General features: G+C 46.9%; 9 protein-coding genes across 12 annotated transcripts; 5 read left to right on the top strand and 4 right to left on the bottom strand.

The window, feature by feature from the left end:
* Positions 1-6,232: 6,232 nt before the first annotated feature.
* Positions 6,233-12,361, top strand: LOC125541246 (putative phospholipid-transporting ATPase 9). Its single transcript, XM_048704707.2, has 11 exons — positions 6,233-7,224; positions 7,677-9,025; positions 9,123-9,233; positions 9,325-9,601; positions 9,682-9,770; positions 9,866-9,974; positions 10,176-10,379; positions 10,476-10,700; positions 10,821-11,012; positions 11,114-11,400; positions 11,509-12,361. Exons 1-11 carry the CDS (start codon positions 6,766-6,768, stop codon positions 11,894-11,896), a joined length of 3,690 nt encoding a protein of 1,229 aa, XP_048560664.2. The 5' UTR covers positions 6,233-6,765; the 3' UTR covers positions 11,897-12,361.
* Positions 12,362-15,822: 3,461 nt separating this feature from the next.
* On the top strand, positions 15,823-19,217 carry LOC125541236 (cytochrome P450 CYP72A616). The gene is made up of 3 exons (XM_048704698.2): positions 15,823-16,179; positions 17,675-17,895; positions 17,999-19,217. Exons 1-3 carry the CDS (start codon positions 15,882-15,884, stop codon positions 19,070-19,072), a joined length of 1,593 nt encoding a protein of 530 aa, XP_048560655.2. The 5' UTR covers positions 15,823-15,881; the 3' UTR covers positions 19,073-19,217.
* Positions 19,218-22,460: 3,243 nt separating this feature from the next.
* LOC125541205 (uncharacterized protein At4g37920) lies at positions 22,461-25,409 on the top strand. The gene is made up of 6 exons (XM_048704672.2): positions 22,461-22,699; positions 23,269-23,702; positions 23,852-24,023; positions 24,246-24,490; positions 24,588-24,775; positions 24,856-25,409. The coding sequence occupies exons 1-6, from the start codon at positions 22,498-22,500 to the stop codon at positions 25,013-25,015; spliced, it is 1,401 nt and encodes a 466-aa protein (XP_048560629.1). The 5' UTR covers positions 22,461-22,497; the 3' UTR covers positions 25,016-25,409.
* A 657-nt stretch (positions 25,410-26,066) lies between these two features.
* Positions 26,067-29,996, bottom strand: LOC125541188 (proline-rich receptor-like protein kinase PERK8). Its single transcript, XM_048704656.2, has 8 exons — positions 28,902-29,996; positions 28,364-28,795; positions 28,173-28,259; positions 28,016-28,086; positions 27,858-27,934; positions 27,628-27,775; positions 26,863-27,024; positions 26,067-26,487 (listed from the first exon to the last, which is right to left on the bottom strand). The coding sequence occupies exons 1-8, from the start codon at positions 29,662-29,664 to the stop codon at positions 26,266-26,268; spliced, it is 1,962 nt and encodes a 653-aa protein (XP_048560613.2). The 5' UTR covers positions 29,665-29,996; the 3' UTR covers positions 26,067-26,265.
* Positions 29,997-37,170: 7,174 nt separating this feature from the next.
* LOC125541178 (uncharacterized protein At4g28440) lies at positions 37,171-39,212 on the bottom strand. The gene is made up of 3 exons (XM_048704647.2): positions 39,026-39,212; positions 38,636-38,841; positions 37,171-37,710 (listed from the first exon to the last, which is right to left on the bottom strand). Exons 2-3 carry the CDS (start codon positions 38,826-38,828, stop codon positions 37,520-37,522), a joined length of 384 nt encoding a protein of 127 aa, XP_048560604.1. The 5' UTR covers positions 38,829-38,841; positions 39,026-39,212; the 3' UTR covers positions 37,171-37,519.
* Positions 39,213-40,913: 1,701 nt separating this feature from the next.
* On the bottom strand, positions 40,914-47,911 carry LOC125541160 (uncharacterized). Its single transcript, XM_048704629.2, has 21 exons — positions 47,575-47,911; positions 47,402-47,464; positions 46,369-46,703; positions 46,171-46,255; positions 46,016-46,093; positions 45,818-45,877; positions 45,636-45,740; positions 45,037-45,147; positions 44,264-44,305; positions 43,986-44,096; positions 43,725-43,912; positions 43,226-43,509; positions 43,020-43,141; positions 42,860-42,902; positions 42,671-42,762; positions 42,358-42,406; positions 42,081-42,151; positions 41,878-41,997; positions 41,482-41,570; positions 41,345-41,390; positions 40,914-41,190 (listed from the first exon to the last, which is right to left on the bottom strand). The coding sequence occupies exons 1-21, from the start codon at positions 47,695-47,697 to the stop codon at positions 41,143-41,145; spliced, it is 2,265 nt and encodes a 754-aa protein (XP_048560586.2). The 5' UTR covers positions 47,698-47,911; the 3' UTR covers positions 40,914-41,142.
* A 1,803-nt stretch (positions 47,912-49,714) lies between these two features.
* Positions 49,715-53,991, top strand: SIS3 (SUGAR-INSENSITIVE 3). The gene is made up of 8 exons (XM_048704622.2): positions 49,715-49,954; positions 50,098-50,136; positions 50,256-50,396; positions 51,878-52,016; positions 52,102-52,194; positions 52,671-52,736; positions 53,008-53,124; positions 53,223-53,991. The coding sequence occupies exons 1-8, from the start codon at positions 49,926-49,928 to the stop codon at positions 53,733-53,735; spliced, it is 1,137 nt and encodes a 378-aa protein (XP_048560579.1). The 5' UTR covers positions 49,715-49,925; the 3' UTR covers positions 53,736-53,991.
* Positions 53,992-54,889: 898 nt separating this feature from the next.
* LOC125541123 (peroxisomal membrane protein PEX14) lies at positions 54,890-58,480 on the top strand. Of its 4 annotated transcripts, none has more exons than XM_048704609.2 (10): positions 54,890-55,174; positions 55,268-55,470; positions 55,559-55,756; positions 55,850-56,027; positions 56,162-56,332; positions 56,999-57,030; positions 57,132-57,174; positions 57,250-57,317; positions 57,585-57,623; positions 57,736-58,480. In XM_048704609.2, exons 1-10 carry the CDS (start codon positions 55,129-55,131, stop codon positions 58,186-58,188), a joined length of 1,431 nt encoding a protein of 476 aa, XP_048560566.2. In that variant the 5' UTR covers positions 54,890-55,128; the 3' UTR covers positions 58,189-58,480. The 4 variants fall into 4 exon arrangements, with proteins under 4 accessions (XP_048560566.2, XP_048560559.2, XP_048560571.2 ...); XM_048704602.2 differs by having other exon boundaries at positions 57,582-57,623; XM_048704614.2 differs by having other exon boundaries at positions 54,891-55,174; positions 55,271-55,470; positions 57,582-57,623.
* A 483-nt stretch (positions 58,481-58,963) lies between these two features.
* LOC125541112 (uncharacterized) lies at positions 58,964-61,176 on the bottom strand. Its single transcript, XM_048704593.2, has one exon. It carries the CDS (start codon positions 60,902-60,904, stop codon positions 59,417-59,419), a length of 1,488 nt encoding a protein of 495 aa, XP_048560550.2. The 5' UTR covers positions 60,905-61,176; the 3' UTR covers positions 58,964-59,416.
* Positions 61,177-67,977: the final 6,801 nt, after the last annotated feature.

Here is a 67,977-nt window from a genome sequence, read left to right as displayed (position 1 = left end):
TTATCTACGACAAGTCGTATGCGTCATCGTCGTCGTCGTCTTGATCAATCCTACACTAATAACCTGACAACTTAGCTACAATCATCCACTCTATCGCATGCACGAGCAAAAAATACATAAGGATGCAGTTAACCTGTTTCATGATAAAAAAAGAGTTGGGACAGCTGCTCCTAAATTAACTGTTGTTTCTCCAATCTCTTATAATAAATAAATAAATAAGTTTTGTGACCCCTTTAATTGTAAAATTACCGGCTTCGGTCTTCGGTAGGTGTCCTCTGAGTACTTGTACGCGTCAGCCCTAAACTTGATGACATTTGAAAGAAAATGAAAATCTAAGCTTCTCACTTATGATTTCCGGTTTTCTCTAAAATTTACGCGTGCTCTCTATGTACTAATTATTTAGTCAGGGTTCCGTGCGATGCAAGATTGGAAGCAGCTGACCCCTCTTCATTCCATGTTGAGTTGACTTGGACTGTTGATAATTACTCAAACAGGGCTTTCTCCCCACTTTATATAATAAAACAACCATCACGTCCATACAAGAAACTTAAGTACAGAAAAAGAAAACATAAGTCTGCTGAGGCAACAACACAAACATGCCTTACTAAAAGAAAGTCCAATAAGTGCCCAACAGATCAGTGGCTAGGTGGCGGAGCAAGGCGACGTCCAACCGCAGCCAGCATGTTCGTCATGCCGTATAACCGATCTCGGTCCCGCTATCTAGAGAGCAAGTGCCAGTACCACACGAAGATCTTAATCTTCAAAGGGAGGGGCACTTTCCACAAAGGTGCGGTCAATGCAATAGCCGACGCACGACATAGAGCGCGGTATGCCGAGCCGACAGAGAAGAGCCCCGACAGGGCCAAGCGCCATGTTATGACATCCGGATAGCCCGGGAGAATCGGTGGGAGAGCCACCAGAAGGTCGGCCCAAGCTATGATTTTCTCAGGCCCAAATGATTGCCGGGAGAAGACATTTCAATTCTTACTCAAATCACTAGCAAAGCCTATTATTGCTTCCCTCCTTCCTTTTTCTCCCGAAAGTCTTACCTACCAGCTTCAAGTCTTAAGGTATCGTCACACCAATCATGTACATGCTAAATCTAATATGAAACTATTCAACCGATAGCTATACTTATTCGCGTTTGTAGAAAGAACATATATAAAGAACTTCAACTATGGTTCTATAATTTTAAAAGTGGAAAAGAGTACAAATTTGGCTCCTACGCTACTTTAAAAACCTAAGTTTGGTGCTTCAAACCCAATACAGGAAATTCTTGGTCTTTTCAGTGTCAAATACATCTAGGTTGAGGCTCCATTCAATGCGGGTTCGATGTTAGTGTGGCGGTAGCTTCACACATGTGAGAACCCAATTACCCGGTTAATACAAAAAAGGAAAAGAGAAACATCACAAACTTAGCACCGAGCATAAATATTTCAATAAAGTTATTTAATATATATGTTGTTTGGAATCTTGAAATACATAGCAGTAAAAGTATTATGGTAACAATAGGTTTGATGAAACTTTGGAAAATCATAAAATTCAGGAAAGGTTTTACCTTAATTTATTCCCTGTTTCTGAATTTTGCACATTTTAATAATATTTTTGCAATACCATTAAATCTTCTTGATTCACATTACTCTACAAATAGTAATCATCCGTATCGGTAGATTCCTAGTTGTTATTATTCTGGACATTCTTCTCGATTAATGAAAACGTCAAATCTTTTGTCTTGTTTTATTACTTAAGATATGAGCATAATTCATAGTAGCTTGTATAATTAAAATTTTCTGATTTCTTGGAAGTTTTTTTCCTTTGAGAAAAAAAGAAAGCGTGTGCTCAGGAGCTCTCTTTGCCTTTACAACCAAAACGTGGAGAGAGCAACTTCTAAAAAACAACGTGTAGAGAGAATCAGGTCGTCTCCCTCCATTCCAGCTGACTAGGTCTGTTCAGAACGAAAAGTTTCACAGTATATTAATCCTGAAGTACTACTATTATTTAACAGCTACTGCAAATTACGTACTACCACATAGCTTCAAAGCTAATCTAGGGTATCTTGATTCAAACAAGAGTATCGCCCATTTCCGTGCAAATCTTGACATGGAACCGTTCAATTGAAATTATTGTTTTCCCCGTGTTGGTAGATAGAACACATAACATATATAACGAGCGTCAGCGATGATCCCACATTGTTTAAATATACTCCTGCTCTGATTGCTTAATTCGAAAGTTAAAGCTCCAACTATATAGATTGGTGCTTCAACCATATAGATTGAATGGTTCCTAAACTATTCTAAAAGCCTAAGTTTGGTGCTTCAACCCTAATTCTAAAAAAAATCTGGTCTTCTTAGTGCCAAAACCATATGGATTGACACTCGTTAAAAGCGACTTCAATGATGATGTGGCGCTAGTTTCGCACCTGTGTCGATCCCATTACCCAAAATAATTAAAAAAAGAAAACCAAAAAATCACAAACTAAACAGGAAACATAAGTATTTCAATAAAATCTATTAAATATTATAGGAAACTATAAATACATAAAAATACCAGTTTTATGGTAACAATGGATTTGATGAAAAATTGGAAAATACATAAGTCCAGGAAAGTTCCAAACTTTTTATTCTATATTTCTAAATTTACATATTTGATAATATTTATTGTAATATTATATACTTTTCTTACATTTTCTTTTGAAAATGCCCCGAAGAGATACATTATGTAGCTTGCTGTAGTAGTTTGCACGGAAAAGAAAACCAAAAACTGACCATACGAGAAAACCAGTAATCGCCCGTATCGGCACATTCCTTGTTGTTTTTGTTCCAAAAAATCATCTTAATTAATAAAAATGTCCAAGTCTTTGTTCTTGTTTTAAAACTTGTAAAGGTAAATTTCTTAGTCTGATTTTTCACATGGTGTACGTGTTATGGACGCAGATCTTTTGTATCTCAATATTTTCTAAGATTAAATATCCAAAGAACGACTTTACAAAATTCAAAATTTTAATGATGATAATAATAACCCAAAACTGAACTCGTGGAAAAGTGATTTTTTTACTGGTTTGCATGATAAAAAATAATTACTGAGGAGCGGAAACTTTGGATGGAACTTAAGATCTGCTCGTAAATACCCAGTCGCTTGTATGACTAAATTATTTTGGAAAATATTTATTTTTTCTCTTTTAGAAAAGAAAGCGTGTGACCCCAAGCTCTCTTTGCCCTCACAGCCAATCAATTACCTTGTTTGGCTAGTTTGGAGCGATGCAAGATGGGAAGTAATTGACCTGGCCGGGTCATCTTCCTTCATTCCAGCTGACTATGATTACGACTATTCAAAACTTCACACTGTAATCCCAAAATACAGCTACTATTCAACAGCTACGGCCTAATCCATTGCTTCTGTCCCTCAAACTACGCATATCTTCAAAATACTCCCTCTGTCTCATAACTTAAGAACATTGTTCAAACTATGTTAGCTTGAAAAATGCTTTTATATTATGGGACGGCAAGAGTATCATTTTAACCCGAACAAAAGCTTCACACCATTCTAGGGCCATGTGGAGCGTTTCCCTCCTCATCTATGCGGAATACGTAGTCTCCTATGAAATATACAGTTCCACATTTAAAACATCTGTATAATGAGTGCCAACAATGATTCCACATTTCTAAAATAATACTCATACCGCGATTACTTAACGCGAAAACCTACAACGACGTCTCTCTCCGCTGTATATGGAGGGAAATAAAATTGCACAAAAGGTATGCCTTAATTAGGAAGTAAATGGAAAGCAAGCACTCATCAGCCCAAAATGGTGATATGTCAATCAATCAATGGATCTACCCGGTGGTGTGTGTGCAACAGTTTAAAGTGTAAAAAGGCAGTGAGATCTTTTGCAAAAAGGAAAAAAAAAGAAAGTGATGAGACGGGGGCTAAGGAAAAGGGAGGAAAGTTCCAACAAGGCCATGTGAAGGCCGGCAGCTCCAATTCTTCTGAGGCGGTGAGAGAAGCAACCTCTTTCTTGTTTCCTGCCACCAATCACGTGACTCCGTATGTCAACGTCGACCCCTCCCTCCCCTCTCCTCCGGATGATTTGATTTGTTTGTCATTAGTAGTATTAAACAAATTATTTATCAATAAACAATTGATGATCCAAGTGTCCCAGTTGATGAATTAGTTAATTCGGTTAGGCCAGGCTAACCCAGAGATTCTTGTACATGCATGTTAACCGCAAATCAAGCAGCTAATTGACCAGACTGCTAATCCAGCAGCCAAGACAAGAAGAAGATTAGGTGGTAATGAATCCAGGGAAGAGGCCTTCTAGAAGAAACATAGTAGCTGGCCACGTCGCCCCTCCATTTGGAATTTCAAAGTGGAGACCTCGCAGTGGGAGGAAAAATTCAGCCCCCATACGAAAAAGTCTCGCCTGGCCTCGCCGCTGTCGAACCGCGTCTTTCTGCTGTCCGATTTAGAGTTTCAAGCGGAGAGGGGGAGTGAAAACTCGCCATATGTGACGTTTTTCATCTTCGTCGCGGTCAAAACCGCATTCCGTCGCCCGATCTTTGGGAACGCTGTTTGGAATTAAATTAAATTAAACAGTCATTCCTCCTTCTCCTCCTCTACATCAGCAGTGATGTAGATACACGCACACAAAATTTTATATTTTTTGCGAGATATCCACGCACACAATTACGGTTATAGATACACGATTACGAGGCGTTTGAATGTGACTAGAGAGACAAGCCAACAAGGTAGGCAGGAATATAAAAAACCTCGTTTGGCCGTTCGGTTACGGTGCCTGATTTAGAATCTCAAGTCGAGGGAAAGGAAAGGAAAACACACGGTTTCAGAAATGTTTTGTTATAGAAAGTAAGTGTGTGCTCCTCCGCTTCGGCGGTTATCCTGGTGCACACCATTTGTAGATACAAGCACGAAAGGGAAGCCAACAAGGCGGGCACGACGTGCGTTTGATGAACTACAATAGGAGAAGGATTTTTGAAATTCCGTTGAGGGAATTTTAAGTGAAGAGGGGTGAATGCATGAAAACTTTCGCTTTCGGCACAGCTGTGTCCCGTTGCCCGATCCTCGGAGATGCTGAATAAACAAAAAATGCATTTTATTTCTCCTCCACATCAACAATTAATTATTGACGTGCATGCATGAATTCGATTACGAGGTGTTTGAATGTGGGTGGAGAGACAAGTCAACAAGGGTAGGCAGAAATGTATTGTAGTACTACTAGCATGTATGCAGGAATTCCAATAAGAAAAGGAAGCTTGTACTAATTCTCTTTTCCTCACACCCCTAAATTTAGTTCCTCACCATATAATTTCCGTGCAACCCCAGTAGTAGTTTCTAACACATATAATTTTCATGGCATGTTATAAAGATGTTACTCCCTCCGTTCTAAAATATAGTGCGTTCTCGGTTTCCACGCTTCGACTCTGATCACAATTTTATCCAACGAGACCGACTGCGGCGGGAGAAAAAAATATATATAATTGAAAACTTTTTTTGAATACGAATTCTCTGGTATATACTTTTTGCTCCTGCAGCAGTCGGTCTCGTTGGTTAGATTTATGGTCAAAGTTGAACCTCGAAAAACGCGGGCGCGCTATATTTTGAAACGAAGGGAGTATTAGTCAAATGGGAGGTAAAAAAACGTATAAGATTCTTGTTTTTTTACATATCAACCAATAAGAGATGTGTGGCGTGCATGCTTTCAGTGACTTAAGACTTGCATGCAATGCTATTAATTAGCAAATAAATATTAAGTTATCTTGTTTTTCCTTCCTCCTTGGTCACGATGCACAATCTAAAATGACTTGTTCACTAAACGGAGGGAGTAGTATGTATTTCAGAATTCTAGTAAGGAGGAGGAGGAGGAAGCTTCTATTAAATTTCTGTCCTTGACATGGCCAATATAGTTTCTCACAGATTTCCATGCATGCCCAATCAAAGTCAGCGTCACCACCACCACCAGATGAATGGATGGATGAAAAAGTCAACCATGGTGACTGCATGACCAGAGAAGAGAAGAGGAGAGTGGCGTCTCTTTCCTGGCATGTGCCAAATCAGCCCTTGCCCTGACAGGTTAAGATTAAGATTAAGATTAAGATTAAAATTAGCAGGAAGGAAGGAAATTACTGTAGTAGAGAAGAGAATCAAACCAAATCAGCAGCTGCCACCAGCATTTGCATTTGTATCCCACTGTTAGTGACCAAGCCAAAAAGGTAGCCAAAAGCCCACCACCAGCAGCACCAGCAGAGCACTTTCTCCTCTCCTTCTTCTTCCTCCTCCCCTCTCCTCTCCTCTCCTCTCCCCTTCACACACACCAGACAACAACAAGGACCAAGAGGACACGGAGAAGAAGATTAAGTCTCCCCTGCTTGGCCTGCGGAGCCTACAAAGCCCTCGTATTCGTTTCCTTTTTAATTTCATTCCAAGATCAGGTCCTCTTTCTTGGCTCCAAATTAATACCCACATAGCGCTACTGCCATATATACTGCCTGCCACATCTCGCCGGCGATTCCATTGGATCTTCTGCTCGCCATCTGTCCTCCTCCGTCCCCTTGTTCCAATCGCCCGCCATTGCCGCCCTCCCAATCTCCCATCTCCCTTCTTTCCTCCCCTGCAAGTATCCAAATCCAACCACTATAGCTGCAGCAGCCAGCAGCTCTGCTCTTGCAACGCAGCTTTAAGCACCCAGGACACACAAGCCAAGCAAAAATTGCGTCTTTCCTCTCCCCGGCGCGCTCCCCGCAGCCCCTAATGGCCTCCTCCGGGGGCGGCCGCGGCGGCGACACGGACAACGACGGGCGCCGGGGCCGCCGGCGGCGGCGCAAGGTGCTGCTCAGCAAGCTCTACACCTTCGCGGCCTGCGCGCGCCGGCCCAGCGCCGTGGACGACGAGGGGTCCCGGATCGGCGGGCCGGGATTCTCGCGGGTGGTCCACGCCAACGACCCCGCGGCGGCGGCCGACGCGGCCGCCGCCGGCGGGTACCGGTCCAACTACGTCTCCACCACAAAGTACAGCGCGGTGACCTTCATCCCCAAGTCGCTGTTCGAGCAGTTCCGGCGGGTGGCCAACATCTACTTCCTCGTCGTCGCCTGCCTCTCCTACACCCCCATCGCCCCCTTCCGGGGCGCCACCGCCGTCGGGCCGCTCGTCCTCGTCCTCCTCGTCACCATGGTCAAGGAGGCCATCGAGGACTGGCGCCGCAAGCAGCAGGTATTTTCCCCATTCTTCCCCCTTCTTCCTGGATCTGCATCTGCATCTCCATTTTCTTCTTCTTCTGCACTGCAATTTTTTATTCAAGAATTCAATCCAATCCCCATTCATTCAGCAATGACATCATTTCCTTCCACTAGTGTATGGGACCAAATCCATCTGCTACCCATAATTTCAGCAAAATTAACACAAAAAATAGGGAGGCAGGGGAGGCAGGGGTTGGTGGAGCAGTTATAGCCACTCAGTCCTTCATTCTATTTCCTCCAGTACTGGTAGAAGATATTGCTTAGAGGAGATGTGGTCCAATTACAATTAGTCCTTTGCTAAAAACAACAGATTCATAACTATGATTCTTGCTTGCCAGTACTTTCTCCTGCTCTTGTTAGTAGTGCCAATATATTTTTTGCTGAAAAACAGTGGATGAATGTTTGTTTCTTGCTTGGTGCATCCAGGACATTGAGGTGAACAATAGGAAGACAAAGGTGTTCCAGGACGGCGCGTTCCGGCGCACCAAATGGACCAAGCTCCGCGTCGGCGACGTCGTCAAGGTCGAGAAGGACGAGTTCTTCCCCGCCGACCTCGTCCTCCTCTCCTCCAGCTACGACGACGCCATCTGCTACGTCGAGACCATGAACCTCGACGGCGAGACCAACCTCAAGCTCAAGCAGTCCCTCGAGCTCACCTCACATTTGCAGGATGATGCGAGTTTCAGTGGTTTTGGGGCTGTCATAAGGTGTGAAGACCCGAATGCAAACCTGTATTCGTTTGTTGGGAACATAGAGGTGGAAGAGCAGCAGCAGCAGTACCCTCTGTCGCCCCAGCAGCTCCTGCTCAGGGACTCCAAGCTTCGGAACACCGAGTACGTGTACGGCGTGGTGGTTTTCACTGGCCACGACACAAAGGTGATGCAGAATGCCACCAGCGCCCCCTCCAAGAGGAGCAAGATTGAGAAGAAGATGGATGGGGCCATTTACGTCCTCATGTCCATCCTCGTCCTCATTTCGGTCATCGGCTCGGTCGTCTTCGGCCTTGCGACCAAGCATGATCTGGTGGATGGCAGGATGAAGAGGTGGTACCTCAGGCCGGATAACCCCGACAACATCTACGATCCCAACAACCCGGCCGTGTCGGCGGCGCTGCATTTCTTCACGGCCATGATCCTTTACGGCTACTTCATCCCCATCTCCCTCTACGTCTCCATCGAGCTCGTCAAGCTGCTGCAGGCTCTCTTCATCAACAGTGACATCCATATGTATCATGAGGAGAGCGACACGCCGGCTCATGCCAGGACCTCCAACTTGAACGAGGAGCTGGGCCAGGTCTACACCATTCTCACCGATAAGACCGGGACTCTGACTTGCAACTCCATGGAGTTCATCAAATGTTCCATCGCGGGCACGGCGTATGGACGTGGAATCACCGAGGTCGAGAGAGCTATGGCAAAGAGAAACGGTTCCCCTGTGATCTCTGATTTTGAGATTGGCGTCGAAGACTTCCACTCTGAGGGCAGATCTGCGATCAAAGGATTTAACTTCAGAGATGAGCGTGTCATGGATGGTAACTGGGTTCACCAAGCCCACTCCGGTGTGATCGAGATGTTCTTCCGGTTGCTGGCCATCTGCCACACATGCATACCGGAGGTCGACGAAGTAACAGGGAAGATTTCGTACGAAGCAGAGTCTCCCGATGAGGCGGCCTTTGTTGTCGCGGCACATGAACTTGGTTTCACTTTCTACCAAAGGACGCAGGCAGGTGTTTATCTGCATGAGTTGGATCCCTTGTCTGGAGAGCAAGTTGACAGGTATGTGGGTTTGAACTTGCATCAGATTTTCACGTGAAAATTCAGGAATGATCTAGCTGTAACACTAACATCAACCTTTTTTTTCCTTTTCTGGCAGATTTTATAAGGTCTTGCATGTCCTTGAGTTCAGCAGTGCTCGGAGGCGGATGTCGGTGATAGTCAAGGACGAGGAGGGGAAAACATTTATCTTCAGTAAAGGTGCCGACAGGTTAGTACTATCTTCAGTAATCTGATGCATCTACTCTTGCTCTCTGTATTTGTACGATGGATGTATCTTGACTTGTTCTCAACATGCGCAGCATAATGTACGAGAGGCTATCAACCTCTGAGAGTACGTATGCTGAAGCGACGCAGAAGCACATAAATGATTACGCGGATGCTGGCCTCAGAACACTAGTTCTTGCATACCGTCAGCTCGAGGAGATCGAGTACGCAAAATTCGAAAGGAAGTTCACTGCAGCTAAGAATTCTGTCAGCGCTGATCGGGATGAGCTGATTGACGAGGCTGCAGATTTGATAGAGAGGGATTTGATTCTTCTTGGTGCTACCGCCGTTGAGGACAAGCTACAAAAGGGGGTGAGTCATTTGCTGCCGTAAAATGGAACATTGTAATAGTACTTATCTTTGGTTTGTGTGTGCTAATTTCCATTTTCTAGGTACCTGACTGCATCGACAAACTTGCTAAGGCTGGCATCAAGATATGGGTGCTGACGGGCGACAAGATGGAGACCGCCATCAACATCGGGTATAGCATCTGTCCTGGATGTTTCGATGCTTATAGTGATATTTGGCCAATTTTATGAACTTACTAAAATCCGATGATGCTCGTTTTCTTCACAGATATGCGTGCAGTCTACTCAGACAAGGGATGAAACAAATAACCATCACACTGGATACACCAGATATCATTGCCTTGGAGAAAGGTGGTGACAAAGGAGCCATTAATAAGGTAGATAAAGTATTGCTGATTATAGTTACCGAGTCCTTTATATAGTACACGGACCAATTCTTTTGCAGTTTGTACTATCTATCGGTTCTATAGTGCATTACGTTTGGCGACAAATTAACTACATAACTGCCTGCATATTGATCAAACACCTGGTCTGTTTTACGATAATACTAACACCAATTTTTTTCTGATATATGGCAGGCATCGAAGGTTAGTGTGGTGCAGCAAATCAGTGAAGGAAAGAAACTCATAAATGCATCTGGCAATGAATCTTTTGCTTTGATCATTGATGGGAAGTCACTTACATATGCGCTCAAAGACGATGCCAAGGCCGCGTTCCTTGATCTCGCAATTGCCTGTGGGTCAGTCATTTGCTGCCGTTCTTCCCCAAAGCAGAAGGCTCTTGTAAGCTCAAATTTCACCTCAGAAATTGTTGTGTTCTTCCATCTTCCCAGGAAATGAGAGTGGATTCTTAACTGTCTATCTTCATCTGTGATTCAGGTCACGAGGCTGGTCAAAACCGGCACCGGTAAAGTTACGTTGGCAATTGGCGATGGTGCGAACGATGTAGGCATGATTCAGGAGGCGGATATCGGGGTAGGGATCAGCGGTGCCGAAGGGATGCAGGCTGTCATGGCGAGCGATGTTTCCATTGCGCAGTTCCGCTTCCTTGAGCGCCTGCTGCTTGTCCATGGGCATTGGTGTTATAGCAGGATCTCATCAATGGTAAGCAATGCAAAATCATTGGCACGTGTGAATTACTACTCTTCTGCTTACTATGATTTATGAAGAGAGCATGTGGCGGTTTTGCTGAGCGTCTCCCTTGTTTTTGTATTGGATCAACAGGTATGCTACTTCTTGTATAAGAACATCACATTCGGTGTGACCCTGTTCCTGTACGAGTCCTTTTCGACATTCTCCGGCCAGACTTTGTACAACGACTGGTCCATGTCTCTCTACAATGTCCTTTTCACGTCACTGCCTGTGATCGCCATGGGCGTGTTCGACCAAGATGTTTCCGCCCGGTTCTGTCTCAAGGTACGCTCGCGCTCACATCGGTTTCTGAAAATTAATCAATGCTGGATCATCAAAAAGAAAAAGGAATTGCTCACTGTTTCTGGAAATGCAATGCAATGCAGTACCCGATGCTCTACCAGGAGGGCCCTCAGAACCTGCTCTTCCGGTGGTCAAGGCTCCTAGGCTGGATGCTGCACGGTGTCGGCAGCGCCGTGATCATCTTCTTCCTCACCATCGCGTCGCTCAAGCATCAAGCGTTCCGCAAAGACGGCGAGGTCATAGACCTCTCAATCCTCGGCGCGACCGCCTACACGTGCGTTGTCTGGGCTGTCAACATGCAGATGGCGATCACGGTGAACTACTTCACCCTCATCCAGCACATCTGCATCTGGAGCGGCATCTTCCTATGGTACGTACCATCTAGCGACGACAACTAAATTAACCAGAGCAACTCACTCACCCACTCACTATTTTTCTGGACCAAACTGACACAACCACTCTTTGTGCTGCCTTGCAGGTACCTGTTCCTCATAATCTACGGCGCCATCACGCCGTCCTTCTCGACCACATTCTTCATGGTGTTCTCGGAGGCGCTGGGGGGCGCGCCGGCCTACTGGGTGGTGACCCTGCTGGTGGCCGTGGCGGCACTCATCCCCTACTTCACCCTCGCTGTGGTCAAGACGTGGTTCTTCCCGGACTACCACAACAAGATCCAGTGGCTGCAGCACACGGCCAAGCACGAGGACCCCGAGGAGGAGCTGGGCGTCGTCCTGCGCCAGTTCTCGGTGAGGTCCACCGGGGTGGGCGTGTCGGCGCGCCGCGACGCCAAGCTCGTCCGCACCAACAGCAAGGCCTTCCACTTGGACTCATCATCACAATCGCAAGCCACCGTTGAGCTGACTTAGCGCGCGCACACACACACAAACACACTAGATATCAGCAGCATGCAGCTCCCCTGTAAATATGATGATGAGCAGCAGCTTAAGCTTGGCAGAAACTAAGCTTCTGCCTTTTGTTTGCCTGCTGCTTCTCAGAGTGTTGCTAACCTGGTCAGGTGTTTAGAGATGAGCGGGTTTCGCCGGTCGAATTAGGGTTTAACTGTACATGATGAGGATTATTGATTTTGTTTGTAGACAGTAGCTACAAAAGGGAGGAAGGAATGGACTGATGAGGACAGTGGATGTACATTGGAGTGGAGTGGAGGGATGTAAGTGTAGGAGATGGATGGATACTTAGCTTGTTCCCCTCATTATTATTTGGGGATAATTTTTCCCTTGTTTCTTTTGTTCCTTTGTTCCTAAGTTAAGAATATATATATCCTTCTGCGGAATAATAATATGAATAAAGCCTGTATTCTAGTTTTGCTGTCATTGAAAGAAAGAATGGATGCCCTCTTTGGTGCTGATATCGCCGTATGTTTCCACCTTCTTTCGTATCGACATTACTTTTTTTTTCGTTTCGACATTACTTAGCAAGTGGGGAAAGAATGATGGTGTTCAAAGGGGCCCTGATTTCAACCGAACTATGAAAGAAGAGCAGGGAAATCATGGTTAATTAATAGTCATACACTCTTTGAAAAAATCATTGTTTTTTACATGTTTTTATCATAACATATCAATAAACCTAATAAAATTGTAATATTGCGAAGATCCGGGATAAAATCTGTAAACACATATGAATTTCAATTATGAATCACATGTCTAACACAAGATCTTATCTACATAATAATGATGACTAGTAGAAGAGAATCTCATGAATCATGTGTGATGGAGATGACTGGTCGACTGTACAGTACATAGATGGCCTAACATTGACAGCAAGTCCTTGAGAAGAAACAGTCAAATTATTAGGCTGATGACTGACCTGAAACCTGAAAGCAACCGGGCAGGGATATAAACAAGATCTCTTCCCCTTTCTGCACGGCTCTCATGCACTACACACACATGAGGTGAGGTCATGGTCTCTCTTCTCCTTTCAATGGTCTATGCTTCTAGAAGAAGCCATGCGTGCCATTCGCCAAAAAATAAAAGTCATCCATGAAGAATTTTGGTACTTGGCAGTTAGGATGTCATCAGCGGCTAACACCGTACACGTGGCGTGGCGAAATCCGGTGATGTTAGGCACTGGTGTAGGTGTCAAATATTTATTTCTTTGTTGCAACCTTGACCGTCCACTGAGAATGAGTTGCCATTATAACCAACAGCAATAATGCATTCCACAGGAATGAGTGAGTTCTAAAAAAATTCTATGAGTCAAAGAACACTCATAAAAAAACAATCTAGAGGATAAAAAAATAATCCAAAACCTATGAATCATACAGCAAATATTTCTTGAAGTTCGGCAATCTTTTTTCTTTCTTTCACGGTGGCTGGAATCCTCCGAAATTCACTCTTATAATATCTCACAACCCAAAAAATGTCATACGAGTTCAAAGCTCATCAGAGAGCATTAATTCTTTTTTCCCTAGGAAGAGAGAATTTGGGAGTTTTCTTTTTTTTTTAGATTAGAGAATTTAGGATTGGAGTGTGTGCATACCTACACTGGATAGAAGCAGAGCTGGCCAAACAGGCCAGCCCGGCACGGCACGACCCAGCCCATCGTAATCGTGCCTAGCTCGGCCCGGCCTGTTGTGGCACGATTATTAGCCGGTTCCATGCCGTGTCGGCCCACGTGCTGCCCCCTCCAGCCCAGGCACGACCCAGAAGCTATGCAGGCCGGGCCGGCGGCATGCCAGGCTTGTTTGACTGCCGACCCGCTAGGTTGTTTTTGGGCCAAATTTGGCCTATTGGGCTGTTTCTTCAGCTATATATATATATATATATATATTAAAAAAAGTCCTAAATAAGAAATAAAATAAATAAACGGGCCGTGTCGTACCGGCCCACGTGCTCAGCCTTCAGGCCCAGACACGGCCCATGGCGTGCCGCGTGCCGGGCCTGGGCCGTGCCGTGCAGGCGTGCTACTGGACCGGCCCAACTACCCCGGACACCGTTCGGCCTGCTCTGGATAGACACACAAGAGGCATTAAGGAGAATTTTGTAGCATTAGATTTTTCTCCCGTGACTTGAGCTTTTAATTGAAGTCAATGGTACATGCTCTTACTCCTAGATGATGCAAATCTATACCTACCTACTTATAAAAGGAGAACCGCTTCTTACTGCCATAATTTTGTCCCTTTTTTGACCGTCCACCTCGCTCTCATAATTTTGATCCGGTCCGGTTTATAAGCTTCACAAGTCAATGGGCCAGAATTTTTGTTATCGGCTGATAAAAAATGTCCGACCTCACGAGCTGCCCTCCCTTTCCTTATGAGGGCAGCAAACAACTGCAGCAAAGGGGAAAAAATTCCTTATGCATGTATTACAATTTCATATTCTAACAAATAGTCCCACACTGCTCCTTCACATCAAATCCTAGCAACTTATATACATATGGAGTTGCCATAATCAACAAGCCAACAAAAAGAGGGGTGGGATATGAGATTATGGCCGCCCGGCAACGCGCAGATGTGTAGGAGCCCGCATGGCCGCTGTCGGTGCTGGGGGATCCCAGCGGGAGGAACCATTGCCGGCGGCGGAGGAGGAGAGCGGGGATCCCGGAGATGATACGGTGCAGGGAAGTATAGTGAGAGCAACCACCAGCGGCGACGCATTCCGAGGGGAGGAAGGTCGTGGAAATCTGGGTGGGTGGAGGTTAACATGTTCTCCGAACTATGCATATGTTATCGGATTTGATGCTACATCTTTTTATTTTATGGTTGAATTTAAATTACATTTTGTCCCTCACGAACTCATGCTGGCTACGAGGACGCGAAAACTGAAAGGTAAACAGACATCATACATACATGAATAAGGATTAGTCAATGTTGGACTAACATATATACACTAGTTAAGGCACACGCGACAAAAACATATATGCACGTCCAATAAAGCTAGAATAGAGGAAATTGCATCTAGCCGTGAACTGGCTCAACAGACTAAGCAAAACAAAAAGTTAGAATATCTATATGTCAAGGACTTCCAATTAGCACACACATGTTTGAATGTCGGACAAGATATATCATATTTTTAGTTTTTGGTGTCGGTAACACAAAATAAGCATTGTGTACGATATTTTTTATTATCAATATGTTGATCTAAAGATCAGGTTGTTCATCTCATTAGTTGACTAGGATATCCCAAGTTTCAAACTAGCATCCCAACGAATCCTATTGTTAATTGATCATTATTTTTGGTATCATCAAACTTATCCTCTACTTATCCACCCTTATTAATGATAATTGGTGTTTTCATTGCAATGAAGTTGTAACTCTTTTTTTCTTCTTCCGTTACAACACACGGACGTGTGTGCTAGTTATAACTAAAGTGTATGCTGAAATATGCTGATGCTCCGTTAAGTATGCAAGCATGACATTAATTAGTGATGCTTACGTACAAATAAGTGCTTGTTCGCAGCAACAAAAGAAAACACCGTATCATGAACAGGGTAGACGAGATCAATGGAATTGGTCCTATGGTGCCTTAGCGCGATGACTTTCCGACTGTCTATTACAACAAGTTTTGCCCGGCTCCGGCGAGGGAGAGGCGATGACAGCGGCGCGCCTTTGGCATGCTTCAGTCTTTGTAGACGTCTCTAGGTGGTCTACGGATCTGGATGTAATTTTTATTATTTCTAGTGTTCGTTGTACTACCATGATTGAAGATTAATAGATTAAAATTTTCTCGCAAAACAAAATGAAAGTCCGTGTTATAGGCCCCACAGACCCGATGGAAGTCCCTGTCATGGGCCCCACAAACCCCATGGATAACATGTGTTTTCATGGCTCAGAAAAGGTGACAAGGACTTGAGGAAATCCCATTCCCCTTGGGCTGCAGTCCCTGGTGTTTGAGCATGTCCAGGAGCGTCATGGAATCGTTTCTTCCATGGGAGGTGCTGTGCGCGGTGGTGGCCGCGGCCATGGCGTGGTGCGCCGTGCGGGCGCTGGAGTGGGCGTGGTGGAGGCCCCGGCGGCTGGACCGGGCACTGCGGTCGCAGGGCCTCCGCGGCACGGCGTACCGCCCCGTGGCCGGCGACTCGCCGCTGATGCAGCGGCTGAACAGGGAGGCCAGGTCCCGGGCCATGCCGCTGGGCTGCCACGACGTGGTGCCGCGGGCGATGCCGCTCTTCCACCGGGCCATGCAGGAGCACGGTACGTAGCATAGCCTAGCCTACCTGCTCCATCCACCCTGCTTCCTGCACCGCCGGTTCAGTACTTCTGAAATTTCTCTGGTCCTGCCCTTGTCACACCTTCGTATAAAAACATGTTCTCTTTCTTTGAGGAAGCTATATATATTTTCTCCCATGCTTCTCTTGTAAAGAATGTAATGGAACTACTGATCTAGTGTCATATTTTTTTCTACTGTATGTAGTAGTACAAACTTTTTTTTGGCAAATAGGAGTTTTATTCCATAATGATAGGGTTACAGTCCAGTGGCAGTAGTGCCTCAGTACACGGAAGACCACGGTGTAGTAGTACAAACTTGATCAAAAGTAGTTTCAGTTATGACGAACCTAGAACTAAAATTAATTTAGAATGGCAGATGGAGCATCAGATTGAAACAAATGAGAGACCCAAGAAGGCATCCAATCCAAGTATATAAATATTTCTATGAAGAGTATATATTAACGGAAAAAAAAGAGACAAGATAATTCCATGCTGCATGATTGCATTCCAAGGCCTTGTTCCTATTGCCTACTCTACTCAATAGTCAAGGAAAGCTACCCACGTTACACTAATGTGATGATGACACAACTCTAGACTTTAGATCCCACCCTTCTTATTTTAGTGGATGCATATTTAGCATGTGCCACTTCCTACCGGTTCGGACCCGTTCCAATCGAGCATGTCGTCAGGCTTTGGGTAATTATTTCTTTTAAGACTTTTTCTTTGTAATCTAAAAAGGTGATAGAGATACTAAGTCATTGCCCGTGCATATGCCATTGTAATTTGTAAAAGCCATAGATATTATGTCATTGCCCGTGCATATGCCATTGTAATTTGTAAAAGCCATAGATATTATGTCATTGCCCGTGCATATGCCATTGTAATTTGTAAAAGCCATAGATATTATGTCATTGCCCGTGCATATGCCATTGTAATTTGTAAAAGCCATAGATATTATGTCATTGCCCGTGCATATGCCATTGTAATTTGTAAAAGTGATACTTATGCCATAGTGGTTGCGCGGGCTACTCTGCCAATCAATGTTCTAGCAATATTGATCTTAACAAACTAAACAAACGGACTATTTACATATACTCCCTCCGTTTTTATTTAGTTCGCATATTAGCTTTGGTCAAAGTCAAGCTTTACAAACTTTGACCTAGTTTATATATAAAAATATTAAGATATACAATAACAAATCAACAACATTAGATTTATTATTAAATGTACTTTCACATCGTATAGATTTATTATGATAAATGTCTATATTGTTTTCTATAAACTTGGTCAAACTTTACGAAGTTTGACTTCAGTCAACTCTAATATGCAGAGTAAATAAAAACGGAGGGAGTATTTCCAAGCTGATTAGCAAATACTCCACTTAGATAAATAGACTAATTGAAAATGAAAATGTACACACACATAACTAAAAAGAAATACTGCTAATTAAAAAGCTTGCTCATGCTTGATGGTTTGACAGGTAAGATGTCAATCACTTGGTTTGGACCAGTACCTAGAGTGACCATTACCAAGCCTGAACTGGTGCGAGAAGTTTTGTCCAACAAGTTCGGCCACTTTGAGAAGCTCAAGTTTGGCCGGCTCCAGAGGATGTTGCACAACGGCGTGGGTAGCCACGAGGGCGAGAAATGGGCCAGGCACAGGAGGATCATCAACCCTGCCTTCCATCTGGAGAAGCTCAAGGTGATATATACGTACATACTATTTCTGTTGTGTCATTGACATGATTTGATCGGGTCAGCTGGGAGTGACAAAAGAAACTGGCTGCTGTTGGATCAACTTTCAGCGGATGTTGCCGGCCTTCGCAGCATGTTGCACGGAGCTGGTGCAGAGATGGGAGGGTCTAGCCCTAGCCGCGGGCGACGCGCCGTGCGAGGTGGATGTTTGGCCTGATATGCAGAGCCTGACAGGGGATGTCATCTCTCGCGCCGCATTTGGCAGCAGCTACCTGGAGGGCCGGAGGGTCTTCCAGCTTCAGGGGGAGCAGCTTGAGCTCGTCCTGCTCGCCATGAGCAAGATGCACATCCCTGGTTATTTCTTCTTGCCAACAAGAGCCAACCGAAGGATGAAGCAGATCGCCGCCGAGATCGAGAGGGTCCTCAAGGGCATCGTCGCCAAGAGAGAGAACGCCATGAGAGCCGGCGAGGCCACGAGCGACGACCTTCTCGGGCTGCTGCTGGAGTCCAACACGGCGCACTGCAGGGATGATTCGAAGGGCGCCGGCATGGGCATCACGACCGACGACGTGATCGGGGAGTGCAAGCTGTTCTACTTCGCCGGCGCGGAGACCACGTCGGTGCTGCTCACGTGGACGCTGATCCTGCTCTGCATGCACCCGGAGTGGCAGGACCGGGCCAGGGAGGAGGTCCTGCAAGCCTTCGGCGCCGCCGGCACGCCGGATTACGACGGGCTGAGCCGCCTGAGGGTGGCGACCATGGTGCTGCACGAGGTGCTGCGGCTGTACACGCCGGTGACGGCCATCCACCGCGAGACGTACAAGCCCATGGAGCTCGGCGGCGTGAGGTACCCGGCGGGCGTGGTGCTCATGCTGCCGCTGCTCTGCGTTCACCACGACAAGGAGGTGTGGGGCGTCGACGCCGACGAGTTCAGGCCGGAGAGGTTCGCCGAGGGGATCTCCAAGGCGTCCGTCGACGCGCCGGCGTTCTTCCCCTTTGGGTGGGGCCCGCGGGTGTGCATCGGGCAGAACTTCGCGCTGCTCGAGGCCAAGATGGGGCTCGCCGTCATCCTGCGCCGCTTCTCCTTGCAGCTCTCGCCGTCGTACACGCACGCGCCGTTCCCCGCCGGCCTGCTGCAGCCGCAGCACGGCGCGCAACTCAGGCTCAAGACCCTAATTCAGTGAGCCAGCTACATATCACAAGATGGGATCCATGATCCATGTGCATGTACATCACTCAACAAGCAGGAATATATGGTTGTGTATTGAGTATTGACTTCCTATATGCCTTGTATGATTGTATCATATAACAACACAAGTTTCTCTACTAGTGCTTGCTCAAGAAAAGCGTCAGACTCTGAGGTGGTTCTTCTGCAGCTAGTGCCATTTTGCTCACCTTTATCATGGCAATCCAATCTAGCTAGTACTGTTATTGCTCTCACAGTTAGTGTTAGAGATATATATATTTGATCGTTAGAGATCGCACGGGATTAGACAGAAATTGTTTCCATCATAACGACCAAAGTTTCTCTAGTAGTGCTTGCTCAAGAAATGGTCCTTGTGCAGCAAAGGGTGCCATTTTGCTCACCTTGATGGCAGAACAATCTAAGTAATACCGTTATTATTCTATGAGTGTTAGGGATATATATTTGGTTGTTAGACAGTGCACTGGATTAGATATAAATTTTCATTGTATTTCTAGGAGGCTTCTCACCCTCCAAGTTTTGTACCGCTATACACACACCGAAATTGTGGACACGACCGACGACGCCTCCTCTTGCATGGCTGTTGTTCCCTACATATATTTGTAACCCCCCCCCCCCCCCCCCCGGTCACAAATAATTACTATTATTACACTTCCTCTGTTTGAAGTTACTTGAAATTCTACCTTTGTCCTGAGTCAAACTTGTTTAAATTTGAACTAGTTATAGAAAGATATATTAACACCTACAAAAGTTGAAAAGCTGGCATTTTTTACAGCGACGTGGTCTCTGAAACGCAACCTTGCCACTTGTTTCTTTCTTAAGTACTACCTCCGTCCCAAAATTCTTGTCTTACATTTATCTAGATACGGATGTATCTAACACTAAAACATGAATAGATACATATGTATAAATTTAAGACAAGAATTTTGGGACGGAAGGAGTACTAATAAACCTAATAAAAAATTGCAATAGCTACAAGATCCGCGATAAATATACACAATTCATTGCAAGTACAAAATATAAATATCTTTCCCCGCAAGAAAATATATAAATATCTTAAACTAAATGGGGTGACCCATGTGTAATGGAGTATAAGATCTTGTGTATGTCGGCGCCGGCCGGAGACAGCGAACCCTAGCTTTTTGGGAGGGAGTGGCCACATACATATATTCCCACGTGTATGAACAATTTTTAAAATCCAAAAACTTTAAACAAATGAACTTACATGATTATATATTTTGTACTCCCTCCATTTCAAATTACTTTTCCGTACTCCCTACATTTCAGATTACTTGAGGTTTTAGCTTTGTCCTAAGTCAATTTTTTTAATTTGTCCTACTTATAGACAAATATATTAAAAGATTGAAAGTAACACCTACAAAAGTTGAAAGATTTGGCGTTTTTGACAGCGATGTGGCCTCCAAAACGCAACCTTGCCACTTGTTTTTTTAGTAAGTATATATAAACCTAATAAGATTACAACAGCTACAAGATACTCGATAAATCTACACGTTTTACGAGTACAAAATATAAATATCTTAAACTATACGGGTGACCCATGTGTAATGGAGTACAAGATGTTTTCTATGACTAGTAGAAGAGAATCTCATGAAGAATCACGTGTGATGGAGATGGAGATGCATATGTATGAATTGACCAATACTCGCTGACTGGTCGACTATTTTTTTTAGAAAAGAAGAATGACCTCAGCCTCTGCATCTGGAAGATGCATACGGCCACTTTATTAATTATTCTCGAAGACCTTACAAAGTATTACAATAATATACCTAAATCCGCCATCTTGGCAACATATGCCACTACTCCTATCCATATGATGAAGGGGTGCTACCTGGGCCATATACTCGGTCTACTCATCTAAGCCTATCATCAAAAACCAGAAGCCCCAGCCGAGTCACATACCGGGTCTGGGGCATAAACTGGTCTGACGCACTCACATCTGTCGTCGCTGCCATCTTCCACGGGTCCGTCTTCAGAGCAGATATTGAGGCTTCTACCTTGTCAGGCCACTCCGTCATCGACGCCACCTTGACGCCAGACAACTACCTCCACCTGCGCAAGTCCATCACCGCGCATCGGGCGCCGAGTCTCCACTGCACCACGCTGCCGAGATCCGCCGTCATCAATGTGAAGGATGAAGTACCGCTCCACCAAAAAAGGCGCCCGCTGGTCCCTCGATCCCGTGTACGCCTCCAAGAATGACGCCCCCAAGGAGGAAACGACACCAACGCGCCGCCGTCATCCGATCAACTGATCTAGGGTTTCCCCCGGAGGTAGCGGATAGAGGTTTAGAGCTTCTCCACGGCGATGCCTTCAAGAAGGTAATGACACCACAGGGCGCCACCAAACGCCGGTCTTGGCATCAAGCCAAGCACAACGTTTTCACCCGGATCCGCTTGAAGAACCTCCATCACGTATTGTGCACATGGGTCGCCGTCGATCTGAGCCGCCGCACATGGCGCAGGCCGCACCGGCCAGATCAGATCTGTCCGAAGGGCACAACCCGCATGGTGCCGACCCAACCACCAGGCCCTCCATGCCGCCATCGCCGATCCGAGGTCAGATGGTGTGTCGCCGCAGACCCGGCCGCCGCCGCCGAACGCCGCCACGCAGCCCGAGACAGGGCCGGCTGCCGCACCCCACCATCGCCGCCCTTGGCCGAGGCAGCCGCCACGCCGCCGCCGGAAGGCAGGCCCCGCGCCGCCAGGCCAGATCGGCCGTGCCACCCACGCCGCGGGGCTCCGCACCGCCCACACGGCGCAGGCAAGAGGGAAGACCCCCGCCACCGCCATCAGCCCCGGGCTATAGCCGGCGGCGTCCTTCGGCAGCGGCGGAGGGAGGGGAGGACGGATGGGGACCCCCGACGGCTAGGGTTTTAGATCCTGCCTGAGTCGCCCGAGCGGGGGCGACGCGGGCAGAGGCAGGCAACATGTCTCAGGAAAAGGGCATAACAATTGACGGAGGAAGTGGTGGAAGAAAGAAACAGTCAAATTAATTATTAGCCTGATGAATATGACGCGGGCAGAGGTAGGCACACATAGAGTAATTAAAAACATGAATAGAGCAATCAAAAATTGCAAAAGAAAAGTTGTTGATATCGTAATAAGGATTAGGTATCCCTACCCTAAGATTCGTATGTACATCTCACAATCCAAAGAGGCCCTTACAGGGGAGTTCAAAGTTCAGAGAGCATCTAAAAGGGTTTTTTTTTAAGTTGGGTTTTTTTTTCGTTTTGAAGTAGGTAGAATTTAGGAGTGGACAGAAATACAAGAGGCGTTCAGGGGGGGTGCGGCCCATTGGGCTTTGGATGGGTCTGCATGCGGCAGACAAGTGAAGTGGGCTGCGCGGTCTCTTGTCTCACAGACAGACAGACAGACAGAGACCACCATGACTCCCGACCACGCTGCTGCTGCTATCGCCTCCCTACCCTACCTCGCCGCCGCCGCCGCCGGCACCTCCACCTCCACCTCCGGCTCGCTCCGGCGACCCCGCCCCTGCTGCTCCTTCCCTCTCCGCCGCCCTCCGCCCATATACCTCACCTGCGCCGCCTTCCCTTACACCCCTCCTCCCTGCGCCCCCGCCGGCGATGGTACGTTCCTCTGCTCCCTCTTCATGCCTGTCCACCGATACATGGTTGCTTGCTATGCTAACTTCGCAGTGGATTTTACTGCTCTCGTTCTCAATTCAGCTGTGCTAACGGTTATTGTCAAACGATAATGCTTTCTTTAGTTTGATAATCTCCTAAATTAGCTATAGCTGTGTCACTAGTTGTATATGCTATGATTTCCTGCAGCCATTTGCTATAACTGTTTCCTGAAATTCTCATGTCCACTTGTTCAGAATTTACTGGGTTAAGGTGGTTATCTGGTTATGGCACCTGCCCCCCTCTTGTCCCTCTGGAAACAGCAAAAGGCTAAAACTTTGTCTGTTAATTGACCCATCCTGCCTAACCCGTGCACGGAACTTCAGGAGTTCCTGCATATTATCAACTTGTTAGGCGGTTGGCAGTGAATGTAAAACGTAAACCATGGCTTACGTTACGTCTGTCTGGTCATATGTGTGCAGTATACAGTATTTGTGTCCCTCTTGAGCTACTTTTGAAAAATTACAACACCTTTTACAGAACGGTAACATTCCTGCCATTTCTCCTCATCTCAGGACAACACATGTTCCGTGGCCTTCCCCAGCCACGATGCTCCAACGTGGAAGCGGTCGGCGACGTGGCAGCAGCAGCAGTGCCCGACGATTACACAGAGAACACGCCGTCAAGCAGTGGATACGCGAATGGCCATATGGCCACCGCTTCATCGCACCAAGAAGATCATCCTTCTGAAGGAAGCGCGGGCAAGGAGAACCACAAGGCTACTACAGCCAACATCAACCAAAAAATGGTCAAGATATCTGATAAGTTGATTGGCGTCTTCATGGTCGATAAGCCTACACCGACGGATTGGAGGAAATTGCTGGCGTTCAGCAGGGAGTGGGACAACATAAGGCCGCATTTTTTCAAGCGCTGCCAGGAGAGAGCAGATGCGGAAACAAATCCTGAGATGAAGCACGGCCTTCTCAGGCTGGCTAGAAAACTGAAAGAGGTGTTGTTGTCTTTCTTATCTACAGGATACACTTGACGATTCAGTTTTTTATGATTTAACTTGGCACTTGCTAGTGGTGTGTCTTATTTACAGGATACACATTATTTAACTTAGCACTTATTAATGGTACGTCACTCTATGCTTTTCAGGTAGACGAGGACGTACAAAGGCACAATGAACTATTTGAATTAGTGAAATCCACACCATCTGGCAAAATTGGTGATGTTGTTGCTAAGCGCCGTAAAGATTTCACGGTGGAGTTTTTCAACCACCTTTATTATGTCGCAGAGTCGTATAAGGATGAGCCTGCTAAGCAAAAAGGTGAGACACTTGAGAATTTGATTATCATTTTTCTGCAAATTTGACCTCTTTCCTCTTTCATGTCTTGACTGTTGCCTTTGATGGCTTATTCCACTCCTGATGTCATGTAACAGAGAAACACAAAGTGTCGGTTAGGACAGTCGTTTGCTACCTTGCTGAGTCCTTATGACAGACCATTGTTTCCCTGGTTCATCATTTTTCTCTTCATTGGTTTGCTTGCAGAGTTGGCAACACTTGGAAATGATTGTGTGGATGCTCTGCAAGCTCATGATGACATGTCTGGCAGTCTTCAAGCGCTGAATGTTGCGGAACTAAAGCTAAAGGACATACTCAATTCACCTTCAGTGGACGCTGCATGCCGAAAGATCGATGACTTGGCTGAGAAGAAGGAACTAGACTCTGCGTTGGTGTTGATGCTTTCAAAAGCTTGGTCAGCTGCAAAGGGCACCGACATCACAAAATCGGACGTAAGGATCTAGCGCTGCAAATACTTTCATGCTTCTTTCCCATCTTTGTCTCATTTACAGATTCCTAAGTTTAAGGGGATCTACCAAAATTCTGCAGGCAAAAGACATAATGTTCCATCTATACATGACTGCTGTGGCCAATCTCCAGAGGCAAATGCCAAAGGACATCAGAATACTGAAGCATCTTATAATGATTGAGGATCCAGCAGAACGTCTGAGTGCGTTGAATGACGCTTTTACTCCTGGTCCTGAACTTCAAGGCGAGAATGTCGATACCTTATTCACGTAAGTATTGTTAGTATTTCACAAAAAAGATTATTTTGTGTAATCTCGAAACCGATTTGACATAACCTGGTGGATTGCAGGAGTCCTGAGGTGTTGCACACTTGGGCAAGCGCTATAATCGACGCATATTATAGCAGCAGGGAGGGCACTCTCCTTGGGCAGGCAAGGGACTTGATGAACCCTAAAATTATCAAGAGGGTTGAAGAGCTTGTGAAGACGATCAAGGATCAATACCTCTGACTCTGAATGTCGATCATCAGAAAAGATTGTGGTCTCATGCTCCTGGTGATTGCGCTACAAGTATTATCATCTGAACAACATGATGGCCTTGCATGCTCTGCTTGCTGCGCAGCGGTAGCGGTAGCGGAGTTGCAGTCAATGGCTGCTGGGAATGAAGAATGCAATACTTCACACGGATTAAATCCGGACTGTACGGTGCATAAGTGATTGTAGACTGTGATGTATGGATGTAGGTTTCACTTAGATTGTATGTCTTACTCCCTCAACCTCCCCATAGATAATTAGATAGTGTATGCAGATTGCCTCTGCTCAGGCAGAATCTGAAGAGGACACTGAGAGAATAGCACTTTATTGTGATCACGATAGACATAAAAAGATTTAATATTTTTCTTCAGATTTTCTGTGCAAACTTGGGTTGTCACTGGTGAGTGACATAAAAGTGAGCGAATTTGAAGGTAATTTTGTGATTCCTGCTGGTTATCAACAGTGTATCGTTTACATGAAGGTAGAGTTGAAGTTTGGAAATAGTTAAAAGTTTCGAGATTTGCCTGAAGTCTTGACAGTTGAGTGAAAAAACACATCTTAATTATGTACCTTTCGAAAACTTTTTCATTTGTTAGTTATATGTTAGCTGCTGTATCATAGTAGCTGATGTTGATCTGAAATCGCCATCATGAAAGATATTTCAGCTTGAGAGGTCATAAAGAATAATTTCAAGGGTTTCTTGGTCTTAGAATGTAGCCTCTCCCCAGACTTCAATGTATCTAGAAGATGAATGAATCATCATCTTTAGGGTTAGCGAAACATCAACGTCGTCTTGACCATGCAAATCATACAATACATATGCTGGTAATATATTGGAAGAAAGCAAGACTATGTTGTCAGTCAAATAGACTTGAACAAGTCATCATCAGTATCCTCTTTCTTTTCTCCCTTAGATGTGGCCTCAACATCATTGTCAAGCCAACAACACAAAAAGAAAGACTACACAAGTTCAAACATTGTGCTCTTTCAGTTAGGCAACAGCAACAGGAGCAGGCAGCCTAACAAGTTAGTCAACAACCACAACAACAGCTAGCTTAATAATTTGTCAAACAAGAGTACATCTTCCTCGTGTGATCTTCACACGAGCAATCATCGTAACAAGGCAAGAATTACACCAGACTTTTTTCGATGGTCGACACAGCCCGGCCGAATCAGTGGGTCGAGAAGAATGGCTACGTACACGTGGCGCACAGAAACAAAGATGATCACAAGATCCGGGAGTTTGAGGAGGTCGCTTCGGCGTCGGCCCTACTGCGACTGATCCAGCTATATTGGCTGAAGGCGGAACTGTCGTCCTGGTTGCCCTGCACCATCTGCTGGAACATCCTGATATCCGCGGTGTTTGCCACGTTGAAGAGCTCGCTTTGCCCTGGCTGGACACCGTTTGTTAGGTCAATATCCGCTAAGCTATCGAGGACCCGCACCACCTGAAAGGAGTGTGAGATGATTGACAAGTTGTTAATCCTCTGGCCAAATAAAATAAAATAAAATGGTGTAATTTTCCTTCTACATGATTAGGAAGCAAAGTTGGCAAGGCATACAATTTTGTCTGTGTGTGCATTGGATGTGGTGCGAGATTCACCACAAGGCTCAGAAGTTAAGATGTCGATGTTTCGTTAACAAGGACAATTTATTCTTGATGGCAGAAGGATTTGACAAGGACAGGACTACCTAAATCAACCTTGTTTATCAAACAGTGGTTTGTGCCTCCAACCCAAGCATGCATCTCATTTGATTGGCTCTAGGAATGTCCACATGATATAGTAATGTAAGGTGGTCAGATAGACAATGGCCATGCGTACCTGGCTCATTCTGGGTCTCTTTGATGACGAGTGTCGAATGCAGGCTGCTGCAGACTCAATCATACGAAACATTTCGACCTCATTGAAATTCCTCTCAAGCCTGGGGTCGACTAACCCTTCCAGCTTTCCCGTCTCAAGAGCTCGACTAAGCAATGGTCTAGCCTGCAAATAATGTCAGTTTGCATAGTTTTGAAAAAGAAAAAGGAAAGGAACAAACCAACTAAATGAAGGAACATGTGGGAGGAATTACAAGTTCATTTTAATAGAGACCAAATAAGCACCCAAATTAATGTTGTAAGGAAGGAATATCAGGATATTTCTGTACATGATAAATCATCATGCTACAGGAAGCAGGTCTAGGCCTGCAGCAACTATGACATGCCACAGGCTTAGACACCGTAACTTCATATCCGAAGAATGAAGAGTGGTATTTCCAACATATGTACTTCTATGCCTAGTAAGTTATTACTCAAAATACGGGAACCGGGCATTTAAGGTGAAATTTTCAACTTACAACCTCTACAATGACAAATCCATCTGATGAAACAAGTCTGTACTGCATGACTATCCTAGTGAACAAAAGACAAACTACCCATCTGAATTAAATTTACAACTTATAACTTCTACAATGATTATCCTAGTGAACAAATAACAAATAGGAGACCTTCAATATGATACGCACATGCAATCAAGCATCGGCTACATATGCTCGATGATCCCTAAGTGAAAACAAATTTAGGCAATAAGTTGAGTGCTATAACTCACCCACTCAACAAGGCTCTCATCACCCAATGGTCTGGATGAATCAACAGGCTTTCGACCAGTCATAAGCTCTAAAAGTACAACACCAAAAGAGAACACATCAGATTTCTCAGTCAATTTGCCACTCGATGCATACTCTGGAGCCATGTATCTGCAAGAAAAGGAGAACATTTTAGTCATCAACTCTATATGATCACAGTATATGCTTCTGAATTCGGCAGTACTTTGCTCACCCAAATGTCCCCATAACCCGTGTAGTTACATGTGTTACAGCATCCAAAGCCAGTCTTGCAAGACCAAAATCGGCCACCTGGAGTTCACGAATATCATGTAATCAGTAAATGAACTAGATCATGAGATACTCTCAGGCTCGTATAGGGAATGCAATTACCAGTGCGTCAAAGTTATTATCCAACAAAATGTTTGAGGATTTGATGTCTCGGTGGATTATCCTTGGATGGCCTGTGAAAGGGCAAAGAAGGCAGCCGGGTTAACAGAAAGCAGAATGAAAATGGGAAAGATGATGAAAAGGTAAGAAAGAGCATTACAATCTTCATGCAGGTATGCTATTCCACGAGCAGCACCGGCAGCAATTTTAACCCTAGCCGACCACTCTAAAACAGGCCTTCCCTGTCCTGCGAACGCATACAGTTCAGAACAACCTCAGTTTGTTGTACAGCCAGAAGTTACATATGGCAATGGTTTTTGCACAAATATTGCAAAATGTTAACAAGCGTACCGTGGAGATGATAATGCAGGGTGTCATTCGACACGAAATCGTAGACGAGCAGCCTTTGGCTATTGGCAATGCAGTACCCCACGAGAGACACCAAATGCCGGTGATGCACCCGACTGATTATCTCCACCTCGGCTTGGAACTCGCGCTCCCCTTGCCCACTGCCATCCCTCAGCTGCTTGACAGCCACGTCTTTCCCTTCGGGCAGCCGGCCCTTGTACACCGACCCGAACCCTCCTTCGCCGAGCAAATTGCGCGGCGAGAAGCCGTCGGTGATCTGGTACATTTCTTGGTACGTGAAGAAGCGCGAGTTGCCCACGCTCATGTCGGACAGGCACGCTTTCAGTCTCGGGCTCCCGGCGCTGTAGTTGGTGTGGACGGAGGGGTCGGCCGACGACAACATTGCCGCGTTCGCCGAGCCGCCGCCCGAAGGAACTGCGAAAAATGTGGTTAGATATAAGAATGAATGTATGCATGACTGAATTAGTGAGTGTGCACTGAATTCACATTCAGCACATTGAGGTTGAACTTGAAGTATTACCTGAACCTGAGGGTGGTAGCTCTGAAGAAGAGTACGGCGGCGACCTGAACCCGGGGCGGTAGTCGTCCCTCCCCCTCCGGCGCTTCTTGGTGTAGAGAACGGCGGCCGCTATGAGGGTGACCACCAGGAAGGCGAGCACGGCGCCGACGGCGATGACGACGCTGTTGCTGGCCCCCCCGTTGTTGCTCGGCGTGGCGGAGGCCTTGCCCCGCTCCCCGGCGGACTGCGTGGAGGACTTGTTGGGGCTCCTGCCGTGCTGGTTGGCCGGGTCGACGGCCGTGGCCGGCGTCGGCAGCTGCGGGTGGTGGCCGGCCGAGGGAGGGGGCGATGGCTTGGCGTGCGGCGGGGCGTGGGCGGGGGGCGAGGCAGTGGGGGAGGGAGAGGTCGGCTCGGTTCTTGGAGCTGGAGCGGCCGGCGTTGGTCTTGGCGCAGGAGCCGTGGTTGTTGGGGGTGGCGCTGCGGCGGGGGGGCGCTTGGGAGGCGGGGAAGGTGGGCTTGTGGTGGTTGGAGGCGGCGTGGAAGTGGAAGGCGCGGGCTTTGGAGGTGGGAGCGCGGCAGGCGGCGTCGGTGGCGGCGAGGCGGCGAGCTTTGGAGGTGGAGCGGACGGCGGGGAGGAAGGAGGAGGGGATGTCGTGGAGGTGGAGGTGGAGGGCGCGGCGGCGTCTGCTGCGGGAGTGGCATTGGGGCGCCTGGAGGTGGCCGGCGCGGGCGCGGAGGCGAGGGCCCGGGAGCGTGCGGAAGGGGCCGGCGCCGAGGCCGCCATCTGTCTGTCTGTCTGTGTGTGTGTCTATCTATCTAGGTTGGGGGATTTGACACGGAAGGATGGAAGGAAGGTAGGTAGGTTCTCTGAAATCGGAGGTGAGGGAGTGCTGCTGCTCTGAGGTTGGGAAGAAGAAGATGAGGAAGAGGGAAGCGGGGGGATAGATCCGGCGGGCAGCACCCAATCCTTTTCAGTGCGCCATGGAATCAGAGGGAGGAAAGGAAATGGTAGGGATGGAATCACAGAGAGAGAGAGAGGGAGGAAGATGAATCCAATCCCATTCCCTTCTTTTGCCGCCGCTGCTGCTTTATTATTTACAGACACACTCCTCTCTTTCTTTCCCCTGCCTACGCTACGCTAAGCTAAATAGATTTTAGAGTGGACAGTGAGAATGAATAAACTCATCATCACTCCTCAGGCAATCTGGAAACAAAAAGGAAAATAAAGGTGGAATATTTATATGGATGCTCTGTGTGTGTGTGTGTCGGCACAAGAAAGAAACAAGCAAGTGAAAGATGAATTCATACTCCTTTTTCTTTCCTTTTTCTTCTCCTTTTACTACATTTTTATTAACAAACAAACACACACCGGTCAACTGCTCACATTATATCAATCTTATACGTATAATAATCAACACTTTTTCACTCCAAACTAAGTAACACATCTTTTTATTACTCTGCTACTATGCTCAAATGGTACAACTTTATTTACACAACCACAGTAAGGCACGCTTCATACTATGCCCCCATAGAGATCCATGGAAAACCCAAGACGGCACAACATCACAAGAGGCATAGAGGATGTTAAACCCATCACCCACTCCATAACAAACACAACCCAAACTTGACTACCATGACGACCCAAGCACAAGCGTCACGGGGACACTGCAAGAATAAACCGCTTGCTTGCATGAGCGTGTGGAAAAAGGGAACTGCAAGGATAAACCGCTCACTCACTTCCTTCGCTTTCCCCTCTCCCACCTTCCTGCTTTCACACTCATTTCTTCTTCTTTTTTCTTCTTTTCATTAACAAACACCGGTCAATGCTGGGAATTTTTAGAGTTTTTCATTCTAAAAAAGTAAGTGACCTTGCCTTTTTGTGTGCTTTGCTAAAAGGGCCATTTTTTTGGAGTTCAAGACAAAATAATAGCCTGCGCATTTCCAGTAAGCATGACTTTTTATGTGTGCTTTTCTAATTACTACTCCCTCCGTCCCATAATGTAAGGTGTTTTTTGACACCAGGTGTCAAAAAGTGTCAAAAAAACATCTTACATTATGAGACGGGGGAAGTAAAAGAAAAAGGACCCATTCTTTAGGTTAACAATTAAAAAAAATTGGCCCATTTTTTCCTTTTTTTTCAGAACCATGCAGAAGATCTAGCCCCACGTGAATTCGTTAAGAAAAAACGATGCTACAACACCAACAAGGCATGACCCATACCACGTCATAGAGGCACGACTAGGTACAGCACCCTAAATGGCCAAAAATCACAAGGGATGGAACCGAAATTCTTACACTGCGAAAGTTACAGCACGATCCACAACAACACGACCCAAGCTCGCCTACAATGACGACCACCACTGAAGCACAAGTGCCACGGGGACAGTAACCTTGAGCCAAACCGATACAAAGTATAGGCACAACATTATTGAGCAATATATTGATTTGAGCGCAATTTTGGGTTGAAATGCCACATGTCACAACAATGATTACACGAGTATAATTGCCTGCTTTTACTAGTGTAAAAAGAAAATGCACCTAACAATTTGGAATTTATCTCAAATACTTGTAAAAAAAGGAACGCAGTGAATTTACTTGGGGTTCATTGGGTTTTTTTTTCTTAAAAAAAATTAACATTTGCATGTTGGCATGCGCAACAAATCTAGTCTACTACTCCCTCCATTGCTAAATATTTGTCTTTTCAGAGATTTCAAATGGATTACCACATACGGATGTATATAGACATATGAGGTAAATACACCCGAAGTCATAAAACTTGCGCACGATGGTCAATTTGGTGCACAAACTTGTAAAATACATGTTTCCGATCATCAAACTTGTACAAGCGTTCATATACGATCACATTTCATGTACACGGACGTATGCAAGTTCTATGACTCACTCATTTTTTTCAGTATGTAGTCATTTGTTAAAATCTCTAAAAAGACAAATATTTAGGAACGAAAGGAGTAGATATCATGGGTATAAGTATCTTAAAATCATCACATGTAGGCTACACGAAGACAAATATGGTCTGGCAAAATGAAATTCTATTTTCATCATTACTATTTTGGATTAACAGAAAAATGTAGTTATATGTGCATATATTACCGCCATTTCTTTATTTTTCTGTCCAAAAAATGGCCTAAATGGAGGGCTCGCCGTAGCTCGGTAAACAAACGTTATATTATTAATTATTGGAACATCTCTAGCAGCTCCCGCATAAGGCCGGTAAACTACGCTTTTCCGGCCGTTATACGGGACGACCCAAATAATCGGCCCGAGTAGATACCCCAAAAAAGTCCTGGCCCATGAAAAGCCCCCCCCCCCCAATCCGGTATATATGCCGGCTTCCGGCCAATTTAGGGTATCTGCCCTCCATTTCCTCTAGCCCTCTCCGCCGCCTTTCGTGTACTCCAGCGAGAAATCGAGCGACGACCTTTTGCGGCCTGTTTTCTACCGGATCGAAGCTACCATGGCGTCCGCCGGTGCGGGGCGTGGCGGCGGAAGGGGGTTCGGCGATCGCGGTGGCTTCGGGTGTCGCGGTGGAGGCGGTGCGCGCGGCGGCTTCTTCGCCCACAAGCGCCAGAACGACGACGAGGCCGGCGACTCTGGCCTCCGCTCTCCGGTGTCGAAGAAGCAACGGGCGGCGGCGTGCATGCGTGGCGCCAAGTCTCGCAGCACTGGATCGAGGTCGCGTGCGTGGAAGACCTCCCGGCGCTGCGACCGGCTCTTCGACTCGGCGATCCAGTGCCAGTGGGAGTGCCAGTGGGAGGCCGAGTGGGCGTGGTTTCAGGCGAGGACCGCCGCCGATGCCAAAGATGCGGTTGCGGCTGTTGACGCTTTGGGATGAGTACCAACTCCAAAGCCGGATCTACTGCGACCTCATCTACGACACCATTCATGGAGGGAAGCCGCTACCCGCGGAGGTCATCTCCAGCGACGACAATGACGAGGGCGACGACTCTGACTCCGACGAGTAGAACCCCGGTGAAGTAGACCCCGCCCACCCCCAGCTCCGGCGACTAGTAGATCCCCTATGCTATGTTTCGGTGCCCCTATGCTATGTATAATTATTATGGTTTGCAAAAACTCCCCTATGCTATGCGTGGTGAACTATGATGTGTTGGGTTGATGAACTCCTGCGAGATGTTTCTAGCGCGAAGTACTTTGTTTAAATTTCTATCATATGCGGGATCGCTATCCTCCTTTCTTCTTTTGATTAACAAACACAAGTCAATTGCTGGAATTTTTAAGAGTTTTCCATTCCATAAAAGTAAGTAACCCTGCCTTTTTGGTGGATGGATGAGGTGAGCTCGAGTAGATTTTGGAGTGGATAGTGAGAATGAATCAACTCATCATTCCTCCGGTAATCTGGAAACAAAAAGGAAAGGTGGAATATTTATTTTGGTGGATGGATGGATGCTGATGATGATAGACAATGGGTGCTCTCTCTCTCTCTGTGTCGGCACAAGAAAGAAAGAAGAAGGAGGCGCGTGCGTAGGCAAGGCAACGGAAGAAAATGAGGACTTCTTTCTACAACACAAATGGAAGAATAAACCCTTCGCTTTCCCCTTCCACCTTACTGCTTTCATATTCCTTTTCCTTTCCTTTTCTTATTTTATTTATATATACTAATATAATTAACAAACAAACACACACCGGTCGACTGACATTATCAATCATATATAATCAAGACTTTTTTCACTCCAAAGTAAGTAACACATGCCTTTTTCATTAGTGTGCTAGTACACTAAAAGGGTAAAAAGGCATGCCCCCTGTCACGCCACAGGGGCGTGCCTCGCTGAAGAACTCTAAACAACATGACATCGCAAGGCATGGATGCGAAACCCAGCACCCAATCCGCAACAAAAGCAACCCAAACTTGACTACGATGACGACAACATCAACGAAGCACAAGCGTCGCGGAGACACTGCAAGAATAAACCGCTTGCATGAGCGTGTGGGAAAGGGAACCGCAAGAATAAACTGCTCACTCGCTTTCCCCTCCCACCTTCCTGCTCTCATACTTCTTTGTTCTTCTTTTTTCTTTTCTTTTATTCTTTTGATTAACAAACACCAGTCAACTGCTGGAATTTTTAAGAGTTTCCCATTTCCAAAAAAAGTAAGTAACCCTGCCTTTTCTTCTGCTTTGCTAAAAGGGCGATTTTCTGGGGTTCAGGACAAAAACAACCAGCCTGCTCATCCCAAGTAATCAGTCATGCCTTTCTATGTGTGCTTTGCTAGCAATTAAAAGGCAGACGAGCCATATTCTTTCGGTTAACAATGGAAAAAAATATGAGTACCGTCAAAAACGCGACCCAAACTCGACCACCGTGACAACGATGACAACAACATCGACTAAAGCACAAGTGTCATGGGGACACCGCAAGAATAAACCGCTTGCATGAGTGTGTAGGGAAGGGAACTACAAAAGTAAACCGTTCACTCGCTTCCTTCGCTTCCCCCTCCCACCTTCCTACTTTCATACTCCTTTCTTCTTTTTATTAACAAACACCAGTCAACCGCTGGAATTTTTAAGAGTTTTTCATTCCAAAAAAAAGTAAGTAACCCTGCCTTCTTGTGTGCTTTGCTAAAAGGGAAAATTACCCATGTTAAGCCATATTCAGAACAATTGACCCACTAGTAGTAGTAATTAAAAGGCAAAGAAGCCATATTCTTTCGTTTAACATTGAAAAACAATTGGCCATTATTTCCTTTTTTTCAGAACCATGTGGAAGATCTAGCTCCATGTGAATTCCTAAAGAAAGAATGATGCTACAACGCTGAGAAGGCATGTCCCATGCAACATCATGGAGGCACGACTAGGTAGAGGCAGAGCACCCTAAATGACCTAACATCACAAGGAATGGAACCGAAGCTCTTACAATACGAAAGTTGAAGCCCGACCCACAACAACACGACCCAAACTTGCTTACCACAACGACGACCACCGAAGCAAAAGCCTCACGGGGACAGTAACCTTGAGCCAAACCGATTCAAAGTAAAAGCGCAACATTATTGAGCATCGTGGCTGCCGGCCCAACATTGCCGGACCTGACGCCACCTAGGCCGTAAAAGGATACCATGGAGCTGGGGGCGTCAGATGGGCGCACACGAACGCCGAGGACGAAGCCAACCACTACCAGATTGTGCCGAAGAGGCGGAGATGCATTCCCGAGCAGCAAAAGTTGAACAGCCATGAGCAACAGCCTCGGTTAACCCGCGACAAAACCTATTTGTATTGTATAAATTATGTATGTATAGTGAGCAATATATAGATTTGAGCATAATTTTGGGTTGAAATGCCACACGTCACAACAATGATTACATGAGTAATTGCCGGCTTTTACTGGTGTAAAAGGAAAATACACCTAACAATTTGGAATTTATCTCAAATACTAGTACTAGTAAAAAAAGGAACTTACTCAGGGTTCATAGTTTTTCTTTAAAACTAACATTTCCATGTTGGCATGCGCAACAAATCTAGTCTACTAGATATCATGGGTATAAGTATCTTAAAATCATCACATGTAGGCTACACGAAGACAAATATGGTCTGGCCTCCGCCCTCCGGTGTCGAAGAAGAAACGGGAGGCGGCGTGCACTTGCGGCGCTAAGTCCCGCATCGCCGGATCGAGGTCGCATGTGTGGAAGACCTTCCTGCGCTGCGGCCGGCTCTTCGACCTGGCGCTCCAGCGCAAGGACGCGGCCCAGCAGGCGTGGTTTGAGGCGAGGACCGCCGCCGATGCTGGAGATTCGGCTGCGGCTGCGCGGCTGTCGGCGCTATGGGAGGAGTATGACCTCCAAAGCCGGATCTACGACGACCTCATCTACGACACCATTCACGGAGGGAAGCCGCTGCCCACCGAGGTCATCTCCAGTGACGAAGACGATGAGGGCGATGACTCCGACTCGGATTCCGACTCGGATGACTCTAACTCGGATGAGTAGAACCTCGGTGAAGTAGTCCCCCGCCCACCCCCGGCTTCGACGACTAGTAGATCCCCTATATGCTATGTTTCGGTTCCCCTATGCTATGTGTGGTGAACTATGGTGTGTTGAGTTGATGAACTCCGGCGAGATGTTTTTAGCGTGAAGTACTCTATTTAAATTTGTCATATGCGTGACCGCTATACTCCTTTCTTGTTTTGATTAACAAACATCAGTCGACTGCTGGGATTTTTAGGAGTGTTTTCCATTCCATAAAAGTAAGTAACGCTGCCTTTTTGTGTGCTTTGCTAAAAGGGTAAACCACCCATTTTTTTAGAGTTCAAGGAAAAAACAACCAGCCTGCTCATTCCAAGTAATCAATCATGCCTTTTTTGTGTGCTTTGCTAGTAGTAATTAAAAGGCAAAGAAGCCATATTCTTTGGGGTTAACAATGAAAAAACAACTGGCCCATTCTTTACTTTTTATTTTCAGAACCATGCGGAAGATGTAGCTGAATTTGTTAAAGAATGATGCTTCAACACCGCGAAGGCATGACCCATACAACACCATAGGGGTTCGACTAGACGTAGCACCCTAAATGACCTACCATCGCAAAGAATATGGTCTGGCAAAATGAATCGTATTTTTTCATCATTACTGTTTTGGATTTACGGAAAATTGTAGTCATATGTGCCTATATTACCGCCGTTTCTTTCTTTTTCTGTCCAAAAAAGGGCCTAAATGGAGGGTTTGCCGTAGCTCAGGAAACAAAACCTACATCATTATCACTGTTATTTTTTTGGTGTACTGCACAAAACACCGTGGTACCGCCCACCGCGGCATTATGGGTCACCTTGTTGTTACTTTACATTATCCACATCCAACAAGATAAATCAAGGTGATGATGTGGGTGGCCCAGCACAAGCACAACACATTACTACAATTATTACCAGCTAGCAAGACAGCACAACATTTGCAACCACTGCAACAACAGACAGCCACCATGGCATGCTTCTCTCTTCTTTGACTGACCCATCATAATGCACAAGAACAAAGACCAGACCACAACACAACATAGTGGTGTGGCTGTCCTGAGGTGGCCCCTGCCTAGTGTCCACCCCCCCCCCCCCCCCCCTCCTACCCAGCAAAAAGGTGATTATGCCAACTGCCACCCATCCACTCTGCCTGCTAACCCATCACCCTAACAAGACATCAACATTGCACTACAAAATCATTATCATCATGATGATGATCAGTTAACACTCAACATTCAGGCAAGCAAAACATCACTTCACTCACCAAGGCAACACAAGCAGCTCATGGATATAGAGCGCTGCTACACGGACGACAGTTGCCGTTCAGCAAGATGTCGTCCATGAAGGACTTTCATAGATATATGTCACCAGTGCTTAACATAATTAGTTAATTGATATACCAGGTCTAACACAAAGAGATGGCAGGGCTCACTCACAACAATCTGGATGCAACTCCGCACAAACATATATGGTATACTAACGACATTTAATCCAAGGTAGCAGGACTAGCAAAACTTCCAGCAAATAAACAGTAAACAGAGAGAGGGGGGAGGGGGTGAAGAACATGAGCCATGATTGGCCGGCTTATTGCTTTGTGCTCAGCCTAACAGCTGCTGAGCCTCCTCTGCCTCCTCCTCCTCCTAGGCAAGGGGGAGGAGGAGCCCTCTTCAATCACTGCATCACAGTGATGAGCTCAAACTCGACCAAGGACACATTGTTGTCCTCCTTCACCTTGAAGTCCGCAGGGCTCTCGGCGGCCTTGAGCGTCCCCCACTTGTCCACGGCCAGGCGCATCGACCCCTTGTACATGTCCACCCTTGCCTTCCTCGCCTCCACGATTGCCCCGGGCTTCATGATGTCCACTAGAGCAAGAAACGCAAGATAAATTCCCATCAGGGCAGTTGACCAAGAGAGTAATAATCAAGTTAAGCTGGCAAGCAATGAGGGGACATAGGTAGGATGTTTGGACTGAAACATATATGCAGCAGAGTATCATGATTTCAACTTAAGATCATTCCACAAGTGTGAGGCGTTGATTATAGCACGCACCCATGAATGATGATGGCATACTGCAAGTTAGTTTAAGTGCTGGGCCTGTTGGAACTAGCAGGATTTCTTAACAAGATAGATGGAAATCAGCTCAGATCTATATATCAAGGTAAAGAAAAACACATTTATTGCAAACCAGACAGGCAAGTCACCGGAGACCGGCCAGGGTCCAGGGAATTTTGCAAACCCAGAAAGTAAAATCATGATTACATCATCAAGCCAAGCGTTGAATGCACGATGAATACAGGGATGGCAGCTATGATCAGAAGGTGGTTGATTGTGCAAAGCCTGAAAGTTAAACCCTGATAACAAGGGGTCAACCGTTTGTCTGTCGACCGTGCAATTACGCAGGCAAAAGAAGAAACAGGTCAATCAAGTTAATAAGCCAGCAATGAGTGAACATGAGGAGTAGGTTATTTGGACTGAAACATGTATGCAGCAGCAGCAGAGCATCAGGATTTCAACATTAGCCAGTCCTGTCATTATAGCACCAACGAGTGCCGATCTTGTACAGTGGCTTCGTTTAAATGCCAGCTGTGGCTGAACTAGTAGAATTTCAGATGTTGAAGGAAACCAAACTACGAGACAGATAAGATCCCAATTATGCATGTATAGTTTACAAGCAAGCAATCAGTCATAGTAAATTTCTTCAAAGTGAATCAATGAATCAATCAGGCAGAAGAAGAAGAAGAAGAAGAAGAAGGAAACGGAGGTGAACGAATGAATCTGGGAGACTACCTTGCTCGTTGCGGGCGGTGAATACGACGACGCCGGTGTCGTCGCCGACGATGCACTCGGCGATGCGCATGTTGCCGCCGGCCCTGCCGCCCTGCGGCCTGTGGAGGACGACGGGCTTGGAGCTGAGCACCCGGAGCTGGAGGTTGTGGCCGTAGGTGCCCGGCCGCAGCTCCTCCACCTTGTCGAACGTCATCGCTGCCCTTTGCCTGGACACGGGAAACCGGTGGACGGGATCGTGATCAGAGGAATCGGGTATCGAATCAGGGCGGTGGGGATCGGGATCTTGAAGAAAGAAAGAAACAAGATCTGGTCCGATCCGATCTGAGCTCCGAGTCAGATAGCGAGAGCTCAGATCGATCTTCCAGAGGAGGGGACCGAGTGCGGACGTACCTGGTTTGGTTGTGGACGGTGGAGCGAGCGAGGGAGCGCGTCTCGTCTCCTGCTTGCGCTGCTTGGATGTGATCTGAAGATGAGATCCGCCGGAGGAAGAAGGGAGGAGGAGAGGTTTGTCTCTTGGTTCGTTTGGTTTTGTCCGAGAGGAAGGAGGAAACCGCCGGGGGACCCAAGTTGTGGTATGAATCCAAACCCAATTCAACCCCCTTTGTCTTTGTTTGTTTCCCCCCTCTCTCTTTTCTCTCTTCTCGTGTATGAGGTGTGTCACCAAACAACAAACTTGCTTCTACTCTGACCCCCAAAATTCATTTCCGGCGTTGTATATGCTTCATTTCCGGCGTCGCGTCGCCTTGATCCTGCTAGTTTGAGCACGTCACGTGTCAAAATTAGGGTCGTGTCGCCTTGATTCTGCTAATTTGAGCACGTCACATGGCAAAATTGGAGTTACTATGTATGCGTTAGCGTGCATACAGTTCTTCGAAATAAAACGTATGTATGCGTTAGCGTGCATATAGTTCTTTGAAATAAAACGTATGCAATGACTTAATCCATTGCACACAGTCCGTTTTGAGAGGTCGTGAGCTAAACCTGGTTGGGGTCGAGTTATGGAATTGTGTGTGATGATAACAACAAGTCACATAGAACTTCAGTAGTTACTCCGCATACAATACAATTCACACAATTATTAGATAGCAATTGTGTGTGATGTTTGAAGTTTCACAAACAGCTATTTTGCATAGAACATCTGTACAGATCATGCCACCTCATGTGTTTTTTTTAGCCCAAATCACAGATAGTTAACTCTTCGAGAACATGCCTGATTGACATCAGTGTAAATATATTCTCAGAATAGGTAGTTTTACTAAAAAAAATGAGACATCGAGTAGGTAAATAAGATAGAAATTCATCAATAATACTCCACAATCCAGTTCATTACATAATATATATTATCACACACATATGTGTGTGAATTGTTGTGCTATAAATACATTAAATTTAAAGACAAGTAATAAATTAACTAAAAATCAATAGTCCCTCCTAAGGCCCTTTCCTTGCGTTTGGCCACGGACTCCCTGGTGCGCACCGGCTTCCCAGCGCGGAGGGAGATAGCCTCCTCCTCCGCCTCGCACTCCGCAACATGCGCATCGGCAGCTTCCCGGCGGGCGTAGGCCTCCGCCCTGGCCATTGTAGACGACGCGTAGGTGAGCTCTTCATCGGTGGCCTTCTCGACGCGATCTGCCCACCTCCATGCAGCGAGGAGGCGCAAAGCGCCTCTGGCCCTCTTGGCGTTGAAGCAGCCGTCTTCATCGACCTCCTGCGCGTGCCAACGCGCCTCCCGCCAGAGCTCCAACTCCTCCACCTTCCAGGCGGCCTTAGCCGCCTCTTCCTCCTCGCGCTTCTTCTCGTCCGCCTTCATGACTGCCACACGCCTAGCTTTTTCAGCCGGCGGCAACGTCTTCCACAGAGCGAGGTCGAACTGACTCCAAAACCACTCCTCGGTGGGGGGATCAGGCGTGACCAAGTCCGGTGGCGCGTAGGGGTCCTCCTCGTCGCTGCTTGGGGCGAGGTCGTCGTTGCAGAGCGGCACCTTCTCCTCGGCGTGTTGGCTCACCGGCGGCGCCATTGGCGATGATGCAGAGATAGAGGGAGAGAAATTGAGAAGGCAAGCAAGAGAGAATGCGCAGACGAGGATACAGGTGGGACGAGCGGCACGGTATATATAACGAGAAACTGTTGGCCGTACACAGTTTATAGGTTGCTAACAAAATTCAGTAGCCATCCGTTAAGATCTACCAAAAAAAAGACAAAATTCATCCATACCTATATTTGTACCTTCCTTTACACAGAAAGGCAAACTGACATATGATTGATAGATAGATAGATAGATAGATAGATAGATAGATAGATAGATAGATATAGTACATATAAATGCAACAACATAAATATAATACATCATTCACAGGAATGAGAACCCAGATACTATATAGCTAGTTAGCCACCTACTAGTACTACTACATACCTAATCCTCCTTCATTCTCTTTCTTTCTACAACCAAGAATAATAATAATCGCGCTACGACCGCATCCAAATGAATGAATAGCTACAATGAATAGCTACTTGAAGAAGATGCCCTTCTTCCTTCCTTTGCTCTTCTCGACGGCCTGCACACAAACAGAACGCGTCAACATCTTCATTTCAGTTCCATCACATGCCACACAAAAAAAGCACATGCCAGCATTAACTTCAAGTGTGCCTCGATTCGGTGTAGCAAACACAAATCGAAGCACGTTAAAGAGAAAACAAAAATGCCCGCACCTTCATTCTGAAGAGCCGCAGTATGAGCACGATGCTATCCCGTGACCTGCAGAATGCAAGATTCCATCAGTTGACCATTATTAACACAAACATAAGATGTAAGATAGCCGTGACTTGGTTTCAAACTCAAAACTCACGGGGAGTTCTCTCCAGGCTTGAGATTATACTCGGCACCATCCGCAGACTGGATCGAGAACTCGGTTGGATGTCCATACGGGATATTGATCTGCAAATAAATGTCGTACAAGATTAGTTATCAAATCTGCATACTGAAAAGGCAGCGCAATCGAAAATTAATTATTATCATTAGAGGTGTATAAAATCACACCACTGCCAAATTTGACCAGTCTCTTTCATTAAATTTCAGGAAACCTACTAAATGTATAAAATCACACCACTACCAAAGATTCTGGTACTCATATCTTAAAAGATTTTATCACAGAAAAAATACTGGGCTTTCTTGTCACTGGGCAGAGTATAATCAGAAGCTAGAACAGAGTAATTTCAAGGGAAATGATTTTTTGGAACCATACCGCTGTAGCTTGCTGGAATTTCTCTGTGATAACAACGCCACGCTGTCCATTACACTTGATGCTGTAGCCTTCCCTCTTTATTGCCAATACTGCAGGTTCCCACATATCTATAAATCTAACCTGCAGAATAAAAAAAATCAATGGTTACATGACATGAAGAAACAGGTGCGGCAAGAATGCTTTGAGCAAGAAAGGGGGCATACAGGTAGTAGAACTTCATATGACACATGTCCAGCGGAAAGAATTTTCTTGATGAGCTCCTTCATTTCAGGATCTGCACAGATAACGATTCCCTACTCAGCAATATGGTTCTTGTAATATTTTCTGTTGTTGTGTTCAACAACCAGCACAGAACTAGAATTATTTTAGGAATTCTCAGGGGGGATACTGAGCTCAGATACTTCACCAATTAGATCATGACAAGCATGCACAAGTTTATGCTACCTGCCAAAAATACAAATATTTTCTCAGCAAACTCACCACAAGTAATCTTTTTCTGCTCATTAGCGTAAACCTTCACGATCTCCCCCTACAAAAAAAGAAGAAGAAGAAATGCTTCAGATATAATTAAAGATTACGAGTGTCCTACTGAAAGCTCCAAGGGTCTACACTTTCATAGTTTCCAAACAAACAACTATGTCCGGGTGCCTCACTAATTTATTAATGCATACTGAGACAAATCACAATCAAGGGCATATGGTATATGATCCTCAACCTATAGAATCTGTTCTGTTAACAGAACTAGACCAAGCTATTGGTTCCCCACTTATGAATATCAGATGAGAGGATTTACCTTTCTTTTCCGGTCATCTAGAGGCTGGACCTCTATGGCTAGTAAAGAGTCCACATCATCAGCAGTAACCAAATATGTGGGCTGCTTTGCACCTACACCAGGGAACGGTAATATTGGTTTTCCTTTTGTCATAGTACACCAAAATAAAATACAGCAAAAACTTCCTTGCAGCAGGTGAAAACATAATACCTTCTATGTAATTCACCGATCCATCTTCCAAATGGCGTACCCACTGCATGCACAATTTGTTTTTGCAAACATTTAAATTGTAGTGAACTAAAAAGAAGCTCAAAAAGACAGGAATTTGATAGGATAGCAGAGCATGTTGAACCACAAATATAAACCGCACCTCAAAATTACAACTCGTGGTCCCGTTGATGGAATACCCACTTGCTTGAAGTTCTTTTCCAGGAAAAGCTTCACCTGTGATTCTTAGCCCATCTATGGCTGGCAGTGGGTCATCCTCTGCAACTGCATATTCATGAAAAAAATGTTTACCATCAGAACTGAAGAAATAAGGAGAATGAAATTGCATAAATCAAAATTATCCAGCACCTTCAGAGAAAGAAGTACTAGGCTCCTCAAGGACAGTAGGAAGATAAGGGTAAGGCAAGTTTCCATCATCGGGGCCAGATGCCGAGCTAGGTGCGCCTCCAGAACCCCACTCCGCAGGAGGTTCTTGTGAAGCTTGGGTTTCAGCTCCCTCGAGATTTTCAGATACATCACTCCTAACAAGGTCTGTGAATGATGGGTTTTGATCCTCGGATTCAAGGTTAAATCGTACAGCACGAGGATCACGCTCAGTCCCTTGCGCTGAAACATCCTTGGTAGTTTGGTTGCTGCATAAACAAGAGAAGACAGACCCAGTAAGACAACCAACTTTGCCATGCTCTGTAGTTGAAAAATACTCCTACAAACTAACAAAAGGTAATCATAAAGATAGATAGATCAGCAAAAGGGGAACATGAATTACAGATTATACAGAATTACAGATAGAGAAGACTAAAAAACTAGGGAGGCTGTCATGCTGAGCTCTTAATAGAACAGTAATAACCTGCTTGGAGGAGAGGTCCTTCCAGCATTGCCATGCTCTGTAGTTGTTGCAGCAGCCTCGGCTGAGATGACCTGTTGGTTGTCATTTGCCAGTAAATCCCAATCCCGTCTAGTTCGAACGGGGGAAGAAATTGGAGATTGTACATGAGAATATGGTTGCTGGGGCACAATGTCAAGGCTGGGTTGGCTCTGGAAATGTGGCAAGTTAGAAGAATATCCATGCATCCAAAGAGTAAAGGACAAAGCCAGTGTAGAATCGTACAGAAGCAACCAATGCATTTCCAGGAGGAGGTGACTGCGCAGGACCACTTGTATTATTTGAAGATTCGGCACGCCAAGGAGTAATCTGGTACTGTGATTCCTTCAGTTTCTCCTGCACCATCCAAGTTTGCACACAAGACAACTTCAAAGTTCCGTGAGAGAAAATCTTCACTAATCTCTGAAGCATAACAAGCCCACTACTGGCCAGGACGTAGGTCCATATAAGCTACTGTCTCAACTCTCAAGAGCAAACTCCAACCAAAGCTCATTGTGACTCACCTCAGAAATAATGAGTTTCTCTTGCAAATGCGTAAACAAAACCTACAAAAAAAATAGTCTTAATAAAAAGTTATGTAATACAGGCCCAGGTTCAACAAAGCAAGGAGCAAAAGGAATCATATATAGTGGCAATAAACAGAAGAAAAATGTAAAGTAAAGTTAGCCTTATACTCCTTCTGGTCTCCGGACCGGTTTACAGGGCCGGGGGAAAATATCGTGTAGACCGATATAAAAGGCCAGCAAAGTAAATCCCTTCCCTGCCTGGCCGTCCCGCATTTACCCTTGTAGACACACGCGCACAAGAGTGAAGTCCGGAGGCGGAAAGAATTCACAGCCAATGGATGGCATGCATGTCCGAGGTGGAACATCATTAAGGAGCTTAAATTGATGTGGTGCGTTCTGCCTTGGTTACCAGAGATTTTTTAGCTGGCCCTCTAAACCGGCCTGGAGAAAGTATTCCGTTAAGAGGTTTGGTTGGAGCAGCTGTCCTTTTTCTTTTCTTAAGCCAAGCATAAACCTCTAAGTTAGAAATCGTAGGTGCTTGTTGTCTGCTAAATAATCTGTATAGTCTACATCACATCACATCACACAGAATCCCTATTGAGAAGATAGTTAGCTCTCTCTTAGTACACCTAAATTCCATAACTAACTTCCTGATCCACGGCTCCATGTTGTACAAACTTATTTGGTGAAACTTGGAATTTAATCAAGTCCAAAATAAGCATAATGTCGGCACACATAGTCACATATATAAACTGAAAAGGGGTACATACCTTGAGATTGCCAACAATTGATTGAGCATCATGAACAGAAGGCTGCAGATTATATTCTGACAGAATAGGCAACAAAGAAGATACGAAAGTTGATCTCTCTTGATGTGCTGCCTATGGATTACAAAAGGTACATGTCAGCATTACATCACCAAACTAGACAAAGAACAATTCAAGAAGATAAGGGGGCTCATAAGTCATAACACATATAAAATAAGCTTCTAATAGAAATGGCTAATAGAGTAAGAGACTAACGCATTAGTTCTCCTATTCTCCGGGTGATTCCATTACTAGTGACCAGTTTTATAATAACTTATTAGACTAAGCCCTGGCCACATATGTTCCAGTGTTACTTTGAATATACACAGAGGTCATAAAAAGTCACCTACACTTGTTTGAATGTGGAGCAGAGATGAAGTTAAGTTTTATAAACGCTTCATTTCACGCAAGAAAACTAGCTATATTGGAAACAAATGCCTCCAAATGGTTCCCAAACGTACAGTAAGGTTGAATCAAGCATAACAGTGCAACGTCAGTTCGGTATTGCAATGTTAACTGCCTCTCTGAATTTTAACAGAAAGTATAACAGCAAAGAAAGTTACCTGCAATGCGTATGTCAGACGGATGTTCTCTTCGATGATGTCTTGTCTATAGGATAAAGCTTTTGACGCAGCATCAACCAAATCTTGTTGCTGCTGATCAAATGCCTGAAAACAATGTCTTATAGAATTAGTCTGCTGTATTCCAAGATGGTATTTTAACCTGATAAGATGAAGATACTTACCATTCGCATATATGCAATGCGCTTTTCCAGAACATGTTTCTCATTAAGTATTTTGGCTTCCTACCAAGAAACACAAGACGCCGGACCAAAGACGGTCCAGTTAGATTTTGTGGATGCATGCCGAAAAGCGAAAACAGAGAACGTGGAAGGGGGTAAAAAAAGGTAAAGCAATATTTTGTAATGCAGTATGCATGATACCTTCACTGAGTAGTCAGCAAGGTGTCTTCTTAAATGTGCAATCTCTTCTTCATGTTCTTTGACCTTAACAAGAAGATCCTGTGCGAGTAAATATCTTTATCAGGAACATGAGATCCCATATGCGCGCCAGTACAGAGCAAGTGAACAATACATACCTGCTTCCAGATGATGTTTGAGCTCATCTCCATGCCTTGGCCAGCTAAACTGAGCCTAGAATCGTACTCTCCTTCCCTGCGGTTCCTGGAATGAAATGCTATTTTCTGTATCACTGCTCTTCAGGCAAGAGATAAGATGCATAGAGTGATGGGAAGAAAAAAAACTAAGCCGCACTGGTTAACATGCGATGGAGGTACCTAGTGGGTGAGAGGGATCGAGACGACGGGGTAGAGAAGTGAGACCGCACGCCAGCCTCAGCAGCGATGTGCTCCCCCGATGGCTTTCTGGACACTCGACCGGGCTGGTCGCTGTCCAGGTACTTTTGCTTCATCACGGCGTCGTGCAGCGTCTGCTCGGCAGGCCCATTCTGGTGACCAGGCAGAGTGCCCTGAGAGCCCGGCGGCGAAGACGAGGTGCCAAGCAATCTTTGGTCCTCCACAGTCTGATTCCCCACCGAGTCTCTGTAGGGCTCGACGGCCCGGTCCTGATCCAGAAGACCACTTGTAGAGGTTTGGTTTATAGCCTCGGACCTCTGGTAGCAGAATAAAAACATTACTAATATTTCTTATCTGAACATGATGAGAAAATATAGATTAACATGTAGATGCAGTTAAGCGGTAAGGATGAGGTAACTTGATAGTGTCCCTTGTCGTTTCGATGTGCAAAAAAAGAGGAAAAGCATGAGCAGCGTTAACTGGCAAGGTGGCAATACAGAGTGAGGCTTGCACAGGATGTATGAACAAACCGCAGGACACTATAAAACATTACTACTATTTCTGTGCCTCTGGTAGCAGATAAAAGTAACATCACTATTTCCATCTGCACATGATGGGAAGAAAATGCAGTGGTAATAAGCAGGTAGGCACAGACAGTTGCCTGATATGGACAACATTCTTTTATCTCCTCATTATGATGTGCACAAAAGGAGGAAGCCCATGATATGAGCAGCGTTAACTGCCTGACTGACTGACTGGGTGGCAATACAGAGTGAGGCTTGCACACAATGTATCAAACAACTGAAAGGCATTATTATGCATACGTGCATACATACAAGTACATACATACATACATACATACATACATACAGAGAGGAACGAAATGTGCAGTGGTGAGAGCAAGTTTTGGTAGATCTGGCATTGGTGGAATTAACAAGGGCAGGAGGAGCGCAGGTGGCGGCGGTGGCATGAGCAAGGCAGAGACAACGGGTGAGGGATGGATGGAGGGGCTTACGATTGCGTCGAGCTCCCGGGTCTTGCGCATCAGCTCCTCCTTGAGCCGGCTGTTCTCCTCCAGCTGCGTTCAGTTGAGTTGGTTGGTGTTGTCATTAGCACCGCCGCACAGGAACAGGATTCATCTATCATTCATTCGTAGAGAGTGAAATGGGTGAGGGAGAGGGACCTGACCTGGTGTCGGATGGTGGCCTCGGCGTCCTCGACGGCGCGCATCACCTGGAAGAGGTTGTTGGTGCCGGCGGCGTCGTCGGCGTCCGAGGCCAGCCCCCGTGACAGCTCGTCGGCGTCGGCCATGGCGCGGCGCGGCGATGCGGACGGGATGGGGGCGCGGCGTGGGAGGCGAAACCCTAGGCGGGCGGGCTGGCTGGATGGATTCAGTGGAGAGGGGAGTGGGGAATGGATTCCAGAGGAGAATGATACGATGCCTCGGCCTCACATATTTTTCTCTTCTCTTCTCTTCTCTTCTTCCCGTTATTAATTTGATCTCATCCCATCCCATCCCATCCGCGGCCGGATCCAACAAAGATCCGCAACACTGAGTATATAATTCCACGCCTCTTTTTCAAACATTTTATTTATTTATTATGAAATTATATTATATGCTCCCTCTGATTCGAATTAATCAACTGACGGAACCTCTGTAGAAAATCAAATTCATATCAGATATAAAATTCTACCGAGGGAGTGTCATTTTTGATACATACAGAGGGCGAAGCCGTTAACAGGGAATATCCGTCCACCTTCAACTCTCGCGCCCAAGCCTCTTTTAAGGCATCAACACTCGCATTTCCTCTCTCACGGGCATGCATTATGGTCAGAATCCTCTACACCCTCGCACTCCTCTCTCGCGCCCTTAGGGATGCCTCTCCAAGACCTGAACTCCCGCCTTTCTCTATCACGCCCCTCACGGGGGTGAGGGTTCCCTGTCGATGTATCGATAGAAGGGTTTCCCTTGGACGCATGTGGCCGTTGGTTCTACCACTTTCATCCAACGTCATGTGCTTCCCTTATCCATCTCCCGCCCACCATTCGCACCTTCACGTCCACCGCCCTCAAGACATAATCACCTATTCTGACTCCTTTTGCATCCACATCTTCTTGGAGGCTAATCCCGGTACGCCCTCAATCGGTCTAATACTGGTACGCCCTATGCCGCTTTGGACATTGTGAGATCATTATGGACCTTCGCTCCATGGCGGCATGGAGGAGGCGCTCTGCGAGATGTCATTACCGAATCGATGAATCCCACACGAGAAAATGTGTGGCGTGCAGGGTCTTCTCGGCCCTGTCCCTCCGCCACACTTGTCTACCTCAACATATAAAAAAAATTAAAAGTTAAAACATGATAAGTTTAAGTTGTGCTAGAAGCTACCGCATTCCAGTAATAACGGAACACAGGGGTTGCTTCCCAAGAAAGCAAAACCGCACTAGAAGGAAACTCATTATGGTGGATTAATTAGCTGCCTTACAATTTCATATAGCCATGCAGTTTCCTCCAATCTTGATACCAGTTTCCTTATATTATGTGGTACGGCACCTTCTTTGTGAGACCCGAATTAAAGAATCACGCGGACATCGGAGGATCGGACCAATTCATTGATATATATTACTTAACTATCTCACAAATCCCCTAAATTACAATAGGAGGCAAAAACCTTGGGCAACTAGCTACATACGAGTTCTTTGTTCCTTCTTAGGTTTTACGGTATGATCCAAACAATAAGCAAGAAACTCATGATCATACAATGGTAAAAGAACATAAAGCAGACAATGCTTGATTTGAAAAAGGGAAACGGTAAGTAAGGGTGAGGGGATATGAACTATTTGCTTCAATGGGTGTTCAGATTGGTTTCATACTCATTAGCAAGGGCTTTTAAGAAATGCTATATCCGAGAGGGAAATAGTATCCTTGGTGGACCACAATAGTCTTTGGGTGAAGTATCATTGTGTGGTCAAATCTGGCATATCTCGTGTAGGGGGTCCCGATCTGGCAGCCTTAACTAGATGGTAACATGACAAAGGGGATGGGGGTACGAAGCAGAGGTGATCTACTCGAGATGGTATGAGAATGAACGTGTCTCAGTAGGAGCCGTCCGTCCGTAGGAGCCCCACCCCAGCAGTGAGTGTTGCCTAGCGCCGTGGCCCCGTAGCGTAACATCATGAGTCACAGTAGCGAGCGAGCGAGCGAGCACGCAGACATGACCTACCCACACGGCACCGACGGCTGGGCCCATGCCGTGCTACCCCACGTGGCAGGGGGTAGGCGGGTAGGTAGGAGTAGGCGAGCGGGGTGAGTTGATCGGCTCCTCCTACCTCTCCGCCGTGCGGTCACTGTCCCCACAACCATCTTCTTCATCCCATCCCCATCGATTCCGTTCCGTTTGGGCGCTCCCGTTTGTCCCCGCATCCATCCATCCATCCACCCAAACCCTCGACGCGGAGGGAGCGGAGGCGACGGATGCGGGTGGATTCCAAGGTCGTTCCGCCGCCGCCGCAGCCAGCCCCAGATCTCACCAAACGGAATGGCGATGCGGGGCGTCGATTTCAAGTGGTACACCGTCCCCTCTCTAACCCTCGCTCGCTCGGTTCCTCTATCCACTCCCCTTTCGATCCCCACTGTTTCTTTTTCTTCTTCTTATTACTGACTGATGATGAAAATGTATGTATGTATATGAATCTGATTGCTTGCTGCAGGTACGACGGCTTCTTCCTCTCCATGCTCGCCACCAGCGTGTACGTCTGAATTGATCTGTTTTCATTTCATTTGCTTCTTCAATTTTCTATGTATCTATGTATGTATGCATGAATGCCTAAGTGTTTGCTCGCTTGCTTGCTTTGGTCTCATAATATAGAATCATCGTGTCCATCAACTGGAGGAGGTACCGCCTCTGCGCCCACCCGCTCCACATATGGATCGTCGTCGACTACACCACCGTCTTCGTCTTCCGCCTCCTCATGTTCCTCGACAACGGACTCGCAGCAGGGATGGGGCTGTAAGTCACCCCCAACTATTATTATCCCCCCTTTTACTTCCTGCACCACCATTCTCTTTCACATGCCTCTGCCTAGCCCAACTGCGCATTCCTCAATGAATTCATACTTCAAAACTGAGCTACACAAACTTATTAGGTTAAGATTCATGCACCAACCACCAGGATAACAAGGGAGGACACTGTACCCCTTTCTAAAACATCTGACTGCCTGAATATTCTACTAGTGCATTCCATCCAAATGCCTAAATGATACCACATGTATTCAACATGCTCAAGCCCCTATTACTAGTGAGAGACTCGAGCGAATGTTCAGTTTTGGATCAAGTGTAACATGCTCTGCTCACGCAAAACAATGCAAAGCCTCCACTGCTATTCCAATCAAGTGAATGTTCAGTCTTGGATTCAGTTTTATGCGCCACTTAGGCAACATAATTTAAAGCCTGTAGTCTACTCTTCACACATAAATTTGGATAAGTAAAACTGGCATCAGCCCCAACCCAAGAAAAAATGCCAGCAAAAAAAATGAGCTACTAGTTGAACGCATTATGCGCCCCCCGACTTATTGGCATGTTCATTACTTAAACATGGTCATAACCCTCTGAAACTAGTCTGCCAGTTTTGGAGGAAGCCACAGTCCGTACTTTATGGTGACAATGACATAATTTATCAGAGCTAGTATTGTCAGCGTCTTCGAGCATTGTACACATTATTTTGTCCTAGTTACTGCCTTATTTTCCTTGCGTCACCACAGGGCAACACCGGCGTTTTCCATAATCTGGTTTCTTGTATAACTGTTTTTTATTCAAGCACAAGTTGGGCTTTAAACATTTTTGAATATAATTAGAGTTACACTGCGGTAGAATTCTGTGACAGTAGTAACAATATATGGAATAAAACAAGACATAATTACACAGGCATTCTTGTGGATTTGTGAGTTCATACTACGTGAGGTAGGTACTTAGGCTAAGATTCATGTACTAACAACTAGAGTAAGGGACACAGTAACAATTTATGGTGGCATCATTTACCAGAGATAGTAATGTTAGTGTCTTTGAGCGTTTTACACATTATTTTCAAACACAATAGCGCAACGCCAGTGTTTTGCATAATCTGGTTTTAGGGATACCTTAATTTTTGATTCAAACAGAACTGTGTCTTCATATATTTCTGAAGAAAATAAGAGTTAGCTGTGGGCTGTGGGTGTTTATGGTTCTGTAGTTAGAGTTACATCGTTGGTACAATTCCATGACAACAGTAACAATATTCAATAAAACAGGACATGGTCATTTCTTTTGATGCATTGGCACTCTTTAAGACAAAAACAATTTTCTACAACAGCAGATGGTACTCTGCCTATTGTTGGGGGTCTTATGTCTGTGTTTTAAGATTACTACCTCTCTACCTCTCTTTTTTCCGAGAGAACCGGATTAACTTGTAAACCTTGCCGTACATCAGTGACATTTTTGTGTAACAAATCACAGGGATCTTGGATGGCAACAGAGATATACTCGTTTCTGTGGGAGGATAGTTGTTCTGTCAGTCCTTGTTCTTCTTCTGTATCCCTTCCTGTGGGTTTGGACTGTGATAGGAACATTGTGGTTTAACAGTGCAAGGAGCTGCGTAAGTTCTTTATTGTGGAAGCAAATTTTACCATCACCATACATGGAGAGAATTGCTACTCACTGCACATTCACCCCGTGTACAGCTGCCAGAGGAAGGACAAAAATGGGGCTTCCTGATATGGCTGCTTTTCAGTTACTGTGGGCTTGCCTGTATTGCATGCGTGGCTGTTGGAAAGGTACTGCTGCATAATTTGTCCATACAAAATCAAAGCTTGAATGTGATTGAAATATTATTGAAGTGCTGCTTATACATGATTATTATACAAAAGGTGTCAATATTTAGCTTTAGGAAGGTTCATGTCAATGAAAATCTACTGATGTAGCATATCTCTTCAATCTTCATAGACTATTCTAGTTAGTTTAACCTGCTTGTGTCTTACTTGGCTGCAGTGACATTCATGTCTATTGCCCTTTGAATTGAAGGTATTAAACTTCTGTTTGATGCGTGTACTGAGTTGCCAATTCGACATTGGAGTGTTCAAATTTGATTTGCATCAGTTAGTATCATATCCAGTTACTAAAAAACATGACAAATCTGTTGAGTGTTCTTTGTATTTGCACAGGACAAACTGAACCAGTGACCATGATTGTACTGGGCTGTTATGATTATCAGTGGAACTTGACATTTTCCATGTTTTTATTTCCATGGCAGTGGCTAAACCGAAGGCATGCACTCCGCCTGAGGGCACAGCAGGGGATTCCGGTCTCTGAATACGGGGTAATGCTTCCGTTTATTTCTGTACTGACGTTGGATGTAGGAAGTGATCTGTCAACATTAGAAGCTTAAATGCATCAGATCAAATTATCACAGATCTTTATCGGTACTACTTCTGTTCAGTGTGTCCAAAGCAGTCAGGATTACCTATTATAATGCCTCGGTACACAAGTTTCAAATTCAAATCTACACTAGAGCTTGCTAGCTACCTTATTTCTAGCAGTAGGAAGGTAATATGGCGATGGCGTAATTAACGTTATGTTGATGTGTGCAGGTTTTGGTTGACATGATTCGTGTGCCTGACTGGGCATTTGAGGCGGTCGGCTTGGAACTGAGAGGAATGGGCCAGGACACTGCATACCATCCTGGTCTTTATCTGACAGCAGCCCAGGTGAGTCGCTCACACAAATTAAATAGGTGTAGCAATTCACATGGACGAGAAGAAGAATGCGTCTAAATGTGCTATTTTTGTTGTGGTGCTTCATTCAGAGAGAAGCTGTGGAGGCTCTTATCCAGGAGCTCCCCAAGTTCATGCTGAAAGCCGTCCCAACAGACTGCAGCGAGTGCCCGATCTGCCTGGAGGAGTTCAAGGTGGGCAACGAGGTGCGGGGGCTCCCCTGCGCGCACAACTTCCACGTGGAGTGCATCGACCAGTGGCTGCGGCTGAACGTCAAGTGCCCGCGCTGCCGCTGCTCCGTGTTCCCCAACCTGGACCTGAGCGCGCTCAACGGCATCCGCTCCAGCAGCGAGATGCTGCAGCAGGACCGCCCCTCAGGGAGCAGCGGTGGAGAGGCGGTGGTGAGCCGGTACGTGGGGCCACAGCCGGGGCCGGGGCAGAGCTACCTGGTGCGGCTGCAGGGCCTGCTGCTCCGGCCCGTGGTGGGGCATCACGACGGCGGTGATGACGCTGAGGGCGGGCGAGCGGTGGTCGTTGATGGGGCTGAGGTGGCGGGCGGCGTGGTGGTGGTGGTTGAAGATGGGCATGAGCTGCGGGATCGCTGAGAGGGAGATTGAGGGGGTGGAAAACATGTTTGGCGTGTAGATTACACATGTATGTATGTATGTATGTATGGTTGTTACAAAGAGAGACTCGTTGAAAGATTTGTTGCTATAGTGAATGGAGAGGTTATATGTATGGTATGTGTAGGCTCCTGCTTTCTCTTTGTAGTAGTACTCCATCCGTTCCTAAATATAAGTCTTTCTAGATATTTTCAATATGGACTATATAGGGATGTATATAGACACAGTTTAAAGTGTAGATTCATTCATTTTGTTTTGCACGCAGTCCATATTGAAATATCTAAAAAGACTTATACTCTCTCCGTCTGGAAATACTTGTCATCAAAATGAATAAAAGAAGATGTATCTAAACATATTTTAGTTCTAGATGCATCTCTTTTTATCCATTTTAATGACAAGTGTTTTCGGACGGAGGGAGTAGTTTGTATGTGTAGGATAGGCGGCTGCTTCTGCTTGTTGATTTGTTTGTGATGGATGAGAAATATGTGTGGCATCGAGTTTTTTTCATTTTATAGGCGTCGGATAGGGGGTCTCGTCGAAGATCACCACCCCCTCCTTAATTGTCGGCGCCGACGGGCGGGGGTGTTGTGATTTGGATGACCTTCACTCGCCAGCGTTGAGAACCACCCGGAGCCACTGTCAGACTTGCTCATCTTTGCAGTGTGTGGACGATGGGAGCGAAGGAGGAGGGGGGGTAAACTTTTCAGTCACCGTGTTACCACATTGTAGCGGCTCCGTTGAGCCCTCCGTTCATGTTTGTCTGATTGGCATGAATGCAGGTAGGCGGCTGTCCTCTCGTGCCCGATTCGAGAGGATGTGAATACGCGGCGATGCTTCGAGAGCTGAACACGTGATGAGGGTTTTGCCGGGGCCGCTCAGTTGGGTGCCTATGTGGTGCACATCCGATTCCGGACGCCCGCAAACCTCGTAGCGCTTTGCTGCTGCCGGTTTGTTGGATTTCAAATATTCGGCCTGGCTTTGCAGTTGTTTGATGGACGGTGTTGAATGACAAAAAGTGTACGAGGAAGAAAAAGAGGAAGAGGAGGAAGAAGAAGTTCCGAAAAAGAAAAAAGAAGGGACACACAAAAAAAGTAATTTTGGGTGGAAGGCAAAGAAAGAAGGCAGAGGAGAGGAGAGGAGAGAATAGAAGAGGATAGATAATCCAACTCAACTGCTTCTCAAACTGCTGCTGCTGCTGTAGAAGGGAGGCGGCGCCGTGTGCATCGCCTCCTCGACTCATCAATCAATCGAAAAAGAAAAAATAATCTCTTCTTGACCGCCTTGCTGGGGTGGGTTGACGCCCACACAGATCTCAAGCTCAGGGGGCGACTCCCGTCTCATCTCATCGGGGCTCGGGGCAGGTCCAGGGAGGGGGATGGACTCCAATCAGCCGTCGCAGCCGCCGGCGTCGGCGCCGCAAGGTCCGTCATCTGCTTCTCTCTCTTTCTCTGCCCCCTCGATTCCCCAATTCGATCGCTGCTGACCAACCCAATTATCCTGTCCTGAATCACCAGCAGCAGATGCCGCCGGCGCCGGCGAGAAGCAGCTGGCTTTCGAGGCGCCGCCGCAGCCGGTGAGGGAGGAGTACGTGCAGAACGCCGTCAAGTTCCTGTCCCACCCCAAGGTCAGGGGCTCCGCCGTCGTCTACCGCCGCTCCTTCCTCCAGAACAAGGGCCTCACCAACGACGAGATCGACGAGGCCTTCCGACGAGTCCCCGTACGCATCGCCACTCGCTCTTCCAATTCCCCATCTGCTACTCCTGCTTGTTCTAGTAGCTAACCTGCTCTGCTCTGCTGCTCTGCAGGACCCGCCGCCCACCACCGCGTCCCCTCCCACCCAGACCCAGTCCCCTGTCCCAGCCGCCGCCCCGCAAGCTTACGCGCAGCCAGCGGCAGGGCCCATCGTCGTCGCCGCGCCGCAGCCCAGGCTCACCTGGTACCGCGCCTTCATCGCCGCCGGGCTGCTGCTCGGCTTCGGAGCCAGCGCCGCAGTCTTTGTCAAGGTAGTATACTCTACCTCCCCTCCTCTATTCTCTGCAGGTTTCAGACCTTTTTATCTCAGCCATTAACAGCCAGCTTACCTACCTGTTGCGCAGAAGCTGCTCCTTCCCAGGCTCAAGTCATGGATCCGCAGGGTCGTCGCCGAGGGCCATGAGGCGACCGAGCTCAAGGCCAAGATCGACGAGGAGACCAGGGAGGCCGTCAAGGCCTCCGCGATGGCCGTTTCCGCCATCGCTCAGACCAACCAGGAGTTGCTCGCTTCCAAGGACGAAGGTATCCTACCTAAACACTGCTCCTTCTTAGTTCATCACACTAGTTCAGTTACCTGCATATGCAACTTTATCTTCATCTCAGTTGATCACACCGTTTCTGTTTATCTTATATCAATTCTACTTATGTTTTGGCAGAAAAGAAGATACTTGTGACTTTGACGCAAGCCCTGGATTCCCAAGCAAAGGTGTTGAAATCATTGAGTGAGTCGTTGAGCCATAGCAGGGACTCCGTAAATATTACAAGGGAGGATAGGTTTTCGCACTACCGCCCACTGGAAGAGCATGCCCCCTCCGCCACAAGGAATGGTTAGTATCAAACAAAATCTGTGCACCATTTCACTTTGTTGTACTCCCTCCGTCCGTAATTACTTGTCACGAAAATGAATAGAAACGGATGTATCTAGAACTAAAATACGTCTAGATACATCTATTTTTGGGACGAGTATTTCCGGACGGAGGGAGTATTTGATTTAGGATGCAAAGTTAATCTAGTTACGGCAGGAACAATGCTGAAAACCTTAAAGACTATCTTGGCCCATCATTTAAAGGGAAGGCTTGTTTTGCTATGCTGTTCCACTTCCCATTAGCCAATGCCAAGCTTTATTTTTTCACCTGCATCACAAGATATCCACCTTATGTCGGCACAATGCTGTATAAATCCATCTGCGTCATTTCATAATGCTGTATAAATCCACCTGTACCGTTTCATACTCCATTGTTCTTTCTTTGCATCAAACACGCTGCAAAGCTGGTCTAATTATAGAGGGAACAATGCTAAAGACCTTTGACTCTATGCTGTTCAACCTCCCATCCACCCTGTATCGGAAAGTGCACAGCTTATCTTGTGAAAATGTCACATAAAGCCATATGCATGCATGCATGCCCTAGATCAGACATATTTTACTATGACTGTCGACGCATATAACTATGAGGATCTGACCAAATTATTGTTTGTTTGACCACAATGTTTAGGGCCTGTTAACACTCCATGGAGACCTCCTCAGGTGTGCACTCCTTTTCTTCATCCTGTTATAACACCTTCAATAATATGCTCATGCTTTGGATATAACTGTCCGATTACTGAACTGCTTTTCCTTTTTTGTAGCAACCTAATATGTATGGTGCCCCAAACAGTGACTTCGGCTCAGGTCAGCATCTCTTGCTAAGATCCATTGGGTGCTTCCGTCTTTCTTGCTACTTACCATTGGGTGTTTGCTGAGCAGGGAGGCCTTCGTTTGCGCCAGCACCTACTGAACCTACCTCCGGGTCATATTCAAGATCTTATGTCGAGGTAAGAAACCAATCAGGTTATATAATTAATACATCTTGCTTTTGCTGAAATATTGAATATGAGCTGGATTGACTCTTGAACACACACATTTGGTGTTGCATGATGCACATTATATTGGGGGAGATTATGTCATTTGCTGTAGCAAAACCTTCAGTCTAGCTTTGGATGATTTTCACACTTGAGTTAATTGACTCAAGTAAATTATGTATCGAACTTTACTTGCATATTGTCTGACCTGTCTTTGCATGACATTCCGACTTTCAGCAGACGGTGCAGCGAGGGGATAATAGATCTTCTGGGACCAAGGTATGATATGATGACCCTGAGCCTTATCTTTGCTGCAAACAAGGGTGCTTCTTTTTACTAGACGCAGCAGTGTTATAACAACTGACTAACAGTGTCCTATCTCTATTGCTAGACGCAGCAGGCATTGGAGATGCTGCAACACGCAGAACAAAAGCTTGCTTATAGATCCAACGCGTACTTGAGCGAGGATGGATCATACTCCCAAGCTCAGGACAACTATGCCCCCTCGTACCACCAGAACGGGAAGGCCCCTGATTTCCATGCAGAGGAGCCGAGGCCGCTGGCGCACAGCAGCGGTGTTGTGGAAAGGCCGCCGCCTCAGCGTCAATGGGTCCCCCCTCAGCCTCCAGGTGTCGCCATGCCAGAAGCGGCGGCTGCTATTCGTCAACAGAAGTCTCTTACGAAGCAACCGTCTAGCGACACGTCCGAGGCTGATGGTGAGGTGCAGGTGAACGGTGCCGCGAGCTCGCCTTCCGCCGCCGCCACTGAAGTGCCGGTTAATGGGAGTGCCGCAAGTGATGCTGGACGCAGCGAGATCGAAGAGCAGGCGGAAGCTGCTGCTTAGACAGCTGGACCACCCCGACAATCGCAACACAATCTAAAAGTTCCAAGCAAGATCCTGGTAGATGATATGGCAGTTTGTCGTAAGTTTGTGAACAATGTTTGGATTGCCGCTGCAGCAACAGCCACGGGGCGGCTAGAGATGGAATAAAAGAATAAGCCAGACTTAAAATCTAGCCATTTGTGATGATTGTGAGTTTAGATTATGTATACTATCTGCTGTACACTGAAAAAAACAAGAAAATATTGTTATGGTTGTGCCATCTGTACAAATCTGTTTGTGGATTGTTTGATTATCCAGGTTTTGCCGACTATCGTGTTGTGGGTCAGATATCATATTGCTTGTGATGCTATAATGCATTCTTGTGATGCTGATATTGTTGTTGGTATGCATCATTGAGGGCTTTTGGTATTCTGTTGTGCATGCATCACCCAAGATGCCAAAATTCAGTTGGATCTTGAATGATGTGGTGACTGCTGTGCTGATGGAGATCCAGCCAGCAGCCTGACATAACCACTGATGTCAGTTTCAACAAACATCAATTTTTTTGTTTGCTTGGTTTTATTATCATCAGCCTGCAACTCTGCATAAAAGCTTCCTTTTTTTTGGTGCTGTTTGCTATCTGAGGTTGAAATGAAGATGGCAACCAGATCAACTCACTCCAGGATTGCAGTTCCTGGCCTATCAACCACAGATGAAAGGTACTTACAATGAAACCAACTGCATTTTATCATCATCATCATCATCATCATCATCATCATCATCATGCCAAGGGGAGGGATCAAGCATACCATAGCTTACTTCACTGGTAGCAGGTAGATATATATTACACATGGGCATTAGAAGCTCGATCATCGCCAGATCGTCTCCGCAGCCAGTATAGATCGACATCGAAACATACTGACTGGGAATTAGCAGCTACGATGATTCGAGCAGGACCAGTACCTAGCAGGACTAGAGTTCATAATATACAAGAAGACCAACTGGATCACTGACTAAACTAACTATACTAGGAGGTAGGAGGAGCTTATCTCCATCTAGCAGACCAGAGCATGGCTGGGCTGAGCTGAGCTGAGCTGAGATCAATGGTGATGAGCAGCAGCTTAGGTGGAACTAGACTAGAGCTAGTAATATACAAGAGCACCTAGATCACTAGCTAACCATCATACTAGGAGGCATGGAGAGCTTATCTCCATGTAGCAGACCAGAGCATGGCTGAGCAGAGCTGAGATCAATAGTGATGAGCAGCAGCTGAGGTGGAAGGCCCTGCCCTGCCGGCATTCAGCGCCCGGTCGACCTTGACCAGAAGGTGCTGCATCTCTCCGGCGAGGCTCCACGCGCTGTCCTCCTTGCCGAGCAGCCTTGGGCCGGTGAGGGACGCGATCATCCTCTCGAGGTTCTTCCGGACGTCCGTGAGCGGGATCTTTGGAGGGGGCGGCGGCGGGCGCAGGTACTGCAGCCGCGCCGCGGCGAAGTCGCCGAGCGTGTGCACGCAGCTGTAGGCGGCCTCCGCGGCGGCGCTGCTCTGGAACACGACGCGCGCCTGTTTCTTGGTGATCTCGGTGCTGGGCTCGATGAGGGGGCCGAAGCCGCGGAGTGTGGAGTGGAGCTGCTCCTTGGAAGGGAGCTGATCGGCGGCGGTGCCCGGGGCGAATTGCAGAATGAGGGCCACCGGCTTGCTGAAATGCTGCTGCCCGTTGACAGCTTTCTTGTTCTTGGCCGGCTTCTTGGGTGCGGAACTGGCGCTGCCGGTGCTGCTGCTGTGTGTGGCAGCGAGCTGAGCAGAGCAACCCGCGCCGGCAGCACTAGCAGGCGCACCCAGTGCGAATGCCACCTTCTTCTTCTTCCTCTTGCTGGGTCCAGTGCCCCCTAGTGCTGCATCTGCATTTGATGGTCCAGCGTGGTGGGCTTGTGCGTATGCAGGGTAACAAGCCATGGCAGTAGCGCCGACGCCATGGGTGGGGGGTTGAGCAGAGCAGCCGGCGGCAGTAGGCGCACCGAGTGCGAATGTCACCTCCTTCTTCTTCCTCCTCTTGCTGGGCCCAGCTCCTCCTCCTGGTGGTGCTGCTGCATTCGGTGGTCCAGCTCCAATGTGGTGGTGGGCTTGCGCATGTGCGGCGTGGCCAATGGCAATGCCACCGGCCTGTTCCTCCTTGCCGGCAGATCCGTTGGAGACGGCCATGGCCTGGCATGGATTCGGGCGAGCGGCGGCAGGGGCATCAGTAGAGCGATGCTGACCTGTGGTAACCAGGGCAGCGTCCTTGCCGGCGCGGTGGGTGGCGGCCACGGGGACGGAGGCGGAGGCTTCCCTGTGGAGGGCGAAGAAGCCGAGGAGAAGGCCGGCGTCGACGCCCCCCGTCCCCGGGGGTTCGTAGGGGGAGGCGGCGCAGCGGTGGAGCGCGGCGAGCAGGTCGGGCGCGGCGACGTTGGCCTGCCGGAGCCGGAGGAGCAGCGCCGGCCCCTCGTTCACCGCCCCCTTTCTTGGAGGCGGAGGCGGAGGCGGGGTGACGATGCAGTCGTCGTCGTCGTCGCCGTGGAGGGTGTTGAGGATGGTGGGGGTCTCGTAGTCGGCGAGGTACCTGCTCCGCTTCCGCGCGCGCTTGGCCGTGGCCTTGTCCTCCACGGCCACGCTGCAGGCCGCGGCCGCGGCCACCGCGAGCGCGAGGGTCTGGGCCCCGACGCCGGGCGCCGCCGCCGCGGGTGGGGTGTCCGTCTCCATGAGGGCGCCGGAGAGGGAGGGGGGAAGCGCGGCGGCGACGGCGATCTGTGGATCCGGTAGCTCCGGGGTAGGAGTGGGGCGCGGTTAATGCTGGCTGGGGGAGAAGAAGGGAGGGGAAGTGGGGAGGAGCTGACAGTGACAGTGGCTGCCTCCACTCCACTCCACGTGTGAGTACCTCCTCACTCGTACGTGCAACTCTTTCCGTGCTCCTCACAAGTGGAGAGGTGAACCCACCTCTTTCTCCTTGGTCTTGGGTGGGTTCAACCATCGATGTTTTCTTTACTCCTTTCCACAACACTACTTGTCCCTCCTAGTTGAACCTGAAGCTGGTTGAGCAAATGCAGGTAAAAAAGAAAATCATCATCTGTATATTGTTTGGTTGTCTGCATTACAACAATGGTAAGATTAGGGTTTGATATTTGTGCTTCCAGAGGTGAGCAGACGCGTTTGGTTGCGTGCAGCTAGTGGCTTTGCTCACCCCTTTCAAACATGGTGGCCTCACCATCGAAATGCACCAGGCAGGTCACATACGAACAATGCTTCATAAGAGACATCACGTAGTACAAGCATAGGTTCAAGACAGTAGGGACATATGATGCCCTTGCACGCCCCCCCCCCCCCCCCCCCGTCCTAAACCCGGCTAAAGTTTAAAGGATCATCAACAACAGACAGGTAGACAAAAACCGACCAACAGGAGGGCATGCTGGATGCCGCCCCGGTAGCAGTGCTTCTGGCACCTCGCCTTGCACATGATCGAGCTACTGGTGTTGGAGACCTGGACCTTGAAGCCGAGCCTGAAGAGCCGTAGGACGAGGAGGTCGCCGGAGACGAACTTGTGACTGCGGCAAAAGTATTGCCAGCCCCTCCCGAGGACCAGCTGCTAGTGCAAGTTCTGGACCTGCATCTAGAACTCGCACCACTTGTAAGCTGAGAGCCTCACGACGCAAGGAGGCTTCAGGACCAGCCATTGCTTCGTTATCGCTCTCAAGGCTGACGGAATGATGAGCATGGTGATATCTTCCTCGTCCTTGATCTGCACGTTGAACCTTAGCGGCTCTCGTGCCCCCTCCTCATGGCCGATCCTCGGGCTTAGGATTTTGGGCTAGGATTTAGGCGACTCTTAGGCTTTTGGGCTAGGATTTAGCTGACTCTTTGGGCTTTAGAGATGAGGGAAGAGATGAGTTTTATTTTGCCAATCTTTTATTATTTAGTCTGGCTAATATCACCTCATATCCAAATGTTCGGATAGCAAACAGACTCCAAATAGGATGAAATTCGATGTGCAACCTCAGTACGATATAATAAGACCACACACAAGCTTTCGACTTATTTTGAGAACATTCATTTCCGTTTTATAAAATAATTTTTAAATGGTCTCACGGTCACATGTAAGTGCCCGGTTGGTCTCCGAGCAGAAGGGCAAAAGAGCTTGAGTTACCTATTCGCCATCCAGTCAAAAATGGCGAAATAAAATATGGCTATAGGTTTAATAAAAATACCGGGACAACCCGGTACGAAAGCAACGTGCTGCTGGTCATGATGCACAAATAAATAACAGGTAATAGGCAAATATAATAATCAGGGTTACTCTAGATCTTAAAGTAGCCGCTCCTTGAATCTCTGTATGAAGGCATCAAGCATCCTCACCGTCTTAAACTAAAACACTTTGTGGGGCGGGTGGGGGTCGCGCTTGGCTGCTCCCTAGCAAACGAGGAAAAAAGGGAGCTGCCAACCCCCCCCCCCCCCCCCCCCCCGGCGTCCAGTCGACAGATAAAAGGGTCCTGAGTAATTGATGAGACACATTTTATGTTTTGTTTAAAAAACATATTAGTCATGTTCTATCGAACTTTGATAGGACGGAGGATCGTAGTGTTGTTTGGATCCAATGCGGTCCAGAAAATATTCCCTTGTGTAGGGAAGAACAAATGCCATCATGGGTAGCTTTATTAATTTCACAAAATGGTTATATCATTCACTAAGTTTACAAGAAAATGTAGGGATTCATCGACCCAATTACAAGAAACATCATTCTCAAGTTAAAACCATAACTAATTTTGCTCCCGAGCAATACAGTCCCCCCCCCCTCCCCCCCCCCCCCCCCCCCAAAAAAAAACAACGAAGGTTTTAGCCTTTCATGAAAGAGAAACAACGCAACTAAAAAAAAACGCGGCTTCCCTGCAACCAGCAGAATGTCCAGCTCATCACAGTAGCTTATATGGAGCATGAAGAGTGCTCAAGGTCACACATATCTCCATGGGGGCAGCACAACATTTTTTTCATGAACGTGCGTGTTTTTTACGAAATTAACACCAACAATTCTCGCATTTGTTTCCCCGCAAAAGAAAAACACACATTTTTTTTTTCTTGAGCGGTAGAGGGAGCTCTGCTTTAAAGCCAAAATCGAGAGTTTTCATTATAGATTGCTCTGCCTCTGTTTCCCTGCTATGAGCAAAATGTTTTCTTTTTGAGGGAAATGTTTCCCTGCTATGAGCAAAATGTTGGATTGTAGTTTCGGACAGAGATGTGGTGGCGCCATGAAGCAATGTACCGATGACCACATTGACCAGATATCGGTTGACCTAAAAAATTGCACCAACCGGTAGTAATGGGACGTACAACTTGTGTTATTTGCATATAAGGAAAATTTTTACAAAAATACAGTTTATGTTGACGCAAAAGTAATGCTGAAACTGAATTAATTAAACATAAGAAAAAAAAACATCTGTTGATCTCAAAGCACGGGCATAGTTCATGGTGATGGCGCCGGAGCAGTCATCACAATAGTGTTATTCCTAGCACTCTTTTGCCATTGGACAAATCTTTTCGTCTTCTCTCTGACAGGGTTGGGGATTGTCTTCACAATAGTGGCCCACTGAGGATAGATACCATCACCCAGGTAGTATCCTTTGTCGTAGTTGTGGCCGTTGATAGTAAAGTTCACCGGTGGGCTGTTGCCTTCGACAAGCCTAGCAAATACCGGCGAGCGCTGAAGCACGTTGATACCATTGTGTGATCCGGCCATGCCAAAGAAAGAGTATCAGATCCAGAGATCTTGAGACGTCACAGCCTCAAGTATGACAGTGTAAGCCCTGACATGGCCCTTATACTGCCCTTGCCAAGTATAAGGGCAGTTCTTCCACTCACAGTCCATGCAGTCTATACTGCCAAGCATCCTTGGAAAGCCCCTACTGGCATTCATCGTTAACAAACAACCTGTATCTTCAGGAGTCGGCTCTCTCAAGTACTCAGGACCAAACACAGCAATAACATCCTTGCAGAACTTATACAGGGAGTCTAGGCATGTAGACACGCTCATACGGATTGAGGACTACCCCGAATCGGTCGACTGGAAGAACTCCGTTCTTTCTGGTTTACGGAGCGGAAGCAGTCCTGCCGAGTGATCTACTTCACAATGCACCCCGGGTCGAGCTTTATACCGAAGATGAAGCAGAACAAGCCCGGCAAGACGCAGTCGACCTCCTGGAAGAAGAAAGAGAAATGGCTATGATCCGATCGGCCATTTATCAGCAAGACTTGCGTCGATTCCATGCCAGAAATGTGAAGAGTCGTGCCTTCCAAGAAGGAGATTTGGTCCTCCGAGTGGATCAACAGAAACCACACAAGCTCGCTCCTACCTGGGAAGGTCCCTTCATCGTCACCAGAGTCCTCCACAATGGAGCGTATCACCTTTACAATGTCGATCGCCAGATCGATGAGCCACGAGCTTGGAATGCAGAACTGCTCCGCCCCTTTCACACTTGAATTCTCACTCGGATGAGATGTAATAAGAAAAACTTCTGTAGTCTATTTATCAAAGACAAGAGTGTTACAAATTTTCCTATAATTGTTGTTGCTTTTGTTTGCGTGTGAAATCCCCCAGTGGGTGGCTTAGCTGCGAATCCGTTTCGCCTAAGTTTGTAAAAAAAAAAATCCTACCGAGTGGCGAGCCAGACTCCCACTCGGAGGCTTAGCTGCAGCTCAGTGCTCACCTAAGTGTTTAAAAATCCTATCGAGAGGCGAGCCAGACTCCCACTCGGAGGCTTAACTGCAGCCCAGTGCTCGCCTAAGTGTTTAAAAATCCTACTGAGTGGCGAGCCAGACTCCCACTCGGAGGCTTAGCTGCAGCCCAGTGCTCGCCTAAGTGTTTGAAAATCCTACTGAGTGGCGAGCCAGACTCCCACTCGGAGGCTTAGCTGCAGCCCAGTGCTCGCCTAAGTGTTTAAAAATCCTACCGAGTGGTGAGCCAGACTCCCACTCGGAGGCTTAGCTACAGCCCAGTGCTCGCCTAAGTGTTTAAAAATCCTACCGAGTGGAGAGCAAACCTCCCACTCGGAGGCTTAGCTGCAGCCCAGTGCTCGCCTAAGTGTTTAAAAATCCTACCGAGTGGTGAGCCAGACCCCCACTCGGAGGCTTAGCTGCAGCCCAGTGCTCGCCTAAGTGTTTAAAAATCCTACCAAGTGGTGAGCCAGACTCCCACTCGGAGGCTTAACTGCAGCCCAGTGCTTGCCTAAGTATTTAAAAATCCTACCGAGTGGTGAGCAGATCTACCCCACTCGGAGGCTTAGCTGCAGCCCAGTGCTCGCCTAAATGTTTAAAAATCCTACCGAGTGGAGAGCAAACCTCCCACTCGGAGGCTTAGCTGCAGTCCAGTACTCGCCTAAGTTTGAAAAAATCCTTCCGAGTGGAGAGCAGACCTCCCACTCGGGGGCTTAACTGCAGTCCAGTACTCGCCTAAGTTTTTAAAATCCTACCGAGTGGAGAGCAGACCTTCCACTCGGGGGCTTAGCTGCAGCCCAGTGCTCGCCTAAGTACGGAACACATCCCAATCCGCAAGGACGACGAGGTGCAAATCAACTGCTACCTTCTCCTTCGGAGTTGCACCACAAATACAAAGTTATTTCGAGTGAAGAACAAGTTCCACTCGACAGATAATTCATGAAGATATTCAACGATAAATCAAGTTCAGATAAGATCCAAAGGTTCTAGACCGCAGATCAAAGTACTTGAGCCTCCAGCTCGACAGAGTTTAACGGTTACAAAATCCACTCGGCATTCCGAGGCAAATTTAAAGTGAAGCATAAAAGTTTTTATTCCTCAGGCGGAGGACTGGAAGGGGCGACGAACTCGTCCAAGTCGATCCCGTCTGCAATGCGAGTGGCAGCAGCAATGAAAGTCTCCATGAAGTCTTGAAAGTTGTGCTTCCTGGTATTGGCAACTTGGATGGCGGCCAACTTTTCTTCTTGCGCCTCCTTGCAGTGGACGCGGACCAGAGACAGAGCGACGTCAGCGCCACATCTAGCAGAAGATTTCTTCCATTCCGCCACTCGATCTGGGACTTCATTCAGTTGAGTCATCAGGGACTCGAGGTCATTCTGAAGCGTCGTCCTAGGCCAGAGCGATGTGTCGATCCGCGACATCGCAACCTTCAACCGAGCAAGATAGTCAACAACGCCGGCAACACGAGATTCCAGTCGGAGCACGTTCATAGTAGCCTCGTCCTTCACTGGAGAATTGATGGGGTCCAAGTCTGTCTCCACTCGACTGGTCTCCTCTTCAAAGTTCTGGCAGAATTCTGTAAACACAATTCAAGGATAAGTCAGTGGCTCTACGCAGGTTTGGTAACTGCAAGTCAGTCGGGCCGGAGTAATTACCCTCGAGCATGACGAACAGCTTCTTGGTGAGTCCACTGAGATAAGCCTCCAGATCGTTCCTCTTCCCCGCCAGTTCACTTGCCTTGTCATTCAGAGCTATATTGCCATTCTTCAGACGGCTGACCTCTTGATTAGCCATGTCGAGAGCAGTTTTCAGCCTGGAGTTTTCCTTTTCAAGAGTACCGACTGAAGCCAATTTTTCTTCAGCAAGCTTCGTTCTGTTCAGGGCCTCCTTCTGTGCTTCGGCAAGGTCTTGATCCTTCTTCTTCAGAGCCTCCTCCATTTTGTCTGCGAAATAGCAAGTGAGATCAACATCGAGGACGGCCAGAAAGAAAAGACAGTCGACAAAAACTCACCAGCCATACCTTTTGCTTCGTCCCTCGCCTTCTGCAAGTTCTCCTGAGCAAGCTTCAAGTCAAGGTTCAGCTGGATCTGTTTGTTCTCCAACTCAGTGTAGCGAGCCACAAGTTCGTAGGATTTCTGCAAAAAAATCAGTCGACAGACATCCAAGATAAGTTGCTTCCGAGTAACCAAGAGACAATGATGGCGTTTCTAAGACTACAGCCGAATCAAAAACATTCGACAGTAGTCTCGGGGACTACACCCAGTGGGTGCACTCAATGTGCCCCGACTGGTTCGACAAAAAAAAATTGACTGCCCGCAGTCGACCGTGTACAGTTCCATTCGACGTGGCCTGACCAGACCGAGTGAAGAAGTTCAACTAAAGCAACACAATATAAAGACTACAGTCGACTGCCAGCAGTCCACCGTAGTCTCGGGGACTACACCCAGTGGGTGCACTTAGCGTGCCCCCACTCGTCAAAAAGATTAATAGACACACCCAGTGGGTGTACAGATATAAAGATCTTCGGAAAAGAGATTCTTCAGATAGCATATCCTAACAGAACAAGCGGTGAATCGACTGACCTGGACGTTGCTCTGAAGAGCTGAGCTCGCGTCATAAGCTGCTTGGCTGGCTTCCCGAACCACCTTCACTTGCTCCATCATGATCCCCGCCTGGCGTATAGCCTCTTTAGCGGCACCCACCTGGTCCTCAGGGACGTGGTGTGTGGCAAAAAGCGAAGGCGGATTTGCAGTCGACGTCGAAGGCCGGACACTCGTCAGAGGTTCAGCGAAGGTCACAGAAACCCGAGCGGTATCACCACCCTCCCGGACTGCGGCCTCAGGCGCCGGAGTAGTTTGTGGGGTCTTGCCAGCCGGCACCCTCCTGTTCCTTCGCGCCATCAGCGGCACTTCGTCGTCATCATCAGGGAGGTCAATGACATGAGGAGGAGCTACAAGAAAAATCCAATCGACTGGAATTATAAGAAATCGTCAGTCGACTAAAAGCAGAGCATCAGTAATCGTACCGGGGTTGGAGGTAACAGCGTCTTCCCTCTCTTGATCATCGTCCTTGGCGGA

This window comes from Triticum urartu, chromosome 1A, assembly GCF_056163025.1.
Source record: "Triticum urartu cultivar PI428250 chromosome 1A, HENAU_Tu73, whole genome shotgun sequence".
Taxonomy (NCBI): domain Eukaryota; kingdom Viridiplantae; phylum Streptophyta; class Magnoliopsida; order Poales; family Poaceae; genus Triticum; species Triticum urartu.
The sequence above is the reverse complement of the archived record's forward strand: the minus strand, read 5'-3'. Positions and strand labels throughout refer to the sequence as shown.

Coding starts and splice junctions, on each gene's coding strand:
- LOC125541246 (XM_048704707.2), top strand. CDS start 6,766: ATGGCCTCCTCCGGGGGCGGCCGCGGCGGCGACACGGACAACGACGGG. Junction 9,026..9,122: donor TCTGGAGAGCAAGTTGACAG/GTATGTGGGTTT, acceptor CTTTTCTGGCAG/ATTTTATAAGGTCTTGCATG. Junction 10,380..10,475: donor CCCCAAAGCAGAAGGCTCTT/GTAAGCTCAAAT, acceptor TCTGTGATTCAG/GTCACGAGGCTGGTCAAAAC.
- LOC125541236 (XM_048704698.2), top strand. CDS start 15,882: ATGTCCAGGAGCGTCATGGAATCGTTTCTTCCATGGGAGGTGCTGTGC. Junction 16,180..17,674: donor CCGGGCCATGCAGGAGCACG/GTACGTAGCATA, acceptor ATGGTTTGACAG/GTAAGATGTCAATCACTTGG. Junction 17,896..17,998: donor TCCATCTGGAGAAGCTCAAG/GTGATATATACG, acceptor ATCAACTTTCAG/CGGATGTTGCCGGCCTTCGC.
- LOC125541205 (XM_048704672.2), top strand. CDS start 22,498: ATGACTCCCGACCACGCTGCTGCTGCTATCGCCTCCCTACCCTACCTC. Junction 23,703..23,851: donor TGGCTAGAAAACTGAAAGAG/GTGTTGTTGTCT, acceptor TATGCTTTTCAG/GTAGACGAGGACGTACAAAG. Junction 24,776..24,855: donor AATGTCGATACCTTATTCAC/GTAAGTATTGTT, acceptor GGTGGATTGCAG/GAGTCCTGAGGTGTTGCACA.
- LOC125541188 (XM_048704656.2), bottom strand. CDS start 29,664: ATGGCGGCCTCGGCGCCGGCCCCTTCCGCACGCTCCCGGGCCCTCGCC. Junction 28,260..28,363: donor CCTGCATTATCATCTCCACG/GTACGCTTGTTA, acceptor ATGCGTTCGCAG/GACAGGGAAGGCCTGTTTTA. Junction 27,935..28,015: donor ATAATAACTTTGACGCACTG/GTAATTGCATTC, acceptor CGTGAACTCCAG/GTGGCCGATTTTGGTCTTGC.
- LOC125541178 (XM_048704647.2), bottom strand. CDS start 38,828: ATGACGTTCGACAAGGTGGAGGAGCTGCGGCCGGGCACCTACGGCCAC. Junction 37,711..38,635: donor CACCGCCCGCAACGAGCAAG/GTAGTCTCCCAG, acceptor TTCTTGCTCTAG/TGGACATCATGAAGCCCGGG.
- LOC125541160 (XM_048704629.2), bottom strand. CDS start 47,697: ATGGCCGACGCCGACGAGCTGTCACGGGGGCTGGCCTCGGACGCCGAC. Junction 45,741..45,817: donor GCATTGCATATATGCGAATG/GTAAGTATCTTC, acceptor CATTGTTTTCAG/GCATTTGATCAGCAGCAACA. Junction 43,913..43,985: donor GAAATGCATTGGTTGCTTCT/GTACGATTCTAC, acceptor CCACATTTCCAG/AGCCAACCCAGCCTTGACAT.
- SIS3 (XM_048704622.2), top strand. CDS start 49,926: ATGGCGATGCGGGGCGTCGATTTCAAGTG. Junction 49,955..50,097: donor CGGGGCGTCGATTTCAAGTG/GTACACCGTCCC, acceptor TGCTTGCTGCAG/GTACGACGGCTTCTTCCTCT. Junction 52,195..52,670: donor CATGCGTGGCTGTTGGAAAG/GTACTGCTGCAT, acceptor TTTCCATGGCAG/TGGCTAAACCGAAGGCATGC.
- LOC125541123 (XM_048704602.2), top strand. CDS start 55,129: ATGGACTCCAATCAGCCGTCGCAGCCGCCGGCGTCGGCGCCGCAAG. Junction 55,471..55,558: donor AGGCCTTCCGACGAGTCCCC/GTACGCATCGCC, acceptor GCTGCTCTGCAG/GACCCGCCGCCCACCACCGC. Junction 55,757..55,849: donor GCGCCGCAGTCTTTGTCAAG/GTAGTATACTCT, acceptor CCTGTTGCGCAG/AAGCTGCTCCTTCCCAGGCT.
- LOC125541112 (XM_048704593.2), bottom strand. CDS start 60,904: ATGGAGACGGACACCCCACCCGCGGCGGCGGCGCCCGGCGTCGGGGCC.